This window comes from Actinia tenebrosa, unplaced genomic scaffold (genome assembly GCF_029948245.1).
Source record: "Actinia tenebrosa isolate PJP-AT-01 unplaced genomic scaffold, QUT_ActTen_1.0 PGA_scaffold11__36_contigs__length_13525064, whole genome shotgun sequence".
In the NCBI taxonomy this organism is placed as follows: Eukaryota; Metazoa; Cnidaria; class Anthozoa; order Actiniaria; family Actiniidae; genus Actinia; species Actinia tenebrosa.
Window position 1 is genome coordinate 9096385 of NW_028292571.1, and position 72089 is coordinate 9168473.

General features: G+C 40.9%; 3 protein-coding genes across 3 annotated transcripts; 2 read left to right on the plus strand and 1 right to left on the minus strand.

Annotated features, from left to right (window-relative positions):
* Positions 1-15915: 15915 nt before the first annotated feature.
* Positions 15916-30362, plus strand: LOC116288134 (uncharacterized). Its single transcript, XM_089027183.1, has 7 exons — positions 15916-16633; positions 24136-24310; positions 25589-25596; positions 26361-26549; positions 26910-27098; positions 27206-27469; positions 29086-30362. Exons 1-7 carry the CDS (start codon positions 15916-15918, stop codon positions 30360-30362), a joined length of 2820 nt encoding a protein of 939 aa, XP_088883309.1.
* A 4704-nt stretch (positions 30363-35066) lies between these two features.
* Positions 35067-43136, plus strand: LOC116288133 (EGF-like repeat and discoidin I-like domain-containing protein 3). Its single transcript, XM_031694872.2, has 4 exons — positions 35067-35502; positions 37039-37150; positions 41122-41586; positions 42250-43136. The coding sequence occupies exons 1-3, from the start codon at positions 35164-35166 to the stop codon at positions 41583-41585; spliced, it is 915 nt and encodes a 304-aa protein (XP_031550732.2). The 5' UTR covers positions 35067-35163; the 3' UTR covers position 41586; positions 42250-43136.
* Positions 43137-68340: 25204 nt separating this feature from the next.
* LOC116299170 (uncharacterized) lies at positions 68341-71225 on the minus strand. Its single transcript, XM_089027741.1, has 4 exons — positions 71009-71225; positions 70113-70180; positions 69739-69959; positions 68341-68486 (listed from the first exon to the last, which is right to left on the minus strand). Exons 1-3 carry the CDS (start codon positions 71035-71037, stop codon positions 69772-69774), a joined length of 285 nt encoding a protein of 94 aa, XP_088883867.1. The 5' UTR covers positions 71038-71225; the 3' UTR covers positions 68341-68486; positions 69739-69771.
* Between the last annotated feature and the right edge of the window lie 864 nt (positions 71226-72089).

Genomic DNA, 72089 nt, shown 5'->3' on the forward strand with positions numbered 1-72089 from the left:
CTTTTGATTTTCATTTTCAATTTGACAACTCGGAAAATGCTGAGATTTGGCCACAATATGCCTAAAACATGCTGGCCGAAAAATGTTTTTACATTTTATGAAAGATCAATGTTTACTTGTATCACGATAAAAATATTAGAGTTATAGAGCGATCCACTTTTGAGATTGGAATTTTTATCTTTTGTCATAATTTTGCAAGTCACGAAATGTCAATTATAGTGCAAAAGTAGCGTACATTTTCTCCAAATAAAATACCTCTTCTTGAAGCTTTTAATATGTCAGGTTATTCCTCAGATGTGTATCTAGCAGCATGTAAAAGGATTTAATTTTTTGTGCATTTTTAAAAGAGATACAAAGCCTCAAATTTCATTCAAATTACGTTACCAGGAGGTGTCCAAAAACTTATTTTTTGCCCTAAACTTGACCCCCCCTTGAACTTAGCGAATTTGTGACGACAATCAAAATAAAATGCATTTTAATACTACCAGTAGGAAAGGCTTTCTGTACATAAAGTTTGAAAGAGATCTGAGAACCCATGCAATTTGGTCTGGTGATTCTTAGGGACACAGCCTCTTAAGGAGATTTTACAAAACATGTGACCTGTCAAAATATACTTTATGCCCATTTTTCTCATTCCGTAAACATTTTGGTCGACCATTCCAAACGTGAATATCTGTATCTTTGTCGCTACTTTCCAACAAGCTAAAGAAATCTCACAAATAATCTAAAACCGTCACCTAGTTTTTAATTTAGCATTTTCCCTCTTTTAAGGTCACGTGACCACCTTTTATGCAAATTTATCCATCCAAAAAGTTAAGCACCCGAAATAAGGATAGCTTTTGCAATCTCATTCAATTACATCTAAACATGAGGAATCTACAGTGAAAAGTGATTTTTGCCCTTTTGAACAAAATCCCAGGCCTTAACATGCTTGAGGAATGCAGTAAATATTTCTCTTCTCCGCTTTGAGAACTTATATTGTATTTCTCTTTCGACACTCTTATTCATCATGGTTAATTTAAATTGATACTAACATGCAACGTTTTTAGAAGAAGCTATGAGAGATTGCCCAGGGGGATAGTTATTTTTTGGGGGAACTTCAAGGGGGGGTCTTAAGAATTCTTTTGTCATTTAAATATTTCACCCCCCCCCTATACATTATCAATGCAGCCTAAGAGTACGCGTTGTTGGGGAAAAGTGACGATATCTGACTGGTTAGCTGTTGCCCTATCAGTGTTATGCCTATTGTCCAGTTGCATTAGTGAAAAGAAAAGAACGACGGCACGGTTTACTGATCCGCCGATTTCGGAAGAGGTTCGGGTTCAGATGTCGTTAAAGATTCGCATTTCATTCGGCGAATACCAAAGCTCACTAACCCACCCGCACTAAGTCGATTTTAGCTACCCTCAACACGACTACACCTGGAATCTCAGCGTCAGTTACTTAAAATGTTTATAGTTTCTCGCCAACGAAATAAGATATATCAGACGCAGTGTTTGAGTATGAGTTTACTCTTATACTAGATCTATGAATCAGAGAAAACATGACTGTGATTCGGATTGTTTATAGTTTATTGGCAGCGAATAAACTTTCAGACGCATTAGAGTATGAAGAAGGGATAACTAGCTAAAAACTAGTGTGAGCTGCGTCGGTGTTTCTAACGAAACAGTAATGATAAAAGGGTAAATTATACACCGTGTAAAGTTGAAAAATCTTTCTGACGTTTCGGACGCTAGTCTTTCGTCGGAGTAAAAGAGAAAGAGGTGGTAGAAATAAGTGTTTATATATTAGAGTATGAGTTTTGCTCTTGCTAAATATCTATGAATCATTCGAACCATGCTCTAAAGTTGAAAGTTGAGTTCGGCTTGTTGTCGTATGACTAAGATTGGCCTTGTGGGGATGGGAGAGGATTATTGTCAGGTGACTCGTGGGGGGGGGGGGGGGGGGGGGATGAGGGACTTTATCTCATGTTTTGAGTGATTCACCATTTTCCATACATCGGTTCACTGGTCAAACACAAAGCATTCCGTCGAGGTTGCAAGGTTCAAATTTGAATAATCCTTTGAAAGTACCTTGGCGCCTCGCTTGATCGCTTTGTGTTTCACCAGTGAACCGATGTATGGAATATGGTGAATTCATAGGTCTAGTAACAGTAAACTCATACTCGAATACGGCATCTTATAGTTTATTCGTTGCCAAGAAACTATAAACAATCCGAATGACACTCATGATTCCAGTGATTCTATTGCTTACTATCAATCACGTGACTTTTTGGAGTTGAATGGGGGCAAACAAGCGGTTGACTGAGGGGAAACTAGCGGATGTTAAGTCAAAACATGTCAAAATAAGTCTTCAAACTATTGTATTTGACTATTTTCACGATATCAAACCAGAAAACAAGAGATCAAAACAACCTCCAAGATTCTACAAGCCATCAAAAACGCAGCTATTACCGGAAGTGACGCCTATTGATAGCAACCTATTCTCATTCGGCACCAGCGCGACGAAGCGTCCTAATTCCGCAGCCCGTGGTTATTTCAAATATTCCGATACTCCCGGGGATCACTATCGACATCCTAATTGGCTTTAGTATTCAAACTTCTTACCTCATTAATTACGAAAGCTCTGATTGGTTCATAACCAGTTGGTTCAGCGATTCACTCTTTAGTTTTAGAAGACAATCGATGACCATCAAAGGCAATATTATAATTATAACGCTCTGGTGACTTAACGAGGTCTAGAGGTTGTAAACTCCTAGCTTCTCAGGGCGCCAAGGATGTTGTATCTAACAAGTTTGGTTAACATTACTTTCTTGATTCGTCGTCGTCGTCGATTTCGCCAGTTTTTCAAGGCAATACTATGTACGGGACTAATATTGACCCTAACTACACTATTAATTCAACACAAGGAAAGAGCGCCATCAAAAGACCTTGGAGCCAATTTTCTCTTAGATTATCATCTCGAACGAGGTGAAAAAATGAAAAATGAGGTGAAAAACGAACCCATTTGCAAGTTACCAGTCCTTGACCCATTCCACAAAAGCGTCAAAAATCTAATAGTTCTTTCCCCTCCTCTTGACTGTGGTAAACTACATTCTTCTTTCGAGAATAACACTCTTCGAGTTAAAGCAGAAGGCGTAGTTGCTGTAGCTTACAGAATTATCAGCCGCCCAAAAGGCGATGACTTCAGTTCAATCGTTTCGGAACCATTCGCCATCATGAACTCAAAACAGGACGCAAGAAAGAACGTTACCTATGAAGTTGAACCAGGTATGCTAATATAAACTCAAAATTCAATTTTTTCCAAGAGCGCTAGGACAAACGGATTGGGTTATATGTGTATTTTCTTTCAGTTAATCATTTATTTTGCATTAATTAATTGATTTATAGTACAGCAGTTATTCTTCATAGCTATTCAAAACAGAATACCAGTAGTTCTGGGCCAAGAGATTGAGTTTCTATTGAGGTTCCATTGAGGTACTTAATCCCCCCCTCTCCATCAGAGTCCTTACAAAGGTGATGTCAATAGCTATCCTAAGTGAGGTGCTGTAGTGGGAGGGGTGATCAGCTATATTTATTTTTTAGTTTGCTGAATTGCACCACATCCTATATTTTACGTCCAAGTTTAATCCTAATGAAATGTTCTAATTATTCATAAAATATAGTTTTTCTGTCACAAAGCCTATTGTTAAAGGATTAGACTCTTCTTCCTTTATGCTTTTGTTTCACCGTAATTGAGTTCTACGAAGTTGACTCATCGAAAAAAACAAACAAACAAGATGACTTGCCCAAGGAACAACGGCAAACACGTTTTTCAAAAATCTTTTTATCTATTTATTTATTTATTTATTTGTTTATTCATTTATTTATTTATTTATTCATAAGACACTCAATGCATGTGAATACAAAAAAAGATTAGTTACAACTCTTTTCAATATTTAACCAATTATGATTGTACGATTTTCTATTTTGTTCTCACAGTAGAGTGCTCACACTAAATCCGTGACACAAGTACTAATTTTTAGCTCTAAATAGTGATTATTAAACAACAGAAAACAAAGGATTCTGTATGAAATAGTACTAATTAGTACTATTTAATGTTCACGGTTTTAGTGCGTGCACTCTATCTGACTTGTATTTATGTACATAATTTATTTTAATCTCTTAAGACAAAGAGACTTTCAACTTGTAATAGTCAAATAGACACACAAAAAAAACATTGGAATTAAGGTCTACGAAAGTGTATTAGTATAATATCCATTTCACGGGTTCACTCTATTATTCAGAGACTAGTCTTCAAGCATGCTTTATTGTTCAACCAAGGGCACTAGGACACCGAATGTGGTTGGATTTCTATAGGAGTAGTATAGGGGATGGGGGTTCCAGCGCAACGACCACCGGAGGATTACCCGTCTAAAGTGAATTCCTCGATTCGTACCGCGATTACCCGCATCCCGTCTTTATGTAAAATATGTTAGTCTATATATGGAGTGCGAAGATTGTAAGAGAACTTTTAAGAAAGAAGTGGACTTGAAGAAGCATTTGAAGATGAAGACGAAATGTATGAGCAGCTATAATTGTGGATGTGGTAAGAAGTTTGAGACTAAGGTTAAATTGTTTTGGCATTGTCAGGATTGTGAGTATGACTACGACGATCTGAAAAGGGTCTGGAATTAGGTATAAGATATTTCCTATTATATAGATGGAATCCCAAAGCAATTTCGAAACGGTGTTAATACCCGGTAACGGTGAGATTGACGTTAGACAGTTTTGGCGTCAGTCAGAAAGGAAGGTCAAGAGAACGCTTCGAAAAGGCATAGAAGAATTAGGAGCCCTGAAAGCTAGTATAATGGTAGAAGTAAGTTTGTCAAAAGATGAGGTAACGACGACAGCAATGCTGCGATCAAAGTCGTTAGTGATATTAGAGTCCACGAATCTGGATAGGTCACTCAGCGAAGCCTTAGAAGCAATAATGGAGTCGCTGTCTAACTACACGAAAGAAGGATCAGGTTGGACAGTGGAGGAGGTAGAAGGTATGGAGGTTAGCATGGCAAGGTACGTGCCAATACGAGGAGGAAGTTACGTGCCCCTACCAACGTGGGTAGAAAGGAAGAAAGCCATAGTCAACGTAAAAAATGATGACAACAGATGCTTTATGTGGGCAATACGATCCGCACTGTATCCAGTAGATAAGGATCCATGTAGACCAAGCAAGTACCCAACAGATGATTTAGATTGGGACGGTGTGGAGTTCCCAATGCAGCTGACAGACATACCGATATTCGAGCAGGAAAATGACCTAGCCATTAACGTTTACGGAGTCAGAGACCAAACGATAGTACCACTAGTGCTGTCAAAGAGTAAAGGAGAACGAATACACCTCTTCTACCACGGCGGACATTATTCGTGGGTTAAACATATTAGCAGACTATGTTACAGACACACCAAACACAAAGGTAAGAAATACTTCTGCGATTGCTGCTTATTATCCTTTACCAGCGTTAAAGCTCTAAAGGATCACGACGAAATATGTCGCGGAGTCGAAGAAGTGGCGCAACGGATCCAGATGCCTACAGATAAGAACCTATCCTACTCAGACCATCAAAAGCAGATGCAGGTGCCTTACGTGATATATGCAGACTTTGAAGCGTTGATAACTAAGGAAGAGCAGAAAAGTGGTGCCACGGATAAGGTGGGATTACACGAGATCTGCTCCTTTGGTTACATAGTAGTCAGATCAGATGGTAAGGCCGACCCTCCTGTAATTTACCGAGGTAAGAACGCAGCTAATGAGTTTCTAGAAGCATTGCGAGAAGAGGAGGAAGAGATAAGAGAACAATTAAGACACCCAAAGAAGATAGTATTTACCAAAGAGAACCAGGAGGCTTTTACCAAGGCAAAGAAATGCCACATTTGTCAACATACGCTTCTCCAGTTTGGAAGACGAGCCAAGAAAGCGTGGGATGAAGATGGAAAGTATTTAGGAGAAGCTCATTTTAAATGCGGGAAGTATGCTAAGAAGGGGGAAAAGCCGGGAAAGCCCTCCACGCATTGCATTCACTGCCACAAAGCATTCGTTGAGGATTTCTATGTGGATAAGGTTAGAGATCACTGCCACATCACGGGTAAATACAGAGGTGCGGCTCATTGGAAATGTAATATAAACTTCAAAGTAGACCCAGAAATGGAAATACCCGTATTCTTTAACAATTTAAGGGGTTACGACAGTCACTTACTTTTACAAGGAACAGACGGCTCCGAAGTAAAGTGCATACCCAACAACAAAGAAAGGTACATGTCCGTAACTGTGGGCAAGCTGACGTTCTTAGACTCGCAGCAGTTCATGGCGGACTCCTTAGCAAACTTGGTTAAATACAACACGGAGTTCCCCATTTCCAGTCAATACGGCGCGGAAAGGAAAGGAGTCTACCCATACGAATACATGGATTCCTGGGAGCGATTCGAAGAACCCCTACCACCCAAAGAGAGATTCTACAGCACCCTAAACGAGTCCGGTATAAAGGACGAGGAGTACCAGCATGCGTTAGATGTGTGGGAAAAGTACTCCTGTGAGAATATGGGAGAATACCACGACATCTACCTACATTCAGACGTAGTGCTGCTCGCAGATGTTTTCCAAAGCTTTCGAAAGATGGCAATGGAATACTACGGGTTGGATCCAGCGAACTTCTACACGGCTCCTGGGCTTAGTTGGAGTGCGCTGCTAAAGAAGACAAACGCGCAACTGGATTTCCTAACGGAATACGACATGTACCGCTTTATGGAAGACGGTATCCGCGGCGGTGTTTGCGGACCCAGCAGACGATACGCAAAAGCGAACAATCCCACGGTGGAGTATGACCCGGAGAAGCCAACCACATACATCTTCTACTTAGACGCAAACAACCTCTACGGTTGGGCAATGTCACAGTACTTACCTGTACGCGACTTCGAATGGGACAACATAAAGCCCATAGAGTTTTACCTAAATGTAGGTAAAGAAGACGACAAAGGTTACGTGCTGGAGGTGGACCTGGAATACCCAGAGCACTTGCACGACGCACACAATGAGTTCCCATTAGCACCAGAAGCAATAGAAATACCATTTAAGCAGCTGAGTCCGCTGCAGAGGGAAATGTGTCCCGGATACAAGCCATACAGGAAGCTAACGATGAACCTGATGGACAAGAAGAAGTACGTGGTGCATTACCGCAACCTGCAGTTCTATGTGCGCCACGGCTTACGCGTGAAGAAGATCCACCGCGTTTTGAAGTTCACGCAGGAACCATGGATGCGCTCCTACATTGACTTTAACACGCAAAAGCGTACGCAGGCAAAGAATGACTTCGAAAAGAACCTGTTTAAACTGATGACCAACAGCGTGTTCGGAAAGACAATGGAGAACATCCGCAAGCGCGTAAGCATAAAGATAGCCAGCACCAGAGAGGAAGCAGAAGCATACGTGTCACAGCCTGGATTCGTTAGATACGTAGAAATGTTAAACTTCTACGTGATTCACATGAAGAAAGCGAATTTATTCCTGAATAAACCCGTATACACGGGGTTTACAGTGTTAGACCTATCAAAGCTGCTCATGTATGAGTTTTACTACGACAAGCTAAAACCGAAATACGGTGATAAGTGTCCGCCTCTTATACACCGACACCGATTCCTTGATACTAGAGGTGCAGACGGAAGACATTTACGAAGACTGTGTTCCCGACATTGATGAATACGACACCAGCGATTACCCACGCGACCACTTTCTTTACTCCCCTAAAAACAAGAAAGTAATCGGGAAAATGAAGGACGAGATGAAAGGAAAACCCATCGTGGAATACGTGGGTCTGAAACCCAAGATGTACAGCGTGCTAAAGCTGGACGGTGTAGAAAAGAAAGCTAAAGGCGTAAAAAAATACGTGGTTAAGAAGGACATAACCCACGAGTCCTACTTAAAGGTCCTGCGTACGCGTAAGGAACAGCGACATAAGATGAACAGCCTGCGCAGCTACGGACATCAAATACACAACGTTACACAGGAGAAGGTGTCACTGTCTGCATTTGACGGTAAGAGGTGGATGTGCGATGATGGTATCCATACGATAGCATTCGGACATCACACGATAAGCAGTTCTTCTTTGACGAACCCACGAGTGGGACCATCATGAAGATAATATAAGATGGGTTGACCCTTCTTAGCTATCGCACTTCGGATCTGGTAAGTTTCAAAAGACCAATTAGGATCCGTAGCTCTTTTGGATCCTCCTTCTAATTCACCCGGCTCATAGAGATATCGAACCGTGACATCGCCTAATTTTTTTTCATGGGGGAAGACCGCCCTCGAACTTCTGACGTAGGACTTGTGTTCCACGTGTTTCTTTTTTATGGCATCCTTGGGTTTTATTCCCGTAGCCCTGGCCGCCTCGTTGTTCAAAGCCGCGACGACCTGGGGGAGCCTCTGAGTCCATTCCCTGTTGCGTTTGGAGGGATCTTCCAGCTCTTTCCAATACTGGTACCCAAAGAGACGCTCAGCCAGGGTTTTATTGAATCTTTCAACGATGCTCTGACCCCTGTGGTACTCTGCCTCGGCTCTCCTAATTTTGGTGCTGTGGTCTTTCAGGGTTTTGGTAACCACGCCCATGAACTCTGTCCCCGCATCCACTTGCAGCAGCTTGGGCCATTTCAAAACGCGCTTATAAATCCTACCTAGGGCTTCTGCGACTTCCCCAGAATCCTTGCTGGTTATGGGTTCGGCGTCCTTGTATCTGCTTGCGATATCAACTACGGTCAAAGCGTACCTATAGGTCTTTTTTCTCACCTTGTCGTGCGGTAAGAAAAGCAAATCCGCCTGATGAACTTCATTGGGGGTATTTACGGTGAAGCTGGGCCTGGGAATGTACTTGGGCACGGGAAGATAGACCTGCCAGAGGGTTTGTTTTCTTAGCCAGTTCTTAGCCGTTTCTTCTGATACCCTGGCCGCGGTCGCGAGTTTCTTGATAGCTGATGCTCCTCTCCAATAGCCTTCAGGCCCATAGTAAATCCTTTTGAGTTTGTCCTCTGTTCGGCCCATTATATGAATTCCAAAACGAGATTGATCTTACGTCCGTTGAAATCCACCGTCTCTCCGTCCACTTTAATGGTGATGTTTATGCTTTCTACCAAATTAGACAAGTCATAGCTCAAAGAAATGGGAGTGTATTCCACTGGGTCAAATGGATTACCTTTGGGTAGAAACTTGGACATAAGAGAAGACTTTTCTCCATTGTTGTAACTATGGACTAAATCGCAATAGACTTCGTAAGAGGATGCGACTTTCCATTTCACAGGTATGGCTGTGTTGGTAATTGTCTTGCCCGAGGCACATAATAAAGATCCCAATGGGTCAGACTTTCCAAAAATCATTGAATAATTTGACATATTATGTTTGAGGGTCATTTCGTGCGGCAATCCTGTGGTGAGAGTATAACCGTGTTTTGCTAATTCCTTAGCCAGTGTGATTGGCGTATAATGTCCATCGGGCAGCAATACGGCTTGATAGTTAGATCCTCCTGTATGCTCAGTGACTATGCCCCTAATCAGGTTATACCAAGAATTGTACAAAGAACAACTAACCAGCCGAACCTTATGGGCTTTAATGGGGGGATTCAAATAAGTGGTAAAGTTATTTTTATCGCTTTCCAAAAAGACGATCATTATATTCTAGGCGCCAAAGCGCCAAGCTTAGACTAAATACGCCAAAGCCGCGCCTCCTGCCAGCCCTGCAACTCCTACAAATACCAATTCATTGTCTTTTTGTTTCTTAGAAGGCTGGTAGTAATTCTTAAACTGAGGCTTTCTTAACCCCGTCAATGCCGCGGGGTGCGCCTGCGCATAGAGCTTAAAGGCGTAGTCTGTGTTTTCGAAGTTCTTATCCGCCTGCATTTTGTCTTGGTAATTCTTGTCCAACCAATCCCTGTAAGCTTGTCTTTTTTCATTCCAAGCTGCCACGTCCCGCTGATATTTCTCCAGCGCTAAGTCGTGTCTCTTCCTTTCGGCGGCCCCGCTTTTGTCGCCTCTAACTAATCTATCTAAATACTGACCACCATAATTAGCTCCAGTGAATGCTAAAGCTGCAATAACTCCACCTGCGACCACGCTAGCCATTATATATTACACCGTAGGTAGGTACTTTTCCTTCCGTAGGTAATCCTTTACCATGATAGCCCCGCCAACGGCAGCGGTCATTTTAGCAAAATTAGCGAAGCTCTTGCTTGGGTCTTCAGTAAAGTCTTCTTTGAGCACTTTCTTACCTACCCAACCGATACCCGCAACGATGGAAGTAATGATAGCTGCTTCTTCAACAGTTTTCAATAACGCGGTTGACATTATATTACAAAGCGAGAAGGTTATTACTCCATTTCAGGGATCTTACTTTTTCTAACAGCCGGCTCCACAGGTGCGTAATGTGCTGGTTCCAATTTTACTTTTGGCTTTGCTGCCCGCCATTGTAAGTAAAGGCTACCTGCTGCTATGATGACTCCTAACGCGCCAATGACGTACCCAGGATTGATAAAGGATTCCTCTTCTCTTTCCTCCACCTTTTCTTCTTTCTTTGCTTTGTTCTTTTTATTCATCTCCGCGAGCTTCTTTCCGGCAGCAACTCTGCCTGGAGATTTAGCCTTGGTAATCTTCTGCTCCTCTTGGGGCTGCTTTACCTTCGACTCTGGTTCACTCATTTATATCTAAGGACTTGAAGGACTTGACAGGTAACTTAAGATGACCTGGGTAAGTACTTGGGAATGACTTAAGGACGACTTGACAATGACTTGGCAATGACTTGACAACGACTTGACTAAGTACTTAAGGATGACTTAACTAGGTACTTGAGGATGACTTGGGTAAGTACTTAAGGAGGACTTGAGGCGACTTGATCAGGTACCTCGGCAAGTGCCGCCTGGAAGACCTTTTCAACGTCTCTGTCCTTCTTGAAGTCCTTCCAAGACACCAGTACCTCCTTCAAGTCGACGTGCTGAGCTACGTGAAGTGCCGCAGAGGCGACTGCCATTAACTTACCGCACTTCAAAGACAACCACCCACAGGTTATCTTAAGTTCTTGGGATATGACATAGTCCTCACTAATGTCCTTCCGCAGTTGCTCCACGTCGTCTATGGGCAGCGCAAGTCCAAGCAATTTAGTGGCAAGTCGGATAGCGGAGTCTGCTACGGCGTCCGTGGTCTTACTTGCAAGGGCGGCCTCGTACCTCTTATGGAATTTCTTGACTTCCTCTTCCGACAACTTATTAACCTGCTCATGGGTAAGTTCCTTACCAATCATTTCTTTGCACTTCCCAGAAGACACAAGGATGTTAAGTTGTTCCTTGAGGTTACTTTCATCTAGCTGCGTGGGGACTTCATCTAAGAGCTGCTCAATGTCCATATACATTAGGAATCAAAGACTTCAAAGATCGCAGATCTTTATGGAATACGGAAACCTCAAAGAGAAGATCATCTTGGAATGTTGGTGCGTCTTTAAATGCCGCATGTATTCATGCAACTGTTCCTTGCTTATCTCACCGCCGTAGTCGCTTAAGATGGTTTCCAGGTCTGACTTGCTCGGAGTATAAAATACGACAAGTGATCCTATGTTTTCCCTGAAGGGCTTAGAGACGCTGGTAAGCTGCTGGGAAAGCAACCAAACGCTGATATTGTCATGCCTACCGCTGAAAGCAAGCTTCACCAATTCGGAGGTGCGTCTTTTTACGTCATCCCCACAGGCAATGTCATCCAATATGAGGAGCGTCTGTGTATCTTTAGGGAATTGCTTATGCCAGAACTTCAAATGGCCGGATAACTCATTAGGGTCTAAGATGTCCACAAAGAAGTCGTCATCGTTCACTCCTATACCCGTCCAGGTGCGGTTATTCACGTAGGTGGGGCAAAGCAGCACGATGTAGTCGAAGCGGTATCTAAAGGGTCCTAATAGCTGCTCTACCACGAACTGGGTCTTTCCGCAGCCGGTGGGTCCTACTATCAAAGCGTTACAAGGCATGTGATCTGGGTTCATATATAGATGGAGCCAGTGGAAGCAGTAAGAAGGATTGCCGCCGACGCAAAGGATAAAAAAGACACCATAGAAATGCAAAGGGAGGAGATAGACCGGTTAAAAGAGCGCGTGCAGGAGTTGTACGATGAAATGTGCGGTCTGAAGCGTGCAGAACGGTTTGGTGCGCTGATAACGATAGCGACGTGGGCTAAGGAGTCCGTTAAGGACTTCGTGCGATATCCTCCATAGGGTATTAATATATGGACTGCATTACGTGTGAACTACCTGCCGACTGCATTACCCCTCCTAAAACACCGATACCCAAACCGTGTAAAAAATACACCTGCCTTCATTGTAATAAGGTATTCCCCGAAGAATCCTTTGTTGGGCATTGGTGTCCCGCGGATCCTAAAGCACAGCGAACTTTAGCTGACACCTACAAAGAGGATCCGCAAGGTGGTTTCAAATAAGGTCTTCTTATTTATTGTTAATTTGTTAAAGTAAGATAAGAGGTTTCAAAAGAGTCTTAACAATAATTATTAAGACCTTCTCACAGGCATTTAACAAAACAACAAGAAATAATAGACCCTATCCTAAAAACCCTCTTGCAGGGTTTAACAAAATAACAATAAAAAATAAGGTATGTATAATGGAGTGCATGCAATGTAATAAATCTTTCAGCAGTAAGCAGCGACTGCAATACCATCTTTCTAAAAAGGTTTGTCAAAAGACCGTAAGCACCCTTTGCGGTGACTGCGGTCGAGAGCTGTCCACCCTCCAAGCCTTACAATATCACCGCGACAACAGGGTCTGTCTTAAGAACTGCTGCCGCCGCTGTGATGAGCCCTTCTTTGAAGAGAACTGGCATAAGTACCGCTGCCACCGTTACCACCTCGAAGGTATTGCCTGCGAAACCCACGGTGACATAGCCGAACGCTGTTGCCCCCTTGAAACCTCCCGGGTGCTGACAAAGCGTAAGAAGGAAATTGACCAAACCTTTGTAGGCTTTGACGATGTTGAGGGCGTTAAATGGGAGGACAGGGAACACTGGGAGGCTATTTGCGATCGCTGCGGCTGTCAACGGAGTGGACAACATATTTGGTGCTGTCTATACGACGGACCACGACCTTTAGACCATTACCTGGCGGTACGAAAGGCCTGGAGGGAAGAAAAATGAGTAAGATATAATGATAGCTCAAATCGCAGCATTCGTAGGTGGCGCATTAATTACCGTGTCAGTCTTTGATATTACCGAAAAAATGAGGTCCGCCGAAGCAGACCAATACTTATCTAATCACACAGAGGATTAGCATCTACCTTCCTTTCGACGTCGAACTTCCATCGACCGTTAACCTTACCAAAGCTGCGTATGTGTGTAAATTCCTCGCCTTGGATTACATACCGCACGCAGTCGGGCGCCCATAAGGAGCACTCCCTACCTTCGTATTCGAGGACCAACCTTAAACGGCTGATGTCTTCGAAGACGACATAATTTTTTATTTTGTATGTGATGCCTTGGACTAATTCACGCCAGTGTGTCTGTTCAATGATCATTATATCTATGAAATATTCTTTGGTGGGTCTGCAGCGTCGCCTGCGTCTTGAAAGCCTTAACACACCAAGGGCAAGGCACGCGAATACCTTCCGCGTAATAGTCAATCTCCCTGCAGATAAGGTCATAGTCGTTGCACACCATAGTTAGGTAGCCATGTACCTCGTATTGCGCTAGTAACGCCTCTTGTTTGGGGGATAATACGCCGTTACCCTTAGGTGTCTTCAACTCCAAGCATAGTCCATTGTATTTTTTATGTGCATTAAGAACTAAGATGTCAGGCTGACCTGCCTGGTAACCTTTCTGCCAACATACTATCCTTTTGGAGGCCGAGTCCTGTAATTCTCCAAGACCTGGTGCAAGCAATAGGATAGGGTGGAACCGACGTATGTAGTCCACGACTTTCTTATGCAGGTCAAACTCATTCTCGATCTTAAAGACTAACTTGTTAGGACCATCGAACCGCCTTTCTATTTCATACTTACCCGTTTTCCTTAGCGTAGGAAGAACGTCACCTAACACCCATTTCCTGAACTTTTTTGCTTCAGCCCTTTCAGATCCGAATATCAATTCGTAAAGACCTTCCTCCGTCAAATACACGGCATTGGGTTGTGCGTTAAGGGTGTCACGCTGAGTTACACCCTTTAAAGACCTAAGAAGCACCTTATTTTCCTCTGATACATGATCAGACGCCGCTTTTCTGGAATTTACGTAACCCAACGCCAACGCCACGGACTTCGCTTTGAAGTAAAGTTTATCGCCTTGCACTATGCATTGCAGTTTGGTTTCGTTGTTTTCGAATACGCGAAGCATTATATACCAACGATATTTTTTATCAAAAGGATGAGTGAGCACGAATCAATAGGCAACGCTCTTTAGCTGATTCATTTCTACGCTTAGTTGCGCGTCAGACACCACGAAGATATACGCGTTTATCTTAGTAGTGTCGCTAGCATGTTTGGTGCGCTTGATCTCCAACGTAATGCCGTCCTGGGTATTTACCAGGCGTAAACCCTGGCCATGTAGGTCTTCGTCGTTCGTTGTACGCATGTCGATCCACAGCGCATACTTATCCTTAAAGAATTCCTTTGGGCCAATTTGGTCACCAAACTTACGCGCGACTTCCCGGTACATGTCCTCAGGCTTTATCCCTTGTGAGTAAACCTTATTAGGCACTCCGTTAATGCTAACGCCTACGTTAGTGATGTTAGGATTAAAGAATGCCTCAGAGTCACGCAATCCTGCCGTGTATTTCTTTGCAAACAGCAACATTATCCCTGTAAGGCTGCGTCTGGGTAGGTTAATGCTTTGGTTGATGACCTCTTCGACGTTGTTCGTGAAGCTAAAAGTCTTGTACATCAAGACGTGATCGTAAAGGAAAGCCTTCCCGGCGCTGTATTCCATGCCAGCGCTACGTGCTAAGTCTTCGCTGTATACCGTTTCATACTGTAGCTCTAAGTTAGTAACGGAGTATGGGTGGACGGCTGAGGAACTTACGTCCTTTCCCTGCAGAATGTTCGTAGTATCTGCTAGGGTTACTTCAAACTGTAGCTCGCTTAGCTGCCTTGGGTAGTATGCACCGTGGTTCGTGATAACTTCGAAATCTAATGGAACTACATGCTTAGTACCATAAGCCGTCTTTATTTCGTCTTCTCCTGAGGCGCCAGAGGTTGCGCTTCTTACCTTGCGTATGGCATCACTGGCGATTCCCTGCTCTATCCTTTGCGCGCGGTCAAAGGCTGTCAACCATAAGTCTTTGTACGTGGTATACAAATCATACCTATTTAAGTCCAGCAAGGATTCCCCGGCGAACTTTACGCGTATTTTGGAAACGAGGTTTCTACCCACGTTATTGACGACGTAACGCACGTCCGCAGTGTTTGGTTGTACTGCTAGGTCAAACCTTAGCGCCAGGGTACCAGGAACCAACACTAGGTTATCCGTTAGGCGGGGCACGCCTACGTAAAGGGTTTCCCCTGGCTTAGCGCTGCTGGGGGTAAAGGTTACCCGGTGAAAGGTGCGTTCTGCTTTCAGTCCACCAACCTGCTTAGGTAATACGTTAGGATTTAACTTTGAGCTTATCATATATAATGGAAGTAGAAGGAACGGATTTTGACCCCACCACCGAAGAAGGTCAAGTAGACATTAACGACGAAGAATACGAGTCTTTGCTTCCCGATGACAACGTAGACTCCCGAGGTCTCTTTGATAAGCTAAGACGCAAATATGGTGACAGGGCCCGCGATGCTATGCGTTCCTTAAGAGATAAATTTATGTCTAAGAACCCCCACGAACCCATCCCAGTGTATCTGCAAATGGAAGACTTGGGTGTAAGAGCCGAAATGTCAAAAGAAGTCATCAACACCGTAAGGCAGCGATATCCTAGCGTAAATTTAGCTCTCTTAGAGTTCGGAGTGGGAGATAAAGGTCAAATCCAAGTTCGATACGCAAATAGACAAAAATGGTATGACTTTTATCAAAGAAAGGAGTCTACCTTACTTAACAACGCTCTTTCGAAAGAAATAACGGTAGCATTGGGAAATCCTAACCTAACAATGTTGTCTGTTCTAAGCAAAAAAGAAACTGCGAGGGTTCAAGAAGAATTTCTTAAAAGCGTCAAGATGCCAAGTGCTAAAGAAAGCCTTGAATCTATGAATGCATTACTTAGTAATCAGCGAGAAAAAATTCAACAATTAGAAACCACTGAAAAGGAAAAGAGCAAAGAACTCGAAGAACTTCCCAAAAATAGTGACGCGACTGGAGGCTTGGTGAGTTACTTGCAAAAGGTAAGAGCTGAAAAGGAAGCACGTCAAAAGGAAATGCAGGAAAACCAGGCAACCATCGACGACCTTAGGCGACAACTCGACGAAGCAGCCAAGAAGGGGGACGGCATCGATAGTCAATTCGAAGCCTTCCAGGAGGAAAACCAAGCATTACAGGGGCGCATAGAAGAATTGGAAGATGAATTCATGAAAGAAAGTAGATTAACCTCTGAGAGTCATGCCGCCGAAATTGCAGACTTTAGAGCTAGGGTGACTAAGTTGCTGGATGAAAAAAGCGGTGTGGTAAAAAGGTTACAGACTGCGGTAAATGAAGCGGCGGGGAAAGACACGGAACTACAGCGCTTAGGACAAGAATTAATGGAGTCTGTTGACAGAGAAAGGCAAGTAATGCTGGACAAGGCAGTGGCGGAGGAACGAATACGACAACTTCAACAGGCCGTCGAAGACTTGGAGGGGCAAATAGAGCGGCAGCAGGAAATAAGTGAGGACCAAACTCGTCCCGAAGAAGAAAGGGAGGCAGCCCAAAGGGAAGTAGAAACCCTTCAGGAGAGAGTTGCGGAATTACAGGCACAAAAGGAAAACCTGGAAAGGGAGTTGGGGCTTACTACCAAGGAAAAGGTAAAAAGAGCCCTTTTGAAGTATGGTGTTCCACTGGCATTCGCGGTCGCTATTTCGAGCGTAGTAGGGGTAATCCTTAACGCGCTTAAGGCTACAGGCGCGGGCGTAAAGAAATTAGGCAATGGGCTGACGGACTTGGGAAAAAAGATGGCAGCCGGTCTTCCTGGGCTGCTGGGTTCAGTTGTTTCCTTGGCACTTAGGGCCGGCGGCGAACTGTTGAAGTTTGTAGGGAATAACATCTGGATCTTGGTCGTCGCTATTGGGGTGGTCCTCCTGAAGAAGATGAAGGCTTGATCTTATCCTTCTCATCGGACGGTGTCCTGCTTTGAGGATAATGAAAGACGGTATTAGCGCCGCCCTGGTAATTTGGAACCAACGGCAACACACTCATGGTAGAAATGGGCTTATGACTCCAGGCTGCATTAGCGGGCCTGCGACCTATGCGATTTATCCCAAACTTGCCGTCATCAGAAGTGACTTGCAACTTAGTATATTTACAATTGGCTAGCATATGAAAAGTTACTGGCGTTAGGTCTTCAGAGGACCTAGTGTAGGGCTCCATCGAAAAATGGGTAACTTTCCTGGTGTTCGTTGAAGTTCGATAAGGAAGCAGTGGCTTATTATTCTCATCGATAAGCCTAAACCCCACATTCGCATGCGTATTTGCATTAATGCTAATAGTGCAAATGACCAATGCAGTGCCCCCAACCTCAACCCACAGTCCAACGTCATGCCAAGCGCCGTTGTCATATCCCTCTTCATCTAAGCGGTGGGTATAACGCGTTTCCCTCACGTATGGATTCATATATTACAGGGAACAAGTTCCCTTCTAGAGGCTCATTACCGTCAAAGTGCTGATGGTCATGTGGTTATAGACAGTATTCCTTTGATTTTCTATGCTATTTATGCAAACACTCCCGGTGTCATCTACTCTTATCTGCAGCTTTACCTTCCCGTGGCAATCAGCAACCATGTGGAAAGTCCAAACGGAAAGATTCTCAGAGCTATTCGTTGGCGGCTCTACTGAGAAATGCGTGGGCTCTCTGTTGTTCGTCTTCACGCGCATGGGCTGCAATACTCCATTGTCGTCACAGAAACGAAATCCTATGTTTGCATTACTAACGGCCCCCAAAGAAAGACTGCATAATATCAACTTCTTTCCGGAGTAGTTCAAATTAACTGACATGCCCGTGACATCAACCCAAGATGCCTGGTTGTATTTTTTCTCGCCTGTGTAAGTCGTATAAACACAATCTACTCCAGCTACGTAGGGGTTGTTCATCGCCATATATAATAACTCAGACCAATGCTTGCAGCTGCTAAGCCGGCTTTTAGTAAGTCATGGTCATATTCCTCGGTAACCTTCTTTACTGGTTTCTTTGGTTCGGGTTTTCCTACATGCGCCTTCTTCGATGGTTTTTCTACCTCTTTTTTTGGTTTCTCTACGAAGTGAGTAATACCCTTGGTCATGTCAGAGTTCACGTCATTCACCCCAAACTTCATATCCTTAGTAGCTCGCTGCAGCTTGTTGTTATAACCCACAACGGAATGGGTGTTGATGACCAAATTACTCGGCATTAACCAACAACCAGGCGACAAAGCGTAATCCAGTCGCACTTTAGACTGCTGCACCGCTAATTGATATCTCTGCACCGATTTAGATATGTCATTTTCTATTATTGCAGACTCAAATAAAGTTAGGAATTCTTGTTGCGTTTCCTGTGAAGCGCCTTGGGATCCAACAATGGGGTTGCGGGTATTTACCTGCGCTCCTAAGATGCAGTACACAAATGCTTCAATGCTGCGGTTAATCCTGGCTAGGTTCCTTAAACCTTTTCCTTTCATCAACACGAATGGATCCCAAGTGCCGAGGTAGTTCGATTGGATTCTGGTAATTAATGAATTATTGCTCTTATCACCACCCATATCACCGAACTCTAACTCATTACTTGGGTATTCCTGATGCCCATAATCGGCCGGCTTCTCACCGTTGGCACCCCAAACGTAAACGATGCCAAGGCCATGCGTCTTACCCTCTTTGTAACGAAAGTCTCTTTGCTGTGGTTTGAACTCATTAATTAACCTTTCTAGGGCTGCGGCGTTATATCGATTATTCATTGGATTAAATGCCTTATCTCCTGGTAGGGGTGCGTTAAGCTCCTTCAACAACCTCCTTACCGTAAAGGCAACGTGAAACCGCATGATCGGAACGTGAAACATATCCGCGGCAACGCCACAACCTTTAGTGGCGGCCCAGACAGCAAAGTTTAACTGCTGCGGCCAATATCGCATATTGGGTCCTGCTAACCATTCCCTGGCCTCTTTACCCGACGTATGCTTTAACATCGTATCCCCATAGATATTCCTTACTACTACATCAAATGATTGCCTACCCACTCAAATCTTCAGGAACGTTACCATCGTTTCAAAGTCGTTTACACCACCTTCAGCATCGTAAAATGGGTAATCTTCCGTGGTTAACAATAAGTTTCTAGGAAAACTGGGCGCTTTATGCACGGGTGCCTCCTTCGTTATTGACAAATGCTGTGCCTTTTTCCTCTCCTCATGCGGCTCCAAGTCTGCATTGCTGTACATCCTGGAGCCGTTAAAGTAAATCCCATCGGGTCTTCTTTCGAACTTACTAGGGTCTGCATGTGGAAACATCTTCCTAAATGCTCTCCAATTCCAGTAATCCCGGTTGTCATGATGTGGCTGCTCCTCGATATCATTCCCAAAAGCGTCGTACATTAGTATATATAATGGATGTTATACCATCAGCACCTCAGTTGTACCCAGATGTTCCCTATACTACACCTAATGAACTAAACGCCGAAAACTTTCGTCTGAATAAAGCGAACTTAATCCTGGCTTACTTGGAAGGGCAGGCAAAACACTATGAAAAAGTTAGAAAAAAGTACGTCAGAGCCAGGAGTACGCTACATAAGATTGCGATAACTTCAGGATCCATATCTGTTGTGTTAACGGGCTCTGGCGTTGCTACTTCGCTTACTGGGCCGGGAATAATCGTTGGAGTTCCTTTGGCCGGCGTTGGGGCAGCTTGTGGTATTATTTCGGCTGTTGCTACGGGCATTATGAAAAAGCTATCCACGAAAATATCCAAGCATGACACGACAATAGCTCTGTCTAGGGCTAAAGTAAATACTATTACCGACCTTGTCTCAAAGGCTTTGCGTGACAGAAAGATAGACGACGTAGAATTCTCGCTTATTCTGGCCGAAGAGGAAAAGTACGAGAAATTAAAGTCGGACATAAGGAATAAAAAAACAATCGTAAGAGATCTTTCCGAGGAATCTCGCAAAAAGATCTACCAGGAGGCAAAAGAAGAGCTTCAAAGAAAGCTTGCTCAGTAAATATTTACTTTGAAAAGAGCGTGACAGGATTTCGTTTACATATCGAACGACAGTCTGGAAATTACGCGTAATTCATACGATGAATTATTTAGCGAATTATTACGCGTAATATAATTTCAGTGAATTATTACGCGTAATACGAATTATTTGGCGAATTATTACGCGTAATATGAATCATTTAGCGAATTATTACGCGTAATATAAATTCAGTGAATTATTACGCGTAATACGAATTATTTGGCGAATTATTACGCGTAATACGAATTATTTGGCGAATTATTACGCGTAATATGAATTATTTGGCGAATTATTACGCGTAATATGAATTATTTACATAACCTTATTTGGCAAATTATTACGCGTAATATAAATACACGTAATATGTTATTGTCGCCTCGGAATCCATCCTAACAGGGGGTGGTTGGGGTCAATTTTGTAAAATATTTCGTAAATTACGTCAGGGTAATAAGGAATATCCTTATCCAGCCGACAAAACATCCACTCGGCTTTTGTCATATCAGAAACCTCAGGAATAGACCTACCGGTAATTTCAGACAAAAGATAGGGAATAGCTTTGTAATATTTCCCTAGTTTTAATTTTTTCAATGTCTTCCGTAGACTTTGTGGGGTTGGCTCTTCTAAATGGTCTATGATTTTCTTCTTTACTTCGTTGTCTAAATATACCGGTCGATAACCTTGGATATGACTCATCCAGTCCCTAAAGTATTTTATTCTCTTGTATGGGGTCTTCTTACGACCTCCATTGGCATAATATTGCTCTTTGGTAGCATTTGGTACGGCATTACGAATATTCTTACCACATTCATAACACTGTGCTGACGTGTCGTCTTCTATTTGCATTTTTTTACCACAACAAATATACTTATTTGGCTTAGTAGGTACAAACTTGGGTTTCAAGCACTTTACACAGAAATCATAAGCAAACTCTTTACAATCTTCGCACTCCATATATAGACTAACATATTTTACATAAAGACGGGATGCGGGTAATCGCGGTACGAATCGAGGAATTCACTTTAGACGGGTAATCCTCCGGTGGTCGTTGCGCTGGAACCCCCATCCCCTATACTACTCTATAGGTTTTTTTATTCCTTTCGATTATTTGAATTAAATTAACGTTATACTTGTTTGACTTATCTTGTGTCCGTGTTCCTTCGTTCGCTGTTGTAATCGCTGTTGTATCCCTTGGTTCATCATATACTGTACAAACAAAGTCTGTGAAATGTGATAAACACAAACCATGTTTTTTTCTTCTGTTATCAATAAATTTCGATCTCAGTTACAGCTAGCTTAGAATTTTTCCCACTTGGGTATTGACTTTGCAACTGCTGTCAATCGTTCTGAACGTCGTGGACGCTTTACTACATCTTTATATTGATGAGCATCTTGATGAACTTTTCCACTTGACTGGTTTTCTTTACTTGGTGGTGGAGTGGGTAATTATTTCTGTCTTATCAGTCTTCAATAAAATTCTTGAAAAACTTGTTTCAAAGCAATTAATGAAATTTATAAATGAACAGAACATTCTCAACGAAAAACAATTCGCTTTTCGACATAAATATTCTACGATACGAGCAATTCTTTCCATTGCTGACAAAATACAAAGTGCCATTGAGGAGGGTGCTTATTCCTGTGGAATTTTCCTCGATTTAAGTAAAGCGTTCACTCGATTAACCATGATATTTTACTTCAAAAACTTGACCACTACGGTATAAGAGGCTCAGTTAAGTCCTGGTTTACCTCATACCTACAAAAGCGGTGGGTATGACTTTCATAACTCATCATCTATCTTTGATTTCCACTTATTTGCAGACGATTCTAATCTCTTCTACAAAGATAAAAAATTAAAATCCTTAGAATTGATAGTAAATAACCATCTAACAGCCATATACACTCTTGGCTAACAAGCTCAAATAAACTTTTGTTAAACATTGAAAAATCTAACTTCGTTATATTTCATAGTGTACAGAAAAAAATGCAATCTTCAAATAAAAACAAACTCTAAATTCCTTAAACACGAAACCAAAATAAAGTATTTAGGAATAATGCTGGATAATCAACTAAACTTGAAGTCGCAAGTTTCATTAATTGCTAGTAAAATAAAACGCAATATTGGTATAATCTCGAAAGCACGTCACTTCCTTAATCTCTTAATTCTTGTAATCTTTATTACTGTTTTATTTATCCATGTCTCACTTATGGTATTATTGTTTAGGGTCATACATACCAAACAACATTAAACAGTCTCCTGATCTTACAGAAAAGGGCTTTGCGTCTAATGACTTATAGCAGTTTCCAAGCTGATACCAGCCCAATCTTTATTGATCTAAATATTCTTAAGTTTCCAGATCTTGTTTTTCTCCACGTAGCTTTATTCATGTATGACTTTAATTTTAATAATCTTACAGCCTGATTTCGTTCTGTTTTCACTTGCGTTTACAAAACACATAGTCACAAGACCCGACTGGCGTCAAGATCGAGTTTTTCTCTGCCAAAAATTCGCACAAACTACTGCAAATTTAATAAAATTCTCAGGTGTCCAAATATGGAACAATATAAGTGAGTCGATTAAAAAAATTGAAAAACAAAAATTTAAAGATCATTTATGTACCCAAATTTTGAACTCATATTGGGATCATCTATCTAATTACTATTACAATTTAAATCTATGTACAAAGTAGCTACCTATCTAGTCTAACTTTTAAGTTATCATAGGTAGCTTGTACTTTTATGTATGTCATATTTCTCACAAATGTAAATATTCAATTTGTTTTATATCAATAAGTCCTGAATAAAATATTGATTGATTTATTGATTGATTGATTGTGGGTAAGAAATCTGGTGGGGGTGGTAGAGTCTGTGCTTTGGGAGTGCTGAAGGATGCAGAAGGAGAGGGTTGATCAAAACTAGTAGTGGGTTTTAATGGAGTAGGAGGAACCTCGGTCAAAGTTGAGGATTTCGCTCGACTGGGTTCGAAAGAAGGGGTCCTAATTTTCGACGTTAACCGCTCTAGAAAGGAAGGGGTCTTAGGTTTGGGCGTTACATAGCCACTGTCGCTGGCGAGACTTGTTGAGGGAACGTTTTCTGGAGTCGTAAAACTAGGGGATGGCATTTAAAGACTCTGACTTGTCAAGGGCGGTAGCATGGTTTCCTGCTTGGGTCTGTATACAACAGTGCTTGGAAGCTGCTGTTGTAGATTGAGGTATCGATTGTAGAGTCTAGTGTATTCTTTGATCTTCATTTCCGCGGAAACATTGGGTTCCATAAGAATGTTTTCCATCTGTTCCTTTAAATTCTGTATTGTTTTGAGTATGGGTGGTTTTAATTAACTTTGACGTTTGGAATTGTTAGCCATGGATGTCATAGTGGCATCATACTCTCCACCATACTGTGATAATGTTGTTGTACGATTCGGCTGGAAAGCAGTCTGATCATTGGGGAGAACATTAGTTCTGAGTCTGCATTCTTCTGTGTGTTTAGCTTCAGATCCACGAAAAGATATCCATAAGGGCGTTGTACAGCGGCCTCGTACTTTTGAATGAGCTGTTCTGTCTTGCCTGGATACATCTGCTTTCCCAAAGTCATCATTTGTAGTTTATCTCTTGGGTTTTTAAAAAGAACAAGGTACGCGCAGAATCTAGTGTAGAATCTACTATCTACACTAGATTCTACAACATCCAACAATATCCTCAACTTTGACAGAGGATCCTCCTACTCCATTAAAACCCACTACTAATCTTGATCAACCCTCTCCTACTTCATCCTTCAGCACTACCCAAAGCACAGACTCTACCACCCCCACCAGATTCCTTACCCACTCCACCACCAAGTAAAGAAAAACCAGTCAAGTGGATAAGTTATCAAGATGCTCATCAATATAAAGATGTAGTAAAACCTCCACGACGTTCAGAACGATTGAGAGCAGTCGCAAAGTCAATACCCAAGTGGGAAAAATTCTAAGCTAGCTGTAACTGAGATCGAAATTTATTGATAACAGAAAAAAAAAAAAAACATATATGGCCTGTATTCCACAGACTTGGTAACTTAATGGAACCTCACTGGAACCTCACTGGAACCTCAATCTCTTGGCCCAGTATTTTTATTTGTATACTACTAATACCAAAGATCTTTTTTAGCCGGAAAATGCATGCATACGAATATCCCATACAACATATAAAAATGTAACCTCTCTTAAGTATCTACAAATTAGAAGGGAAATTTTAAGAAAGGACTTAAACTGCATGTTTGTAATAAGAAGTTTACAAATGCAAGAACATTTAGATGTTATTTATATTACTATAAATATATAATTAATATAAATATATAATATAATATAAATATATAATATAATATAAATATATAATATAATATAAATATATAATATAATATAAATATATAATATAATATAAATATATAATATAATATAAATATATAATATAATATAAATATATAATATAATATAAATATATAATATAATATATAACCCGCCGACCCGCCGACCCGCCGAACCGCCGACCCGCCGATGAGAAGGGATAAATAAATACTAAGGTGAAAAATAAAGTGACCAATGAGAAATAAGCATATGAAGAAATAAAAGGAAACAAAAGGATCGAGAAAAAGTGAGAAATGGAAAGCAAAGCATGACTTATTAAAGCGTTCATTCATCTCATGGGGACTGATGGTGCCAAGTGAATGAGTATATAAGTCGCATTTCTATAGTTTTGCGTGAATTATTACCGCTGTGAAATAAACTTAATACCAAAGACAATGATGTTAGAATGATTAGCGGAATTAAAGTGGCGAGAAACTGGTTTAGAAAGATCTTGCTTACAAATGTCGTAAAGGGGATCTCTGAAACGGTCCCCTAAACGTCGGCCAGTTTCGCCGACATATAATGAATTGCAAAGAGAACATTGAATACAGTAAATTACATTAGAAGAAGTACAATCAAAATGATCAGTAACATTAAAAAGTCGATTTGGGGACTTTAACAGAGGTACGTGAAGAAATGAAAGGACAAGTGTAGCAATATTTACGTTAACAGCGAAAAGTGCCAGGGTTATTATCAGAGCGAAGAGTACCTTTGACCAAAAAAGAACGTAAATTACGATCTCTTTTAAAAGAAAACATAGGGCGTTGGCTAAAAATATTAGCGGTATTAGAGTCCGAATTAAGTAAATTAAAATTTCGATTAATGATGGGTTTAATCGATTTGTTAACAGGATGAAAGGTAAGAGTGAATGGAATGCGATCTAGGTTGGTAGTACGAGGCTTAGGAGTGAGAGCAGCATTAATCAATCAATCAATCAATCAATGAATGAATCGATCAATCGAACAATGAATAAATGAATGAATGAATGAATGAATATATATTATTAATTTCAATTTATTAAAATAAAATAAATATTATTTTTCAATTAATCAAATATACAATTAATTAATTAGTTAATTAATTACTTGATTAATTAATGAAAAAGGGTGGCCTGTACAGTATATATAACGAAATAACAATAGCTAACAAGTACCATACACGCACACAAAAATATATCTATAATGATATAAATAACATCTAAACTATTTATGCTTTTGCATTTGTAAACTTGTCAGATTACAAACTACAAAAATGCAGTTTAAGTCCTTTCTTAAAATTCAAACTGAGGACGTTTCCCTTCTAAGGTTAGTTTAATGCAGTTGTTCGTAGATACTAAAGAGAGGTTACATTTTTATGTTGTATGGAGCTAATTGTATGTATTTCCCGGCTATAAATATTCTTTCCTACCAAAGATCTTTGGTATTCTGTTTCACGGAATACATATGAAGAATAACTGCTTTATTATCCGTGCCAATTAAAGTTAATACGTTAATTAAATTTACCTTCAGTACCGTAGCTACATATATATTTCAAAACTCTGCGATTGCTTGGATTTTAAGGATTAGAAAGACGAAAAACGGATAAAATTAGTTTGCTAAAGTTGTAACTGGCTTATCTTGCAGGCATTAGTGGCTGCATAATGCACAAGAGCAGCAAGAAATGTCTTCGTCCTTTCGGAGGCCAAGTAAATCCAAGTGATGATGAAAAAGTAGTTTTCCACTCGGACTGCTGCCTCGGTCGAATACAGTTTACTATGACTCCAGACAAGGCCATAAAACACAACTCTAGTGGTCTTTGTTTGCACGTTAACCGTAAGTAATTATATCAATCTAGTATCTCTTGCATAACTTGAAAGCAACACGTAACTACTGGCAGAGCTCTAACTTTGGATCCCTAAGAATAAAAGTTGATGAGAGAGGCCAGGGATAAGAAATTGGAGAAACAGTCCTTCTCCTACATAAATTTACACAGGACCCTTAAAGGGAATTTTGAGAGTTGCCTGAGAAGGCCGATGTCATTCAGACTGGGGCAAATTTTCAATCTGATTTACTAGCAGTTTTTGTTTTGTTGTCGTTGACTGGTGCTGAACTTGAAAAAACATCAATCGCCAACCCCTACCTCCCCAAAACAAACATAAAATTTGGCTTAAATCACCCTTAATTTGTCAACAGATGAAACCAACCGAGTTTCCTTGCAGCAAAACTGCACAACAAAGTTCAACGTCTTGGACGGTACACTGCAAGTTGAAAACAGCCAACTCTGCCTACAGTCAAAAAGTCACCCTGATATTCCTCAAAACATTGATCTCCTTGAAGTTGGAAAAAACTGCACAGAGAAATATGCCTTTCGTTCACTGAAAGGTAAATTAATTCTAATTAGATATATATTAATTCTAATTAGATATATATTAGATATATGAGAAATGTTCACTGTGTATTGAACAATGCTAAATGTTGTGACTTTACAGAAGAATCCTTCGAAGGAAGTGCAACAGTGAATGCAGATTTTGTTCGTGTAGATATCACAAGACCCGAAGGCAAAGATTCGATAACAGAAGTCCTTATGCAAACTGCACCAAAACAAGAGGTTCTACAACGAAAAGTCCAACCTGCAGGGATCCCAGTAAATGTTGCTATGATATTGTTTGACTCGACGTCAGCAGCGAATTTCGTCAGACAAATGCCTATCACGAGAAGTTACTTGAAGACAAGGCCAACCGTCTTCCTTGAAGGTAATAATTGACTATTTGATCGATAACAATCTTTAATCAATCTTGTAGAAGACAGTGTAGCCCTATTACTAGGTTCAGCTAGCCCCGAAGTGGTAGGGTTACCTTCGGAGTAGGATCTTCAAATCGTATCTACGTAAAGAAGCTGAATTTTACCGATGACTAAAGCAACAGTAATGATGAAAAGGCAAATTATACACCGTGAAAAGATGAAAAAACTTACTGACGTTTCGGACGCTAGTCGCTAGACTAAAGCTAGAGATTGGGTCAACCCGGGGCTTAGTATACACCGAATTCAAAAAACGTTGTCATCGCCAAAGGCGATAGGCAATAGGTCATTCCGACGTGGAAACGGTTTTGTTGAATACAAAAGAACATGGAATCAGTCTCAACACTAAGGTCCATACTCTTGACGAGAATAATAATAAGAAACACAAGTCATTCCAGCTATTCTTGGATCATGGAATGACATACAGTCCTTTGACTAAACGTTGTCGTTGATCGGATCATCCCTACGCGCCTAGACCGAAAAGGATAACGGGAAAATTACCCAGAACTTAATTGCGTCATCCAAACTGCTCGTCGGCGTTAAATCTTCGCCTTGTGCTCGAGGCATGGTTTTAACAAATTAAATGGGATCGGAAACAGCGAGCTCAAGACGTGATAGATAACATATGCGGCAGCTTAGTAACTGTGAATTAATTATCCCCATGATCCTTTTCGGTCTAGGCGCGTAGGGATGAAGCCGATCAAACGACAACGTTTAGTCAAAGGACTGTATATCCTATCGCTTTTCGCCTATCGCCTATTGCCTATCGCCTTTGGCGATGACAACGTTTTTTGAATTAGGTGTATGTTGATAGTTTTTGTAATGGATGTTTCTACGGATGATCTTCAGGCTACAAAGTTTAATGGCATTAACATGAAGATCAATATCTATTACCAGATACTCAAGTAAGCTTGTTTCGCAATTCCCTTTTGCTCAACAAATTAGTTCAAAGTTGAATCGATATTTATTCTAGTAGTGTATCAACATTGTTTTTTTTCCTAAGAAAAATGAGGAACGTATTGATTGATACTATCCCTCCTTGTATACAGACCCTAGATAATTCTATTGATGTTTATAGTACACTCAACAAAATTACTCGACTCTGATTGGTCGAGAGGAGTACAATTATAGCGTTAATTGTACTCCGTAGGAGTACCGAATTAAGTCGCTATGGCAACAAGGCCAAAACAATGTCAAAACAATTATTTTCTATCATTTTGTACTTAAAAAACATAAATAAAGTCTTAAAGCCGTAAGAACTAATCTTTTTTATGCATTTCAGTTGCACGATGGACTGAAAATCGGCCGCCAAATAGACAAAGATGAACGGCGTCGCTTCGCATTTTTTACTGAAATTTTGTTGAGTGAACTATAAACAAAAAATCACACGATCTTCTCGTACAATTTGGAATTAATAGACACTCGTAATGTTTTGAAAGTTCCTTAATTGCACTCGCCTAAAGGCTCGTGCAATTATAAGAACTTTCAAAACATTAATCGTGTCTATTAATTTCCAAATTGTACTCGAGATCGTGCGATTTCCTATACTAATGTTGCGGTGTCTTTCTAGGAGAGACCATTGTTGGTGATGGAACAACTGCCCAGTTATGTGCAATGCTCACTGGAATCCCCGAGGAAGAACAGCCCGAGGCACGCCGCTCGAAGCCGAACGCAAAATTCGTGGATGACTGGCGATGGCTCTTTAGAGATTATAAAAAACGTGGGTATGTTACAATGTACTCGGAAGACTCACCGGGTCTGGGAGCATTCAATTTTCGATTGAAGGGTTTCAAAAATCCACCGACTGATCATTACGGAAGGCCTTTCTGGTTAGAAGCCGGTAAACATGCCCACAAGCGTTACTGCTCCACCAACCAGCCTATCCATAAAGTAACAATGAAGTATTTTTTGAGCCTGTTTCGCAGTTATCCTAACAACCCTAAATTTGCCTATCTGCCGTTTACTGACCTGACCCATGGAAACGTGAATGCCTTGAAATACGCAGATCAAGATCTTACTGATCTGCTGAAAACGATGGATAGAGAATCATATTTGGATGAAAGTATTCTTTTTATATTTGGAGATCATGGTGTTCGTTATGGAAGCATGAGAAAAACTCTACAAGGAAAACTAGAGGAACGACTGCCGCACATGTCAATCACTTTTCCCACGTGGTTTCCTAAAAAGTATCCACAACTGTACAAGAACGTGCAGCGAAATGCCAAGCTATTGACCACACCCTTTGACATATATGCCACCCTTCAGCATATTTTATCCTATCCTAAACTACCAAAAGAAATTAAATTTGGAAAAAGCCTTTTTATTCCAATTGACCCACAAAATCGTACATGCGCTAGTGCTGGAGTTGAAGAGCACTGGTGCCCGTGTATGAACCTAGAAAGAGTCCCTGTGGATAGCTCAATAGTAAAACAAGTTGTGAACTATGTAGTGAATTTTATAAACAACTTAATAGAACGAGAAGAGAAATCAAAGAGACTTTGCCAGAAACTGTCTTTAAAGGAAATCAAAACTGCCTTTTTGGAATTGCCCAATGAAAAAGTACAATCATTTCAACAGTCGAGCCAAGACCACAGATGCGATTCATGTGGAGTAGTTCTTGGTCAAAAGGATGAAAATAATTTAATCAAAGATACTCTTTATCAAATTCAATTCCTCACATCAACGAATGATGGCTTTTATGAGGCAAGTGTTCAACTTAAAGGTGGAGTCCCCAGCATCAAAGGAGTAATAAGTCGTGTAGATACGTATGGAGATCAACCATGGTGTATTCAAGATACTCATGTACATCTTATGAAATTTTGCTATTGTAATAACCGTGTTAGTTAATTAATGAGCATGCATAAGAAGACAAGACTCTGGGGTCGATTTACTCCCGAAGTATGGTTCTTTATTTAAACTCAAAAGTCTTGCTCGCTTCTTTCTTGAAGTTTTAATTTGAGGCATGTTCGCCGATTCTATTCACTCACACTGACAAAGTACATCATGACAAACGTCCCACGTTTGAATAAAAAAAACCTGTTTATTACCAAACTTTGGGAGTAAATCGGAAAGCAGCCGAGCGAGATGAGACCGTACATGGTGCGAAAGAATTTGATGTTATGATCATTAGCAAACAATAGAATTCCCAGAGCATTAAATCGTTGGGAAACGATCAATGTTTTCTGTATTTCTCGTTCGCTTTAGATCACTTTAAATGAGTTCAATAGTCTTGCAATTTTGTGTAATATTAGTTTAAGTTCTAATTTGTATCCTGATGTAGTTTTTAGAGAAATGATCAGCAAATTTTAGAATGAATGGAAGATCTAGCAAGATTGACAAGACGCAAGGCATTATAGGGATGTGAAAGTATAGAGAATAGTTAGATATAGAACAATCCCCTAAACATCTGCTATTGTACCCTTTGTTATCTAGGCCTACCCCGGTCCTTAAGTCGCCTTAAGTCGCCTTAAATCGCTTAAAGTCGACTTAAAATGCCTTAAGTTTGATCTTTTCGGACTTATTTTTTGCATTTTTGTATTCATTACTTCTATCATTCATGCATTCATGCATTATTTGACCACCATTACCAGAATGCTTTGCAAATTCCCTCATGAGAAAAGTAAGAAAATTGATGAAATGAACAAAACAAAGGAATTCTGGTAGCAGAGGTTCATGACGCCACAATGCAAATGTCCTAGCTATTATAGTGGAGCACTCATAGTCATATGAATAACAAAAAACTGACATAAACTCAACATATAATATTATGTAAATAATTAAGACATGTCACTTAGAGTACAAACACTATAAGTGTGTAACATAAATACCACTATATACTGCTAAATTATGCTAATCCTATTGTTTTCTATTGTTTAATTAGCACTATTTACTACTAAATAGTGCAAAGTGTTGCACACTTTTAGTGTTTGTACTCTATAATCATATATATAATAACAAACTGATATATACTCATAGAGTGATTGCCATATGACCGTGAAAGAAAATAGACCATTTAGTTTGTAATAGTTGATAAAGAACAAAAGAAAATCATTGGTTTAGAGTCTACTACTAACTATTAGTTTGCCTATTCTTTCACGATCATATGAAAATCACTCTAATATGAAAATAAACAGATATAATATGTAAATAATATTAAGACATATGCTATATATGAGCAGCCAGAATACCTCGCTGATATAAACTACCATACTAAGTTTTATTTATCTCTGTTGGGTCATTTGACGTTAGATAATTTTAAAATGGATAATGTTTTAAAATGCAATAAGTCTGTATTTTGAAGTCAATCTTGCTAAAATACGTGGTTTTTGGTAAATAAGAATATTTGATTTATTTTTCAACCAATACTTTTTTGACTGAGATTACTGAAGTTCTTAGAAAGCTTTTATCGCAGACCACGTCATTACTACTCCAAAATTATACGAACTATACAAAGCATTGATTTCTTTTTACGTGCATTTGATTTAAGCTTATATTTTTTGCAAATAATCTTTAAACTTAGCTCAGAAAATTTAGCTAACTAAGAAAATGCATGATGAATAATGCTGGAACTTTAAGGCCTAGAAATACACATACACTTGTATACCTAGACACATTTGACTTTATTAATGAAAGCTTTTACTATGTTTGATAAATAAGACGTACTTTACAGGCAGACCGAGAACATTCTAGAACATGATCTACTCACTTGTGAGCTAACGCCATGCCATAGGAATTAAAGTCCCTTCATTCCGATCACTTTCACATTCGAATGCAGCTCACCCTAGTTATCTCCTCCATTTTAGTGGTGTTATTACACTGACTATTGTAATGCGCTGTGAAATTCAAAGAAAACAAACCATCCGAAAAGCCATTCACAAAACAGTATAACATTCGCCATTCGGAAATAGTTTGGCGCGCAAGGAATTGTGGTTGTAATTGCAACTTCTCGCCACAGATTCTCTCTGTTGTTGGTCTTCCAAATATTTGCAGAGAGGGAGGGATGGGTTTGGATAATATAAAAGATAGGATGTTCTTCGTCGGTAAGGACAGTAAGTTACAACACGCTATTGTTCGAGAAAAATTTCTTAAGTTTGGAGGAATAGTCGTAGCCGACAAATGGGGTGACGTGACCTTTAAAGAGGGCTTGCAGAGCATGAAATTGCCCGGACTTCCAGATCAAACTGTATCAGTATCGATGGAGTGGATTGCTAGCTGCATTGCCGATAGGAAGATTCTCCCTAAGGTTGCGTACGAAGCAAGAAATCAAAAGGTCCTTTGAAACCTCTTTTACTAGTAACACGCTTTTCGCCATAGTTATACTCGCGGGATTCGAGACCTCTTGAGACTTTTACGGGAAGTGTACTTGAAAGCTTGAAAGGACTGGTAACGAACAAATTGGCGGATTTCTTGTGGATGTTGAAAAAGTCAACAAGAGGACGAGAAAGACGTACGCTGTGTCAAAGACACCTTCCAAGTTTTTTTATCAACCAAAGAAGTAGTGACAAATGCTTTTGAGTCTCGACGATGGTCAGAAGAAGTGTTTGAATTCAGAAAAAAGCTTGCTTATGGAGGTCGATATGCCGATTGGGAGTATTTTGCTGGTTAAGGTCTGACGTAAAGCACCAAATAGGATAGGCTCCTGAGAAAGAAAGCTAAGCTGATATAAAAAGATTGAGCTTATGTGTAACTTAGCAATATTTTGTACTAATTTATGTTCATGGGTTTAGTGCGAGCATGCTAGGGTGTTTTAACACGGTCCTTATTCATACCATTTATGGTATCTAACAGGTGCCAGTATAAAATCAGAAATGCCAATGCAAACTGTGATTGATTAATAGAAAGACCTGTCTCAGTAGCCTTGGTCCCCTAGTTTGCATTGGCATTTCTGATTTTATACTGGCACCTGTTAGATACCATAAATGGTATGAATAAGACAGTCCTTTGTTTACCTTTGGTTAGATGGATCATTTCATTTATTTATTTACAAGAAACTAACTTTGCTCTCATAAATCACCTTAGTTGCTTTAAATCGCCCTAAAAATACCCAAAATGTCATCATATTTTCTTAAATCGCCTTAAGTCGCCTTAAGTTGCTTTAAATTCCGGCGACTTAAGGACCCGGGGTAGGCCTTTATCTGGAACCAGCCTTTGAGTTATTGAGTTTTGAATTTCAAGATATAATTATTTTTTTTAATACTCAGTATATTAAAGCTCTGCCTTTTTAATTTGTTATTTTCAACTGCAATTGAATGGTTTGAATTAAAAAACCCAAATAATTTAAACAATATAAATATTTTTAATTTTATAGTTTTAAAAGTTTTTAATAACAATTTTATTGTGTTACAGTTGACTTTTCGGTTTAGTTGAAGGCTCAGTAGGGAGTACTATTCATGTTAGTTAAAAAGAAATGATCAAAAAATTTTTAAAAAGTCATTATAGCTCTTCTAAGAACAATGTTCTAGTAAATTATAGGTCGACAGGTTTTCTTATAAATTAATGATATTTTATTTCATTTTGTAGCAAGACGCACCTTTCTAGAGTTGAAGCGTGGCACAACCAGATTATTGGATGAGCGTAATAAATAATTTGATTTGATTCTTCTCAACAATGATATCTGAGTTGATCGATGGTAATTTATCGTTATACCCCTTGTCAATGACCTTCAACAAATTAATGAAACCGGTCTTCCACTTTCGATGATAAAAATAATTCTCAGAGTGACCGTTATATCCTTTATATTGTCTTCTTCTTAAAGATAGACATTCTATACCACCAGCAAAAAGGATGTTGTATGTGTCAGGGTTAAAATACTTGCTTTGAACAATCTATACGGCATGCAATTAAGATACACAACTGCTTGCATTTCTATGCATGCATCGATTTTATAGTTTTAACGTTTTAAATAACAGTTTCATTTGAAGGTTACACTTTCATTTTGGGCACGTCTATTACCAGAATCCTTACAATTTTTATCATCGCAGCTCCTTTACCAGAAATGTCGGAGTAAGTTCTGCAAAGAAATAGTTCTATCTATAGTAAATATAAAACGATCCCCTAATGATCTGCCATCCCTTTGTTTTCTGGAACCAGCCTTTGAGTTACTGAGTTTTAAAATTCAAGATATCAGTAATTATTTTTTCTTTTTACTTAGGATATTAGAAATCTCTGCCTTTTTAATTTGTTATTTTCAACTGCAATTGAATGGTTTGAATTAAAAAACCCAACTAATTGAAAATGAAATTATTACAGTTTCACTTTTACAGTTTTAAAAGTTTTTAATAACAGTTTCATTTTGCTACAGTTTACGTTTCGGTTTAGTTGAATGCTCAGCAGTGAGTACTATTCATTAAGTCATGATCATTAAAAATAATAATATTAAGAAATAAATAAAAATATTACAATTTCAAGATTACAGTTTTAATAGTCTTTAATAACAGTTTTATCGGTTTGGTTGAAGACTCAATAGTCAGTACTATTCATTAATTCGCAATCAGTCTTCTAAAAATATTGTTCTAATAAATTATGTTCATCGACCGATTTTCTTATAAATGAATGAAATTTCATTTCATTTCTAGTTGAAGCAAGAGGCACCCTTCTAGTTCTGTTTTTCAGCTTGGAAGGAATTATTCGCTAAAGAATCACTAAACCAATGGCTTTTGAAAGTCAAATCACATTTTTGAGTCTCACTTTGGTCTCATTCTTTATTCGCTTCTGCGAAAGTGGATGTTCTGAAGGACTATATTTTGATAAACTTCCATTCAGAAAGTTTGAGTTGGGAAATGTAATCCAAACGATTTTCGTTGAAGATGAAATGGACTGCTTTATTACTTGCTCACGTTTGCCAGAATGTTTGTCTATGAACATCGCTGACCAAAAGAAGCAAGATGGTTTGTTGGAATGCATTCTTCTAAGAGAGTTAGCAATGCCTTCTACCGGGCTCTTCATCCTATCTCAGATCTATCATTACTACTTTCGACGCTTCGGAGAGGTGAGCTTGCTTTGATACAAATACCATTAATCGTTGAAGTGCAGCCTGCGAAGTTTGATGTCTCGTTCAAAGACTAGCATTAGAAAGAATAAAAAAATACAAAAACACAATAATATTTTGAGAGAGATTTTGGACTAAATTAAAGATTTTAGAGTTAGGGTTAAAATCTTTAATTCAGTCTATAAATCTCCATAAAGAGATTTTTCTTTTGAATTAAAAAAAAAACCCGTTGTGCTGTTAACAAGAGAAAGAGACTGTTGCCTGTGAAAGCATCAGAAAAAACCTGTTAACATTTGGTCAGCTACGATTTCAAGCTCACGCCCACTCATGTGAGCCCATATAAATTATGTCTCAAAAACACGGTTTTTGTATCTTTTCTCAAAATAATAACTATCTAGGCAAAAAACAGAAGTGGATTCAGTTAATTTAACTAACTGTTATATATGGTTTAGATTGAATTCTATTGAAAAAAAACCACCGTACTTTTTGAGTTGAATATACGCTATTGGATGTATTTTACAAGAGAAAATGCATGACATAACCGAGGCCAAGCTAGAAAATCGTCTCTCCTTGAAATAAAACAGAACTTGTCAAAAAAAAAATTTGAATTTGAAAACCCCGGGCTTTCCTTAACATTTTGGTATATAATTCATAGGAATTTGTTAAAATTTAGAACCGTATTTTTGATGATTTCAGTTATAAGCTCATCCTATCTTTTGACCTATACATTCGCCTCTTATGGTTTCTTAGGTTTCGTAGCCTCGAAAACACGCTAACTACAGTAGTTCGCAAAGAACAGAAGATTTACAGGGTTATTTAGGGTGTTGTGTCACGCAGTTTACTTGTGCTATATAACTTTATTTTAAGAACAACATTTTGTTTTGGAAAGAAAGGAAAAAGACCGAAAAGAGCAAATATTCCAAATGTATGGGCAATTTTTTCCAATGTTTTTCAGTTTGCGATAAATAAACTGCAGGCTTTTTTCTATTTTTAATCTTGCATTCTTTAGTTGCTTTTTTTCGTAATCTTTTTTTAATTCAACTACATTTGAAGCTGATAGTTTTTTAAATGATATTAATGAGCTTTTTTCATCTTTCCGGCCTGATGCATGATGGGTGGTAGAAGCAATAAATTTTACAGAACATCTGTTCACCACAGATTAATCTCATCTCATCTCATCTCTTCTCCTCTCCTCTCTTTTTTACATAAGGGAGAATAAGAGAAAAATATCAAATGCCCTTGGCAGAATTCGAACCCACGTCTTCGGTATTCTAGTCCGATGTGTTAACCACTACACTACAAGGACCAACCACGCTGGTAACGCAGCCAGAATATGAAATGTAGGGTATTTAAGACGTGGGTCCGAATCCTGCCAAGGGCATTTGATATTTTTCTCTTATTCTCTCTACTTCATTATATACACACCGAACGCATAATTTATTACTACTATACTATGTCTTTTTTACATAATATTTTAATGACAATTGTTTAGGGTTAGGAATACCAAACCACTAGACTAAATATTATTTTCTACAGGGTATGTGTGCCACCCCGAGATGCAAGAATGGCGGGGTTTGCATAACGCTGGTTAACGACTATCGCTGCCACTGCAGACAAACGTTCGCTGGTAAAGAATGCGAATTCTACCGTAAGTAATTTAAGTGTTCCTTGTGCATGGCTTTATTCATAGGGTCTATATAATGTTGGTTATTATGACTGGAATGACTGAGTATAAATAGGTATTATTTGAGCATGGCTTTATTCATAGGGTCTATATAATGCTGGTTATTATGACTGCAATAACTGAGTGTAAAGAAGTATTCCTTGAGCATGGCTTTATTCATAGGGTCTATATAATGCTGGTTATTATGACTGCAGTATCTGAGCGTAAAGAAGTATTCCTTGAGCATGGCTTTATTCATAGGGTCTATATAATGCTGGTTGATATGACTGCAATAACTGAGTGTAAAGAAGTATTCCCTGCGCATGGCTTTATTCATAGGGTCTATATAATGCTGGTTATTCTGACTGCAATGACTGAGTGTAAAGAAGTAATCCTTGAGCATGGCTTTATTGATAGGGTCTATATAATGCTGGTTATTCTGACTGCAATAACGCAGTGTAAAGAAGTATTCCTTGAGCATGGCTTTATTCATAGGGTCTATATAATGTTGGTTATTATGACTGCGATAACTGAGTGTAAAGAAGTATTCCTTGAGCATGGCTTTATTCATAGGGTCTATATAATGCTGGTTATTATGACTGCAGTGACTGAGTGTAAAGAAGTATTCCTTGAGCATGGCTTTATTCATAGGGTCTATATAATGCTGGTTATTATGACTGCAGTGACTGAGTGTAAAGAAGTATTCCTTGAGCATGGCTTTATTCATAGGGTCTATATAATGTTGGTTATTATGACTGCAATAACTGAGTGTAAAGAAGTATTCCTTGAGCATGGCTTTATTCATAGGGTCTATATAATGCTGGTTATTATGACTGCAATGACTGAGTGTAAAGAAGTATTCCTTGATGCATGGCTTTATTCATAGGGTCTATATAATGCTGGTTATTATGACTGCAATAACTGAGTGTAAAGAAGTATTCCTTGAGCATGGCTTTATTCATAGGGTCTATATAATGCTGGTTATTATGACTGCAATAACTGAGTGTAAAGAAGTATTCCTTGAGCATGGCTTTATTCATAGGGTCTATATAATGTTGGTTATTATGACTGCAATAACTGAGTGTGAAGAAGTATTCCTTGAGCATGGCTTTATTCATAGGGTCTATATAATGCTGGTTATTATGACTTCAATGACTGAGTGTAAAGAAGTATTCCTTGAGCATGGCTTTATTCATAGGGTCTATATAATGCTGGTTATTATGACTGCAATGGCTGAGTGTAAAGAAGTATTCCTTGAGCATGGCTTTATTCATAGGGTCTATATAATGCTGGTTATTATGACTGCAATAACTGAGTGTAAAGAAGTATTCCTTGAGCATGGCTTTATTCATAGGGTCTATATAACGCTGGTTATTATGACTGCAATGACTGAGTGTAAAGAAGTATTCCTTGAGCATGGCTTTATTCATAGGGTCTATATAATGCTGGTTATTATGACTGCAATGGCTGAGTGTAAAGAAGTATTCCTTGTGCATGGCTATATTCATAAGGCCTATATATAATGCTGGTTATTATGACTGCAATAACTGAGTGTAAAGAAGTATTCCTTGTGCATGGCTTTATTCATAGGGTCTATATAATGCTGGTTATTATGACTGCAATGGCTGAGTGTAAAGAAGTATTCCTTGAGCATGGCTTTATTCATAGGGTCTATATAATGCTGGTTATTATGACTGCAATAACTGAGTGTAAAGAAGTATTCCTTGAGCATGGCTTTATTCATAGGGTCTATATAACGCTGGTTATTATGACTGCAATGACTGAGTGTAAAGAAGTATTCCTTGAGCATGGCTTTATTCATAGGGTCTATATAATGCTGGTTATTATGACTGCAATGACTGAGTGTAAAGAAGTATTCCTTGTGCATGGCTATATTCATAAGGCCTATATATAATGCTGGTTATTATGACTGCAATAACTGAGTGTAAAGAAGTATTCCTTGTGCATGGCTTTATTCATAGGGTCTATATAATGCTGGTTATTATGACTGCAATAACTGAGTGTAAAGAAGTATTCCTTGAGCATGGCTTTATTCATAGGGTCTATATAATGCTGGTTATTATGACTGCAATAACTGCAGTGTAAAGAAGTATTCCTTGAGCATGGCTTTATTCATAGGGTCTATATAATGCTCGCTTGTTATTATATGACTTCATTATTCGGTTCAATAATGATATCCAAAAATCAGATCGCTTATTCATTGTATTCTACGCGTTATTTTTGTATGTGTGTTATTGTTGATTAGTTGTCGCAAAATTAATTAAACTTTCATTTCATTTAATACCACTTTGATAAATATTGCTCAATATCAATGGTCTTCGATAATTCATCTTTTGTTGTTCACCACGAGAAAAAAGAAAATGATCATTAATGGCAAAAATTTCATGTTAACGTGAAGGTGCTTCCATCTTAGTTAGTATAAGTAATCGTATATGGGACAGAGTAAAATTAAGGATTCATTTCACGAGTGTTTTCAAAGTTTTGAAATTGCCCGAGTCACGAAGCTAAAGGTGTCAACTTACACACAACGAGCAGTCTTCATCGACAGGTGTTTTCTTTTGACACCTACTCGTTCAAAGTGTATAAAAAATCTCAAAACTAAGGTGATATTAGTTATTTATTGCATGAGTTTTTAGCAGGTTGAACTATGAAAAACGTCTAGATTATCTTCATAAGCTTTTCCTCTAAACTATGAACGACTTTAAATCATAATATGGTCTTTGTTTTCAAGGTCAAGTTATAATAATGAAGTTTTTCAAGTGTTTTGTCCAAGTTTGCGTATTTTGTTGACTATTAAGACGGCTTTGTTGTTGATTTGTTTTTGGTTTATTAGCAAAATCTGTTCCTTCACCCAGAAACTAAATTCATTTTAATTTGAAAGATTACTTGTATTGAAGAGATCTACTATAGAGACCGGTAGAAATCTGTACACTACGACAGTCAGGAGAAAATGATCCAATTCACCTTTTTTACCTATCGTGCTTTGCGAGACCGTGTCGCACACCACCTGGGTGAGAGGCGAGCGCTCTCACCGTTACGCCACCCGTGCTTCCCGAATTGAGCCATAGCATTAGGCCCCGTCCACACGTATACGGAAATTTCTTGATCCGCCCTTATGCATGCTAGTGCCTAATCCCTATGACGGATAGTTTTTCTTATTGAGCATGCGCAAAATCGTGTTTACGTCAGTTTATTCGAAAATTTGCGGATACGACCGTCCACACGTATCCGTATTCGGAGCGTATTCGAAAGTTTCCACTCTGGAGACCGTTTTCGAAAATTTCCGGATACGGATACAAAAATTTCCTGACACTTGTGGACGCAACCCTTATCCGCAAAAAAAAGAAGAAAAAAAATTGATTTGCGGATACAAAAATTTCCAGATATGTGGGGATGGGGCCTTAGAGGGAAATGGTATAGCGAGCCCGTGATTGTAAGTTATAAGTATGGGTACGGAAATTTCACATGTGATCTTTCTTGCTCTGGATTCGGAATGCCTTTCAAGGTTCTAAAATTGTTTCACAGGCAATCAAGACTTATCTACCTGAGCAAATAAGAATTTCTAATTCGTCGTTGAATTTATGAATTATTAATAAATTTGAGAAGACCTCAATGGCTAGTACAGCGTCCACGCTAATGCGCTTTCGAAACGAAAATGCATCGAAAACTTCGCATCTCCGTTTCCTCATGTCTCCATTTTCAAATATCTCTACTCTGGAGAGTGTTAGTCAAATGTATGCGTTTTCATTGAAGGATGTTTCGATCGGTTTAGTGCATGTAGATGCTAGGTCGATACGCAAGTTTGCATTTTCAAAAAAAAAAACCGGATTAGTGAGGACTCGTGGTCTTGAGCTAAAGAAGTATACTAATGTAAATAGAGTCAAGGAATAAAGAAAACTTCATTAATTTTGCACCTATCTTATTTATTTATTCAGTAAGTTGCAATACTGGTTCTGCACTTGGAATGCAAGACGGTACAATTACTGACCAACAGCTTTCAGCCTCATCCACTTACTCAGCCTGGTTACTTCCAGCCTATGGAAGACTTAACTTTAAGAGAAACCATAGGTATAACCATGGATCATGGGCAGCCAAGATTAATGATGTCAATCAGTGGTTTCAAGTCGATCTTGGCACCCTTGCTAAGGTGACAGGGGTGGCAACCCAAGGTAACCCAGTGTATGCAACATGGGTGAAAAGCTACGGCCTGCAGTATAGTGTAGATGACAGTACCTATGAAGACTACGAGAAAGGGAAGACATTCTCAGGAAACAGCGACCAGATCACTGTTGTTAAGAACGATGTGAATCCTGCTATCATTGCGAGGTACATCAGGATACGACCAAAGACATGGTTCAAACGTATCATGTTGAGGGTAGAGTTATATGGGTGTAAATAAGGTAAGGCAATACCAAGGGGGGAGGGGAATTAAGACTTATGATGAAAAAGAATCTATCTGTCGATCTATCAGCTGAATGAATCTCATTATCAGCCTACAATCTATCTATAGATAGTACAATGTCTACGGGCAAATACTGCTCGTCATGTGCTATCAACCAAAGACTATTCGATTACTTGATATCAATCATTCAATAAATTAACGTCACGGATCTCATTACCAGCCTACAATGATTTCAATCGTCAAAAGATCAAAGGGATTGTTTTGTTTCGTTATACGAAAAAACAATAATACACTAAATACAATGGGATTCCTTTATCGCACACTTGTTTCATAGCAAGTTAGTTGTTTGAACTTTCATTTGAAAGAACAAGACTTGGAAACGACTCGTTAATTCCCCCTTTCCTCTAATAAGCGAGAATAAAGGAAATACTCCTTCCTTAGCTAGAAAGAATATATGATACCGACACATTAGCCCTTTATGGATATTCGAAAACATTTTTCATTGGTGAACATAACATGCATTAGAATAATCTAATAAAGGAAAATAATAATCTAACAAAGAAAAGAAGAAGTAAAGTAAAAACAAAGCAATAATGATACTAAACTATTGTTAATGATAAATAATAATACTAATGAAAGGAATTAAAAATGTTATTTCCAGGGTGATGTAAACCGCCTTCAACCAAAACGTAAAGAATCAAAAGAATATATAGGACAATAATCCCGAGAAGACATACCGGAGTAAGCTGAGACGCCAGTAATCTCTCTTGTCTAACCATAGTTAATAGAGGGGAATGGTTAGGAAACCCTTTTGTTATGAGTCTTTGTTCACTTTTTTCAAGCGCGACCCTGCACAATCCTTTGTTTTACCATTGTTGGCAGTGGATGAGTGAACAGACCAAAATCTTTCTTTTGGCTGCTAGTTCAAAATACTTTTAAAAGATTCATAAGAGATATTTGAATATTCCTTACAACAATCCCATACACAAAGGTTATATTTACTTATTTTGCAATTTCGAATCAAAAGCGTACAAAGACCTGATAACAATAGGTTTCCTAAGCATTCTCCTCTATTAACTATGGTCTAACCAAAGACAAGTTAAAGAAAGGGATAAGACAGATACAAGAAATACACGCGTTACAGGGAATGTTGGATGAGATATTAAATCAAGTTTGACATCTCATCCAACATGATGATGAATGATGTATGATTATAGACTCATTGCATGTGACGTTAAAGCAGCTCAATTTGAAGGACAATACAAAAGAATTTCAATCTCCTGAGAATCGGGAACCTATTGTTGTGTCCTCCAAATTGAGCTGCATTCTAACGTTCTGCAAGGGGTCTATTTTTCATGTCTCGGGTCATGGCTGCCTGATAACATGGTGGTACAAAGCCTTTATAGTTAGCAATACATCTCTAAGTACTGTTTAAAAAACGAGCAGGAGTGTTTTATCGGGTATAAAACACGAGGCGTAGCCAGGCGTAGCTGTTTCAGTTGAGTGATAGTGACTATTAGTCGCTAAATAAAAACTGTTAGGTAGTAACTATTTAGATTTTATTTCATGGACATAGTGAGCAGCAGTAAGGGGGACTCGCGGTCACCTCCCGGAATTATGCGGGTATTGCCCGCCCTCACGTACGTGCGTCGGCCGCGGGTATTACCCGTAAGGTCGGTCTGGGTATTGCCTGCGTAATTTGATTCGAAAAGCTCTCTACGGGTTTTATCGGTTCCCCGCATTACTAAGTTAAGATATTTGTTCTATATACAATGCACGAATGTAAAGAATTCTGTAGTGTTGCAAACGAAGGTTAAAATATTTCCTAGATATAGATGGATGCCATCAAAAGCATTTATAAGAGCATATTTTTTCCCCCTTTTTTCGGCAACCATTTTCGGCTACCTTTCCTACTCCCACACGGGCTTTCCTAGTAGACACACTTCTATGCAAAGTAGTATTTTCGGAACCACTGCTGCGCTGGGAACAAGCACCAGAATATACCGTGGTGCGATTTGCCTCTCCTTTTTTGTATGGGCCGAGTCCCTTGTACTACGCAGGCCCCAAAGGGCGCGGCAAGACACCGCTACCTTGCAAGGGCTGCGAAACACCGCTCTTAGTAGCCAAAAACCTTCTACTCCTATATATAGAAGATGGAAGAGCAAAAGAGTATTTCGGCAACATTGCAGGAGATGGGTATACGTGCAAAAAATAGGGTGTTGGCACACCTACTGTTGGACAACGCATACGATGGAAATCTACTGTCCGACATATCCAAGTGCGACTATTTGCGCGGAAACGAAGGTACTACCAACCTGCAGCCGCTGTCCGGGCTACCATCGTTCGTAGACGATGTGTTTGTCTATGGATTTGTCGCAGAGAACGACATGTATGGACGTATATGCAGAAACGCAAAAACGCTGGTCTCCAAAATATCCACTGCGACCCAGGAAGCCTTTGGTACGTTCCTACCATGTCCAAATAGTACACAGTTGCAGGCAAGGAAAAATAGTAGATCGCGTCTTTTACATGGCAGCCAAGTGGTCCAGTTTGCATGGAGAACCCGCAGCGGTATTCGTAGCCAAAGTAGACACCTCGGAATTGTCCATAGAAACCGTAGAGGAAAAGATACCCCAGTTTGCTACTTTGCTAGATTCCCACGGATATGGTATCTATTCCGTAGACTACACGCAGGATTTCTCCGGAACCTTGGATAGAAAAGCTTTGGTACGCAGATTGCTACACCAGGGAGAACTGGATGGACGCAGAGGTACTATTTTGGACAACACGCACCAAGTAGGCAGCCACGTTTGCACTTGGATGGAAAACGGAAAAAGGACGAAAATATACAACAAAATAGCATCCAACTTCGAAGCCGGGGAAGTGCAGAATCCAGTAGGCGCAGCTTGCAGAGTACGTGGATTGTCCGAACGACCACCTGCGTAGAGCATTCCTACACCCAGATGTGCAGGGAAGAGGATGCAGCAGAGTGGAAATATTCATCTACGGCAGGGATTTCTCCAAAGAACACACAAATGCCATCGCGGAGACCATAGAGCCTCTAGAAAACATATTCGTAGTACAACCGCCAAAGAACATGTGGTTGGCACTCGCGGAACACTTGGATAGATGTTTGTGTATTTGCTGCGAGGAGACAAAAGAAATCATCCTAGCTTGGTACTGCCACGCAGAAACAGGTAGGATAGCCGTCATACGCGTACGAGGCAACGAAAAATGGGAACAATGCGTACTTTGGACCATAGCAGAGTTCGGACTGCGCAAATGCCCCATATTCCGCATAGATGTGCGAGGATTGGACCCTGTGGACATAGCTCCACTTCGATGCTACACGAAAGACTCGCCTACGGTGCTGGCGGAGTCTAACAAACCCACCAGAGTGCACAAAGATCCTCCTACTATCGCAGAGTTTCTCCCAACTACGGAACACGTGGAGTGGGTATGGCGCACGAAAAAGGCAAAAAAGATAGGAGTGGAAAAGAGTCTCTTCGGAGTACTAGAAGTACCTACGGACCGCAGAATATTCTTCCTGTGCAAAAGAAAGCGACAGCAAAGATTGGAAGACATACGGGACGACTTGGAAGGAGACGAGTGGGTAGAAGCCACAAGAAGATACCACGCAGAACTCCTGGAGCAAAGGAACTCCGTGCTGCGGCAAAATGAAGAGGACAGAAAGAAAATAGAGAAAGAATTGGAGAAATACAGGAAAACATTGGATAGGATTTCCAGAAGGACAGACAATCTGCGCAAGTTGTTCTTTGGCCAGGACGCTTCCGATTTCCTAGAGGATTCCGCGCCCCGCAGAACCAAAGTACACCGAATGCAAGAAATACCTGCAGGGGAGTACAAAATACTAGGATACGCAGTGCCCAAAAACGTAAATACCGTTTGGCCTGCGAGAGGACACCGCGTAGCATTGCGAAAAGGCAAAGAAACCTGCATTGCGTGGGCAACGGAAGCGCTGCTGGACGCATTTGCGGCTGGGAATTTCGAAGCAAACGAAAACATGAGTAGTATAGGGGATGGGGGTTCCAGCGCAACGACAACCGGAGGATTACCCGCCTAAAGTACCCCCCTCGATTCGTACCGCGATTACCCGCATCCCGCGTCTATGTAAAATATGTTAGTCTATATATGGAGTGCGAAGATTGTAAAGAGTTTGTTTATGACTTCTGTATAAAGTGCTTAAAACCCAAGTTTGTACCTACTAAGCCAAATAAGTATGTTTGTTGTGGTAAAAAAATGCAAATAGAAGACGACACGTCAGCACAGTGTTACGAGTGTGGTAAGAATATTCGTAATGCCGTACCAAATGCTACCAAAGAGCAATATTACGCCAATGGAGGTCGTAAGAAGACCCCATACAAAAGAATAAAATACTTTAGGGACTGGATGAGTCATATCCAAGGTTATCGGCCGGTATATTTAGACAACGAAGTAAAGAAGAAAATCATAGACCACTTAGAAGAGTCAACTCCACAAAGTCTACGGAAGACATTGAAAAAATTAAAACTAGGGAAATATTACAAAGCTATTCCCTATCTTTTGTCTGAAATTACCGGTAAGTCTATTCCTGAGGTTTCTGATATGAGCAGAGCCGAGTGGATGTTTTGTCGGCTGGATAAGGATATTCCTTATTACCCTGACGTAATCTACGAAATATTTTACAAAATTGACCCCAACCACCCCCTGTTAGGATGGATTCCAAGGCGACTGACGTAATAATATGACAGCTGCGAGGCGGGTTTTTACTTTCACGTGGCGGAAGTGGCGTACCGAGAAAGAATAATGAGTTGTTCACGTGTAAGACAATAGACAACATTCCAATCATACCCCTTCGCCTTAACAACCAGCGAGTTTGAAAGTAGATTTGAAATTTACTTTTTGGAGGCTTCGTTGTTACGGCGCTCAGGAATGTGCTGACGTCAATGATAGCTTCAGATATAAATATGAGAAGTTCGAACCGATTGACATACTAATGAATCAGCCCGATGAAGAACTACTCGATTTTGACGAATATGATTTAACCGTTATTTCACAAGGCTCCGGAGTTCAAGTACCACCAGCAAGAGAAAGGGAAAGCCTAGATGATTTCTTGATGAATCTTAAGATGAAAAACACCATTCCAAAGCAAGATGTTAGGAGGATGTGGGTAAAGAAGTCGGATGAAAGAGACAAGGCCTGTAAGCAACTTAGGGACGCAAAGTCCAAGATAGAACGTTGGATGGCGAAGGCAAGGATGCTGGAGGCAGTAGTCAAGAAATGCGAGCAAGACTTACAAGGTCTAGAAGGTCTCATGATGGCTGATATTATGACTCGATAAAGGCTTGAACCCTTAGCAATAAGGAGTATTTGTGAGAACATAACATGTAATAATAGGACTTGACGAAATAAAAAGATGTGAAACTACTTGATTACGCATATTTTCTAGACTGTCGTTCAATATGCAAATGAAATCCTGTTTCGCTTTTTTCAAAGCAGATGTTTATTGAGCAAGCTTTCTTTGAAGCTCTTCTTTTGCTTCTTGGTAGATCTTTTTGCGAGATTCCTCGGAAAGATCTCTTACGATTGTTTTTTTATTCCTTATATCCGACTTTAATTTCTCGTACTTTTCCTCTTCGGCCAGAATAAGCGAGAATTCTACGTCGTCTATCTTTCTGTCACGCAAAGCCTTTGAGACAAGGTCAGTGATAGTATTTACTTTAGCCCTTGACAGAGCTATTGTCGTGTCATGCTTGGATATCTTGCTTGACAACTGTTTCATAATGCCTGTTGTAACAGCGGAAACGATGCCGCAGACGGCGCCGACGCTAGCCAAAGGAACTCCAACAATTATTCCCGGTCCAGTAAGCGAAGTAGCAACGCCAGAGCCTGTTAACGCCACGGACATGGAGCCGGAAGTTATCGCGATTTTATGTAATATGCTTCGGGCTCTAGCATACTTTTTCCTGACCTCCTCATAGTGCTTCGTTTGACCCTCTAAGTAAGCGAGGATTAGATTTGCCTTATTCAAGCGGAAGTTCTCGGCATTCAATTCATTGGGTTTTGTAGGTAAATCAGGATAGAGTGGAGGTGCTGATGGTATAACATCCATTATATATACTAATGTACGACGCTTTTGGGAATGATATACAGGAGCAGCCACATCACGACAACAGGGATTACTGGAATTGGAGGGCCTTCAGGAAGATGTTTCCGCACGCGGATGCTAGTAAGTTCGAAAGAAGGCCCGATGGTATTTACTATAACGGCTCCAGAATGTACAGTAATGAGGATTTGAAACCTACGCTGGTTAATCAGATAGACGATCAACTGAAGAATTCTGGTTATGTTGAACATAAGCCTAAGCCAACATATGTTGAACATAAGCCCGTGCAAGGTTGGTCAAAGGAATTATTGCTGGGTACCAGTACTTATCCGATACCCGCAGTTTCATTTGATAAACACCCAAGCTTGGACCTAACGTTGAACATGCGGGTCTCTAACAACCATTCCTTTCCGTTAAAGGTGCGAGATATCTTCAAAGAAGTTCCCATTGTTCATACCACGGCGAAAGAAGCCCACGAATGGTTAAGTGGTCCTAACATGCGTTATTGGCCGCAGCAACTAAACTTTGCGGTTTGGTGTGCCACTGGCGGCTGTGGGGTAAGCGCAAGCTTGATGAAGAATTCGATATTTATGTTTCATTTTCACTTTACGGTGAGGCGAATACTACATGAAATGGGCGTTATTGCGCTGCCGGGAGATGCCACGTTTTATCCAAGAGATAATAAATACAACGTTCCGGCCTATAACAGGCTTTGTAAGGAGTTCGGTGTTGTAGAGAAGGATTTTAGATGTACTGCCGGTGCTAACAATGGTTTGGGACATATTTGGGCTTATTGGGGGATTGGTGGACACGAGCTAAGTGATAAGGAAGTTCATGCATTAAATCTACGATGGAACACTGGGTATCATAAAGAAACTCACGACAGTAGCACCTTCTTCGAACCAAATGCTAAGACCACTAAGGAAGTCAGAAACGGACCTCTGTTCAAAGACGAGGGTGGTAAGTATGGTGGAGCTAATCCACTGATTATCAAAATTACCAACGACGAGCAAACGAAGCAATACTTTAATTTCATACCCCCAGAAGGTAAAGGACTAACCAAAGCCGGCCTTGCCCGTTTGAACCGCAGCATAGAAGCTTACGTGTATTCCATCCTTGGAGCTCAGGTAAACACCCGATCCAGCATAGTGGGAGATACGGGCGCCGCAGAAGAAACGCGAGCCGAAGCTTTGATTCTATTCGAAAGTTCGATTTTGGAGGGCGACATTAGCAAGGGCGTACAGCGTTACCAACTAGCTATACAAAATTCTAAGGCCCGACTGGACTATGCCGTAGCCCCGGGTTGTTGGTTAATGCCCAGTAATTTATCTATAAATACTGGCTCTGTAGTAGGATACAACAACAAACTTCAACGAGCTACTAAGGATATGAAGTTTTGGGTGAATGATGTGAACTCTGACACTCTTAGGAACATTCCTCACTTCGTGGAGAAGCCAAAAAAGGAACACGCAGAAAAACCCGAACCAAAGAAGAAGCCCCAAAAGAAGGTCCTGCCTACGATACCCGAGGAATATGACCATAACTTATTAAAAGCCAGCTTAGCCGCCGCGGGCGTTGGTCTGAGTTATTATATATGGCGATGAACAACCCCTACGTAACTGGAGTAGATTGTGTTCATACGACTTACACAGGCGAGAAAAAATACACCCAAGCATCTTGGGTTGATGTCACGGGCATGTCCGTAAGCCTTAACTACTCAGGAAAGAAATTGATCCTTTGTAGTATTTGCATTGGCACGAGCAGCCATGCCAACGTGGGCTTTAGGTTCCTGGATGAGAATGGCGTACTGCAGCCTATGAGAAATAAGACAAACAACAGGGAGCCTGCGCATTTCTCCGTAGAGCCCAACCCAGCCAGCGCCGAAAATCTATCGGTTTGGACTTTCCACATGGTCGCCGATTGCCATGGGAAGGTAAAGCTGCAAATGCGCGTAGATGACACCGGGAGCGTTTGCATAAATAGCATAGAAAATCAGAGAGATACAGCCTATAATCACAAGACCATTAGCACTCTTACGGTGATTAGTCTTTAAATATATGAACCCACACGCAAAGGAAGATTGGTTTCTACATTTTTTGGAGGATAAGAGCTACACAGACGATAATAAATGGGTTGACACCGGGCTGTGGGTAAAGGTTGGAGGTTTAGGGTTAATCATATGCACTATTAGCATATCGACGAGACATACCCCTAATGTTGGGTTTAGAATCCTCGACGAGAACGATCGGCCACTGCAGTCCTACGGGGTAAGTAGCGGCAGCAGGCGTTTAACGCACTTTTCGGCGGAATTAGTAAAATCCGCCGAAACGACGGCGCCGATAAGCTTCCACGTGATAGCGAGTTGCGAGTATGCGAAGCTTCAGATTAGTTACGACATTTCTACGTCGGTTACCGATCAATATGTTTTGATAAACAGGGTCTTTTGGGGCCCGAATGTCGTTTATAATCATAAGACCATTAGCACTATGACCGCCATACCGCTAGTTCCGCATTATCAAGGCGGTGCGAATACTATCTTTACTTATCCCCAGTCGAGGACGCCTCGGATGCCCGACGACGATAAGCCACCAGTAATACACAAGGATAAGATTAACCCTTCATCTTCTTCAGGAGGACCACCCCAATAGCGACAACCAAGATCCAAATGTTATTCCCCACGAACTTCAACAGTTCGCCGCCGGCCCTAAGTGCCAAGGAAACAACCGAACCCAGCAGCCCAGGAAGACCGGCTGCCATCTTTTTTCCCAAGTCCGTCAGCCCATTGCCTAATTTCTTTACACCTGCGCCTGTAGCCTTAAGCGTGCTAAGGATTACTCCTACTACGGTGCTAATAGCAACCGCGAATGCAAGGGGAACGCCATACTTCAAAAGGGCTCTTTTTACCTTTTCCTTGGTGGTAAGACCCAACTCCCTTTCCAGGTTTTCCTTTTGCGCCTGTAATTCCGCAACTCTTTCCTGAAGGGTTTCTACTTCCTTTTGAGCTGCTTCCCTTTCCTCTTCGGGACGAGCCTGGTCCTCGATTATTTCCTGCTGCCGCTCTATTTGCCCCTCCAGGTCTTCAATAGCCTGATCTCTTTGCCGGATTTGTTCCTCCTTAGTGTTGATTTCGGCAACCAACTGCCGCCGCTCCTCCAAAGAGCCGGATATGGTGATATGCAAGTTTTTAGCTTCCTCTTTTGTCAGGTCTAGCTCCTGTAAGGCGAGGTCGAAAGCCCTTTGGGCTTGGTCTCTATCGCGTAGGGCATTGTCTCTTTGTCCTCTAATTTCTATTATTCTTTGGGTTTTGTCATCAACTTCTCTCTTTTGAGCATCGAGAAGTAGTCGGTTTTGCCTCATGTATTCTGCCTCCCTTTCTTCCAACGTTTCTTGTAGCCCCTCGACGCGTTTTTCTAGCGCAACCCGTTCATTTAGGGTTTCCAACCTTTCTAACGCACTCCGGGTAGCCACTTGGAAGCCCCTTAATCTTGCCACGTTAACCTTGACCGAGCCATTTTCGTCAAAGAGGACTTGTGGTTTGGTCCAACGGTTTTTGTCGGGATATCTCATGTCTTGAACGCTTATGAGGACTTTGTTTCCGTGTTCTGTGAGCCTTACGTCGTCGGCCTCGAAGTGGGAATAGCGCTGCGTTAGCTCTTGCGTTACCCACTCTACAGTTTCCCGCGCGGCTGCCTCAGGCTGCTCTATGTTTTGAAGCTCCAAGTACTCAGGGACGGGGCTGCCGTGGTTTTTTGATTGCCACATGCGATTCAAGGCGGCCTTGAAGCTTTTCCATCTATTACCATACTTGTTTTCTAAAGCCATGTCGTAGACTAGGGGGTCGGTATCCGCGCCTTTAGTCCATGCGTCGTATTCTTCGTCATTGATATCAACTTGACCTTCTTCGGTAAGGGGATCAAAATCACCTTCTACTTCCATTATATATGATAAGCTCAAAGTTAAACCCCAACGTATTACCTAAGCAGGTTGGCGGACTGAAAGCAGAACGCACCTTTCACCGAGTTACATTCACACCTTCTAGCGCAAAGCCAGGAGAAACCCTGTACGTAGGCGTACCCCGCCTAACAGATAACCTAGTATTGGTTCCTGGTACCCTGGCGCTAAGGTTTGACCTAGCAATACAACCAAGCACCAAGGACAAGCGCTATACCGTCAATAACGTGGGTAGGAACCTCGTTTCTAAGATGAGAATCAAGTTCGCAGGGGAATCCCTCTTGGATTTGAATAGGTACGATTTGTATACCACGTATAAGGATCTGTGGCTAACAGCCTTTAACCGTGCACAAAAGATAGAGCAGGGAATTGGAAGCGTCATTCTTCGTAAGCTTCGCAGCGATACTAGCCCCGCGCCTACGGACTCCAGTGGAGCAACCGCAGTAGCAGATGCCACGAGGGTGAAGACCGCCTATGGTAGCAAGTACGTTATCCCTTTGGATTTCGAAGTGATTACGAGTCATGGCGTGTACTACCCCAGACAGGTATCCGAGTTACAGTTTGAAGTAACCTTGGCAGACACTACAAATGTCATAGGAGGCATGGACAGCGCAATCAGTGGAGCCGTGGATCCCTATTCTATCACCAACTTAGAGCTGCAGTACGAGACCGTGTACAGCGAAGATCTGGCACGTAGCGCTGGCATGGAATACAGTGCCGGATAGGCATTCCTTTACGACCACGTAGTGATGTATAAGACATTTAGCTTCTTGGATAAGACGGATGAGGTTATCAACCAAAGCATTAACCTCCCCCGAAGAAGTCTCACGGGGTTGATGCTGGTGTTTGCCAAACCCTATGAGGCCGGCAAGCGCGACTCCGAGGCCTTTCACAACCCCAAGCATTACTAACGTCGGCGTGAATATTAACGGGGTTCCAAACAAGGTCTACTCTCAGGGAATAAAGCCCGCAGACGTGTACAGGGAGGCAAAGCGTAAGTTTGGCGACCAAATTAGCCCTGAGGAATTCTTTAATGATAAGTATGCGCTGTGGATTGACATGCGCACCATTAACGACGAAGACCTACATGGTCAGGGTTTACGTCTAGTAAATACGCAGGATGGCATAACATTGGAGATCAAGCGCACCAAAAACACCGATGCGCAGGATGCTGACAAGATAAACTGCTACATCTTCGTCGTGTCTGACGCGCAACTGAGCGTGGAAATGAACCAACTTAAAAGTGTTGCATATTGATATAAATGAACGTTTCCAATCCCCACGTAGATAAGCGATAAACGACAGTCGTCATGGTGTCCATACCACACGTTTCCCTGCTAACGATGCCGATAAGAACCATACGTACTCAAAGTAAAACCATAGCGGTAAGTCGACCCACAACAAATTTCGACTTTTGTCACCTTAAGGTAAGTTTGTTCAAGACAAACCGGCATATGCAGCGCTTCTACCCATTCGAACAAGGTCGGTGGGAGGCCGAGTACTTTCCCGATAGTAATTACGTCGAGCTGCTTTTTACCAAAGACGCAGTCGAAATAAAAAAGTCGTATTGGCTGCAAATTGACCAAATCACCTTAATTAGATTCACGTAGGAAATATCGCTGGTATATAATGCTTCGCGTATTCGAAAACAACAACACCAAACTGCAATGCATAGTGCAAGGCGATAAACTTTATTTCAAAGCAAAGGAGGTGGCTTTGGCGTTGGGCTATGAGCGTCCTAGAGATGCAATTAGAGCACACGTATCTGAGAAATACCAGAAAAAATGGGTTGATCTACAAGGGGCTGCGAATCACCGCTCCTTTACTACACAACCAAATGCCGTGTTCATATCCGAACCTGGTTTGTACGAACTGATATTTAGCTCTAAACTACCCAAAGCTGTGGAGTTTCGTGATTGGGTCTTTGAGGAAGTCCTACCCACGCTGCGTAAGACGGGTAAATATGCAATAGACAAACGCTTCGACGGTCCAAACAAATTAGTCTTTAAGATCGAGAATGAATTTGACCTGCATAAGAAGGTTGTAGACTACATACGTCGATTCCACCCTATCCTACTGCTCGCACCAGGTCTTGGAGAACTACAGGACTCAGCTAGCAAAAGGATAGCATGTTGGCAGAAAGGGTATCAGGCGGGGCAACCCGACATCTTAGTCCTTAATGCACATAAAAAACATAATGGGTTATGCCTGGAGTTGAAGACGCCTAAGGGTAACGGCGTATTATCCTCAAAACAAGAGGCGTTACTCACACAATACGAGGCAAATGGTTACCTAACCATGGTGTGCAACGATTACGACCTTATATGCAGGGAGATCGACCATTACGCAGAAGGCATTCGTGTACCTTGTCCTTGGTGTGTTAAGGCTTTTAAGACGCAGGAGGCGTTAAGGACTCACCAAAGAATATTTCATAGATATAATAATAGTTGAACAGACACACTGGCGTGAATTAGTTCAAGGTCGTACATACAAAATAAAAAATTACGTCGTTTTCGAAGACATCAGCCGTTTAAGACTGGTCTTGGAATGCGACGGTAAAGAGTGCACGCTATGGGCACCGGACTGCGTGAGGTACGTCCTTCAAGGTGAGGAATTCACGCACATACGCAGCTATGGTAAGGTCAGCGGTCGATGGAAGTTCGACGTCGAAAGGAAGGTAGATGCTAATCCTTTGTGTGATTAATCATCTTCGTGAGGTATTGGTCTGCTGCGGCGGACCTCATTTTTTCTCTTATCGAATAAGCGGATACGGTAATTAAGGCTCCACCTATGAATGCTGCAATTTGAGGTATCATATATCTATTCTATCCTGTCGTCTTTACGAACTATTACCCTTGGTGTCGTTTTCTTTGCCTCATTCCAAGCTCCTACTATTTCATCGTTGGTATGAAGAGCAGCAGGCCGCTTTGCTGAATAAATTGCATTGCAGAGGGGGCATAGGGTCATGCCAACGGTATCTCTTACGCGAGCGAATTCTGGATCTTGGGAAAAAGATTCTACGGCTCCCACTATTGGTACGCTAAACGCAAAGTATGAAGTTTCCGACATGTTGTATATATTAGATATTTTCTTTTTTCCAAGCCTTTCGTACCGCCAGGTAATGGTCTAAAGGACGTGGTCCGTCGTATAGACAGCACCAAATATGTTGTCCACTCCGTTGACAGCCGCAGCGATCGCAAATAGCCTCCCAGTGTTCCCTGTCCTCCCATCTAACGCCCTCAACATCGTCAAAGCCTACAAAGGTTTGGTCAATTTCCTTCTTACGCTTCGTCAGCGCCCGGGAGGTTTCAAGGGGGCAACAGCGTTCGGCTATGTCACCGTGGGTTTCACAGGTAATACCGTCGAGGTGGTAACGGCGACAGCGGTACTTATGCCAGTTCCTCTTCAAAGAAGGGCTCATCACAGCGGCGGCAGCAGTTCTTAAGACAGACCCTGTTATCACGGTGATATTGTAAGGCTTGGAGGGTGGACAGCTCTCGGCCGCAGTCACCGCAAAGGGTGCTTACGGTCTTTTGACAAACCTTTTTAGAAAGATGGTATTGCAGTCGCTGCTTACTGCTGAAAGATTTATTACATTGCATGCACTCCATTATACATACCTTATTTTTTATTGTTGTTTTGTTAAATGTCTGCAAGGAGTCTTAAGATAGGGTCTATTATTTCTTGTTGTTTTGTTAAATGTCTGCAAGGAGTCTTAAGATAGGGTCTATTATTTCTTGTTGTTTTGTTAAATGCCTGTGAGAAGGTCTTAACAAATTAACAATAATTATTAAGACTCTTTTGAAACCTCTTATCTTACTTTAACAAATTAACAATAAATAACAAGACCTTATTTGAAACCACCTTGCAGATCCTATTTGTAGGCGTCAGCTAAAGTTCTTTGTGCTTTAGGATTTGCGGGGCACCAATGCCCAACAAAGGATTCTTCGGGGAATACCTTGTTACAATGAAGGCAGGTGTATTTTTTCTCCTCACGAATTGTGGGAGGGATTATGCAGTCGGCAGGTAGTTCGCACGTAATACAGTCCATATATCTATGGAGGGTATCGTATGAAATCCTTGATGGACTCCTTAGCCCAGCCTACCATCGTCAAAAGCGCACCAAACCGTTCTGCACGCTTCAGACCACACATTTCATCGTACAACTCCTGCACGCGCTCTTTTAACCGGTCTATCTCCTCCCTTTGCATTTCTATGGTGTCTTTTTTATCCTTTGCGTCGGCTACGATTCTTTGCATTGCTTCCACTGGCTCCATCTATATATGAACCCAGATCACATGCCTTGTAACGCTCTGATAGTAGGACCCACCGGCTGCGGAAAGACCCAATTCGTCGTGGAGCAGCTATTAGGATCCTTTAGATACCGCTTTGACTACATAGTGCTGCTTTGTCCCACCTACGTGAATACCCGCACCTGGGAAGGCATAGGAGTGAAAGATGACGACTTCTTCGTAGATATCTTAGACCCTAACGAGTTATCCAGCCATTTGAAGTTCTGGCACAAGCAATTCCCTAAAGATACGCAGACTTTACTCATACTGGATGACATTGCCTGCGGGGACGACGTAAAAAAGCGCACCTCCGAATTAGTGAAGCTCGCCTTCAGCGGTAGACACGACAATATCAGCGTTTGGTTGCTCTCGCAGCAGCTTACCAGTGTCTCTAAACCCTTCAGGGAAAACATAGGCTCTCTCGTAGTATTTTATACTCCAAGTAAGTCTGACCTGGAAACCATCTTAAGCGACTACGGCGGTGAGATATCCAAGGAACAGTTACACGAATACATGCGGCATTTAAAAACGCATCAACATTCCAAGATGATCTTCTCTTTGAGGTTTCCGTACGCGGTTGGAATCTTTGATTCCTAATGTATATGGACATTGAGCAGCTCTTAGATGAAGTCCCCACACAGTTAGATGAAAGTAACCTCAAGGAACAACTCAACATCCTTGTGTCTTCGGGGAAGTGTAAAGAAATGATAGGCAAGGAACTTACCCATGAGCAAGTTAATAAGCTGTCGGAAGAGGAGGTTAAGAAGTTCCATAAAAGGTACGAGGCTGCCCTTGCAAGTAAGACCACGGACGCCGTCGCAGACTCCGCTATCCGACTTTCAACTAAATTACTTGGACTTGCACTGCCCATAGACGACGTGGAGCAACTACAGAAGGACATAAGAGATGACTATGTCATATCCCAAGAACTTAAGATAACCTGCGGCTGGTTGTCTTTGAAGTGCGGTAAGTTAATGGCAGTCGCCTCTGCGGCTTTGCACGTAGCTCAGCATGTCGACTTGAAGGAGGTACTGGTGTCTTGGAAGGACTTCAAGAAGGACAGAGAAGTCGAAAAGGTCTTCCAGGCAGCACTTGCTGAGGTACCTAGTCAAGTCGCCTCAAGTACTTAGTCAAGTCATTGTCAAGTCGTCCTTAAGTACTTAGTCAAGTCATTCGCGGGAATTACCCAGGTCGCCCCAAGTACCTAGTTAAGTCATCCTTAAGTACTTATCAATTCCTTCAAGTCCTTAGATATAAATGAGTGAAGCTGAATCGAAGGCGGAGGAAACCCCCCAAGTAGAGGAGCGACGAATCACCAAGGCTAAATCTCCAGGCAGAGTCGCTGCCGGAAAGAAGCTCGCGGAGATGAACAGGAAGAACAAAGCCAAAAAGGAAGAAAAGGTGGAGGACGAAAGCGAATCCTTTATTAATCCTGGGTACGTCATTGGCGCGCTAGGACTTGCTATAGCAGCAGGCAGCCTTTACTTACAATGGCGGGCTACGAAGCCAGAAGTAAAGTGGGAGGCCCCAACATATCGCGCACCTGTGGAGGTTAGAAAAAGCAAAATCCCTGAAATGGAGTAATAACCTTCTCGCTTTGTAATATAATGTCAACCGCGTTGTTGAAAACTGTTGAAGAAGCAGCTATCATTACTTCCATCGTTGCGGGTATTGGTTGGGTAGGTAAGAAAGTGCTCAAAGAAGACTTTTCTGAAGACCCAAGCAAGAGCTTCGCTAATTTCGCTAAAATGACCGCTGCCGTTGGCGGGGCTATCATGGTAAAGGATTACCTACGAAAGGAAAAGTACCTACCTAATGTATAATGGTTAGCTTAGTCGCAGGTGGAGTCATTGCAGCTTTAGCATTTACAGGGGCTAATTATGGTGGTAGATATCTGGATAAATTAGTTAGCGGTGATAGAAACGCAGAATCTAACGCCGAAAGGAAAAGGCACGACTTAGCGCTGGAGAAATATCAAAGGGACGTGGCAGCTTGGAATGAAAAAAGACAAGCTTACAGGGATTGGTTGGATGAGAACTACCAAGACAAAATGCAGGCGGATAAGAACTTTGAAAATACAGACTATGCCTTTAAACTTTATGCGCCAGCGCATCCCGACTTTAGGCTGAAAAGGCCTCAGTTCAAGAATTACTACCAGCCTTCTAAGAAACAAAAAGATAGTGAGTTGGTCTTTGTAGGAGTCGCAGGGCTGGCGGGAGGCGTAGCTTTGGCGTATCTGCTCTAACGAAGGAAACTGTGTTTCCTGAAATATATGATCGTCTTTTTGGAAAGCGACAAGAATAACTTTACTACTTATCTGAATCCCCCCATCAAAGCCCATAAAGTTCGGTTGGTTAGTTGCTCTTTGTACAATTCTTGGTATAATTTGATTGGCGGCTTTGTCATCGGAACTTCCGGCACCAAACCAAAGTTGCCAGATTCCCATTACACCCCCATAACACTGGCTAAGGAGCTAGCAAAGCATGGATATACTCTTACCACAGGATTACCCCATGAAATGAAATTCAAGAAAAATAGTGGGAGCGCTAATTTAAAGGACAGTTCATTGGTAGAACTCCTGGGCCTTACTAGTACCACGATAAATAGCGGCAGTACATATGATGTGAAATGGAAAGTCGCATCCTCTTATGAAGTCTATTGCGACTTGGTCCATAGTTACAACAATGGAGAAAAGTCTTCTCTTATGTCCAAGTTTCTGCCCAAAGGTAATCCATTTGACCCAGTAGAATACACTCCCATTTCTTTGAGCTATGACTTGTCTAATTTGGTAGAAAGCATAAACATCACCATTAAGGTGGACGGAAAGACGGTGGATTTTAATGGACGTAAGATCAATCTCGTCCTATCCTTCGCTTGAATCAAGCGAAGCGCGATTCTATTCATATAATGGGCCGCGTAGAGGACAAACTCAAAAGGATTTACTATGGGTCTGAAGGCTATTGGAAAGGAGCGTCGGCTATTAAGAAACTCGCGACCGCGGCCAGGGTATCAGAAGAAACGGCTAAGAACTGGTTAAAAAAACAAACCCTCTGGCAGGTTTATCTTCCCGTGCCCAAGTACATTCCCAGGCCCAGCTTTACCGTAAATGCCCCCAATGAAGTTCATCAGGCGGACTTGCTTTTCTTACCGCACGATAAGGTGAGAAAAAAGACCTATAGGTACGCTTTGACCGTAGTTGATATCGCAAGCAGATACAAAGACGCCGAACCCATAACCAGCAAGGATTCTGGGGAAGTCGCAGAAGCCCTAGGTAGGATTTATAAGCGCGTCTTGACATGGCCTAAGCTGCTGCAAGTGGATGCGGGGACAGAGTTCATGGGCGTGGTTACTAAGACCCTGAAAGACCAAGACACTAAGATTAGAAGAGCCGAAGCAGAGTACCACAGGGGTCAGAGCATCGTCGAAAGATTTAATAAGACCTTGGCTGAGCGTCTCTTTGGGTACCAGTATTGGAAAGAGCTGGAAGATCCCTCCAAATGCAACAGGGAATGGACTCAGAGGCTCCCCCAGGTCGTCGCGGCTTTGAACAACGAGGCGGCCAGGGCTACGGGAATAAAACCCAAGGATGTCATAAAAAAGAAGCACGTGGAACACAAGTCCTACGTCAGAAGTTCGAGGGCGGTCTTCCCCCAGGAGAAGAGATTAGGAAACGTCACGGTACGATATCTCTACGGACCGGGTGAATTAGAAGGAGGATCCAAAAGAGCTACGGATCCTAATTGGTCTTTGGAAACTTACCAGATCCGAAGCGTAATAGCTAAGAAGGGTCAGCCCATCTTGTATTATCTTCACGATGGCCCCACACGTGGGTTCGTCAAAGAAGAACTGCTTATCGTGTGATGTCCGAATGCTATCGTATGCACTCCGTCATCACACATCCATCGCTTACCGTCAAATGCAGACAGTGACACCTTCTCCTGCGTGACGTTATGTATCTGATGACCATAGCTGCGCAGGCTGTTCATCTTATGCCGCTGTTCCTTACGCGTACGCAGGACCTTTAAGTAGGACTCGTGCGTAATGTCCTTCTTAACCACATATTTTTTTACGCCTTTAGCTTTCTTTTCTACACCGTCCAGCTTTAGCACGCTGTACATCTTGGGTTTCAGGCCCACGTATTCCACGATGGGTTTTCCTTTCATCTCGTCCTTCATTTTCCCGATTACTTTCTTGTTTTTAGGGAAGTAAAGGAAGTGGTCGCGTGGGTAATCGCTGGTGTCGTATTCATCGATGTCGGGAACACAGTCTTCGTAAATGTCTTCCGTCTGCACCTCTAGTATCAAGGAATCGGTGTCGGTGTATAAGAGGCGGCACTTATCACCGTATTTCGGTTTTAGCTTGTCGTAGTAAAACTCATACATGAGCAGCTTTGATAGGTCTAACACTGTAAACCCCGTGTATACGGGTTTATTCAGGAATAGATTCGCTTTCTTCATGTGAATCATGTAGAAGTTTAACATTTCTACGTATCTAACGAATCCAGGCTGTGATACGTATGCTTCTGCTTCCTCTCTGGTGCTGGCTATCTTTATGCTTACGCGCTTGCGGATGTTCTCCATTGTCTTACCAAATACGCTATTGTTCATTAGTTTAAACAGGTTCTTTTCGAAGTCATTATTTGCCTGCGTGCGCTTTTGTGTGTTAAAGTCAATGTAGGAGCGCATCCATGGTTCCTGCGTGAACTTCAAAACGCGATGGATCTTCTTCACGCGTAAGCCGTGGCGCACATAGAACTGCAGGTTGCGGTAATGCACCACGTACTTTCGCTTGTCCATCAGGTTCATCGTTAGCTTCCTGTACGGTTTGTAGCCATTGCACATTTCCCTCTGCAGCGGACTCAGCTGCTTAAATGGTATTTCTATTGCTTCTGGTGCTAATGGGAACTCATTGTGTGCGTCGTGCAAGTGCTCTGGGTATTCCAGGTCCACCTCCAGCACGTAACCTTTGTCGTCTTCTTTACCTACATTTAGGTAAAACTCTATGGGCTTTATGTTATCCCATTCGAAGTCGCGTACAGGTAAGTACTGTGACATTGCCCAACCGTAGAGGTTGTTTGCGTCTAAGTAGAAGATGTATGTGGTTGGCTTCTCCGGGTCGTACTCCACCGTGGGATTGTTCGCTTTTGCGTATCGTCTGCTGGGTCCGCAAACACCACCGCGGATACCGTCTTCCATAAAGCGGTACATGTCGTATTCCGTTAGGAGATCCAGTTGCGCGTTTGTCTTCTTTAGAAGCGCACTCCAACTAAGCCCAGGAGCCGTGTAGAAGTTCGCTGGATCCAACCCGTAGTATTCCATTGCCATCTTTCGAAAGCTTTGGAAAACATCTGCAGCACTACGTCTGAACGTAGGTAGATGTCGTGGTATTCTCCCATATTCTCACAGGAGTACTTTTCCCACACATCTAACGCATGCTGGTACTCCTCGTCCTTTATACCGGACTCGTTTAGGGTGCTGTAGAATCTCTCTTTGGGTGGTAGGGGCTCTTCGAATCGCTCCCAGGAGTCCATGTATTCGTATGGGTAGACTCCTTTCCTTTCCGCGCCGTATTGACTGGAAATGGGGAACTCCGTGTTGTATTTAACCAAGTTTGCTAAGGAGTCCGCCATGAACTGCTGCGAGTCTAAGAACTTCAGCTTGCCTACGGTTACGGACATGTACCTTTCTTTGTTGTTGGGTATGCACTTTACTTCGGAGCCGTCCGTTCCTTGTAAGAGTAAGTGACTGTCGTAACCCCTTAAATTGTGAAAGAATACGGGTATTTCCATTTCTGGATCTACTTTGAAGTTTATATTGCATTTCCAATGAGCCGCACCTCTGTATTTACCCGTGATGTGGCAGTGATCTCTAACCTTATCCACATAGAAATCCTCAACAAATGCTTTGTGGCAGTGAATGCAATGCGTGGAGGGCTTTCCCGGCTTCTCACCCTTCTTAGCATACTTCCCGCATTTGAAATGAGCTTCTCCTAAATACTTTCCATCTTCATCCCACGCTTTCTTGGCTCGTCTTCCAAACTGGAGAAGCGTATGTTGACAAATGTGACATTTCTTTGCCTTGGTAAAAGCCTCCTGGTTCTCTTTGGTAAATACCATCTTCTTTGGGCGTCTTAATTGTTCTCTTATCTCTTCCTCCTCTTCTCGCAATGCTTCTAGAAACTCATTAGCTGCGTTCTTACCTCGGTAAATTACAGGAGGGTCGGCCTTACCATCTGATCTGACTACTATATAACCAAAGGAGCAGATCTCGTGTAATCCCACCTTATCCGTGGCACCACTTTTCTGCTCTTCCTTAGTTATCAACGCTTCAAAGTCTGCATATATCACGTAAGGCACCTGCATCTGCTTTTGATGGTCTGAGTAGGATAGGTTCTTATCTGTAGGCATCTGGATCCGTTGCGCCACTTCTTCGACTCCGCGACATATTTCGTCGTGATCCTTTAGAGCTTTAACGCTGGTAAAGGATAATAAGCAGCAATCGCAGAAGTATTTCTTACCTTTGTGTTTGGTGTGTCTGTAAAATAGTCTGCTAATATGTTTAACCCACGAATAATGTCCGCCGTGGTAGAAAAGGTGTATTCGTTCTCCTTTACTCTTTGACAACACTAGTGGTACTATCGTTTGGTCTCTGACTCCGTAAACGTTAATTGCTAAATCGTTTATTTCCTCAAATATGGGGATGTCTATCAACTGTATGGGAAATTCCACACCATCCCACTCTAAATCGTCTGTGGGATACTTACTTGTCCTACACGGATCCTTATCTACTGGATACAGTGCGGATCGTATTGCCCACATAAAGCAGCGGTTGTCGTCATTCTTTACGTTAACGATTGCCTTCTTCCTTTCTACCCACACCGGCAGGGGCACGTAACTTCCTCCTCGTATTGGCACGTACCTTGCCATGCTAACCTCCATACCTTCTACCTCCTCCACTGTCCAACCTGATCCTTCTTTCGTGTAGTTAGACAGCGACTCCATTATTGCTTCTAAGGCTTCGCTGAGTGACTTATCCAGATTGGTGGACTCTAATATCACTAACGACTTTGATCGCAGCATTGCTGTCGTCGTTGCCTCATCTTTTGACAAACTTACGTCTACCATTATACTCGCTTTCAGGGCTCCTAATTCTTCTATGCCTTTTCGAAGCGTTCTCTTGACCTTCCTTTCTGACTGACGCCAAAACTGTCTAACATCAATCTCACCGTTACCGGGTATTGACACCGTTTCGAAATTGCTTTGGGATTCCATCTATATAATAGGAGATATCTTATACCTAATTCCAGACCCTTTTCAGATCGTCGTAGTCATACTCACAATCCTGACAATGCCAAAACAATTTAACCTTAGTCTCAAACTTCTTACCACATCCACAATTATAGCTGCTCATACATTTCGTCTTCATCTTCAAATGCTTCTTCAAGTCCACTTCTTTCTTAAAAATTCTCTTACAATCTTCGCACTCCATATATAGACTAACATATTTTACATAGACGCGGGATGCGGGTAATCGCGGTACGAATCGAGGGGGGTATTTTAGGCGGGTAATCCTCCGGTGGTCGTTGCGCTGGAACCCCCATCCCCTATACTACTACATGCGCATAGCCATACCCGGGGAAGAAATATTGCTAGAGTGGAAAAACAACGTAGCCACTGCCTTTGTGCCGGAAGGACCCGGTTTGGACACATACTACGAGTTGGCTAGGAAAATAGACCGTTCGATACCCAAACACCCGGAAAGACTATTGGAAGTACCGGCGCCACCCAACAAAGAATGCACGCAGGCACTACACATGCAGGAGGGTGAGTACCAATGCTGGAAGTACGCCAAAACCACGTACAGAAAAAAAGAAAGGACAATACTGTTCCTTTCGCAGAAATGTCCAGAGTGCGTATTGGAGGGTTGCACCGTAGAACATGCTACCACACCAGTTTGGGGGCATTTCCTGGACGAGCAAAAGATAGACTGGACGCAGCAGCCGCCGCTGTACTGCAAGATAGGCAGAGAAAAGACTACCAAAGCAAAGAAGAAAGACCGACTGGTGCACGTCTCTACTCCATCTCCGGAATCCTAGACTTCGGTTTGGGCGTTTCTGGGCGCGCATAGTAGACTACTTTGGGTGCTTTGTTGTGCACCCAAACGACGGCAGCTATGCCTACGACTGCAAATAGCACATTGCTAGCTATTTGCCAGTCTATTTTCGTGGATACTTCCTCTACTTCGTCGGACAAATCCTCCGCGTTCTCGAACGAATCCTCCGTGTCGTCTTCCTGGTCCATTTTGGCGAGTAGTTCCTCCTTTGCGTCCCGTAGTTCTTCTCTAGCTTTTTGGAGATCGTCCAGGACTATAGCAAAGGAATCCTGCACTTCTAGGAAATGTTTCTGCAAATCCGTAGTAGGCGGCTTTTCGGGAATTGCTACCTCCAAACCATTCTCTCGCTCTATCCTGCGTATTTTGGGTATGCCTATGCCGTACTTTTTGGCTACCTTCTGCAGCCCTACGCCGTTCCGCCTATCTTCCAACAATCCTGCAATTTCTTCCTCGGATAGTATTTTGGGTGTTGCCATATATATCTACGGGACATGGTTTTCCTATGCCTATATAGCTATGGATCTATAGGGTATTCCGTGGGTCCATAGGTATATAGACATGTATCTCTACATAGCTACGGGTATGGTCGCATACATACTGGGAAAACAAAGAACAACGCAAATACTTCTGGAGATCTCAGAAGGTCTCTACAGAGCACAAAAGACTTTGCAGGAAAGGTAGCCGAAAATGGTTGCCGAAAAAAGGGAAAAAAATATGCTCTTATAAACTTAGTAACGCGGGGCACCGATAAAACCCGTAGAGAGCTTAATTACGCAGGCAATACCCAGACCGACCTTACGGGTAATACCCGCGGCCGACGCACGTACGTGAGGGCGGGCAATACCCGCATAATTCCGGGGGGTGACCGCGAGTCCCTCTTAATGCTGCTATAGTGTAAGCACTCTATGGTATAACAATAGTAGTATAGCAGTAATTGTAGTTTTCCTACTGTTAGTCCCTGGGACAATTGTCTTCGATTACTAATTACATTCAATTGCTTTCTGGAGGCGCGCGAACAACGCAAACATAGAAAACTGTCAGATAGAAGCCATATTCTAAGGAAAAATTAATTGCTGGTTCAAAATTTTGGAACTCTAGCTAGAAAATGAGCCAATAATTGCTTGGCATTTCAACTTCATATACAAATTAAAAACATGAAACGTTATTAGGTTTGATAGATATTATTTTTAGTTTAGTTATATATATATATATACATATTTAGCAACAGCTTATAAGTTTATTAGTTATTTTTCTTATTAGTTCTGTTATTGTCTAATGGTATATTCTATTTGGTAGTTTATTTAAGTATATATACATATTTTGCAGTCTATCAGTCTTTCGATTTTATATTTATTTATTAGTTTATGCTCAATCAGCATTGCTTAGGCCTTTACTGCTTTAGGCTCGCAATTGTTGTAAGACATATTTGAGGACATTGTAATAAAGTTTTCAGTCAGATACCGCGCGCTGTGTCGTACCTTAGCTTGTACGGTTGCTTGACAACCAACGCGAGAGCAAAATCTGATATTATGTACAGCGGTATTTGACGGGCTCAAGCTTACTCATAATATGTACAGCTTTAAATAAAATAAAACAAGATGCGAACTTTACGTACCGTTGTCCTGTTGATTTCTCTTGCGAAAGCTTGGATTATAAAAATTGTAAATATACGTGGAAGAAACATAATTTTCTAATAATATTTTATATAATAGATTTTCACGAACGCGCGCTCTGATTGGCTGAAAAGCTATGTTTTATCAGAGTATAAAAACATAGATATGACTTCAAAACCATGTTTTCTATACAAAATTAAACAGAAAATACGTCACAGGAATTCGGCTTTTCAATTTCAAGCATTTTCACATTTTAAATTTAAAATATTCATTTATTTTTATCAAGAATTTAATATGTCTTTCCTCTAAAAAAGGAAAATATGTCGTTTTGAAGCACATTTGATTGGTACTACATTTCGACAATTAAAGCTTTCTTTCGTTTGTGCTGCGACTATTGCAATGACCTTATTTCGCTAAACTAGAAGCTTTTTGCTTGACCGTGATGGTGTTAGAGAAGTCAAAAAATAATTAATTTTTTTTTTCATAGTCTAAGAATGAACAAATCTATCGTAAGAAACTTAAGCTTACTTTACAAACTACCATCGTCAATTTTACGCTAATTTACGGCAATTTTTTTACCGTAATTTGTTTTCCAATAGCCCGAGACTACGATTACAAAATACTACCTACACTACTATAGTTCAGGGTCAACTAAAAAAACAAGTTTTCCAAGTACTGCACTGCTAGCTTTCTTCTAATTTTGAAGATCAAAATCGCCTCCTCGTCTCTCGGCTCCTTGGTATTCAAAGTGTTCATAAGCCGGTTTTCTTGAGTGTTTGTACAGGTTAAATGTCCATTTAACGATCTGAACTTTGAAAACGTTTTTCAAACTCTTCAGTATTTGAATTTTCATTTCTTCTAGCAGTTAAATGCTTGTTTTCTTTGGCTTTTTTGCTAAAATTTACAAGTAATTCTCCTTTCTTTTTGAACAAATTCGATAAACCAGTTGTATGCCAGCCCGTACAGACCTGTCATTACCTGTCAAAACTGGACCCATCAGATAGCCATAGGTCGCGTTTTTAGCCAATCATCGCATAGATCAAATTTGTTTGGGTGAGTTTGACGACAGACGCACGCTCTTTATGTAAACAAATATTTTTTTTAAAAGATTGTACGCTATTTTTTTCGTAAAAATCTATTATATAAAGCGAATAGATCAGGCCTAGCTATGTTCTGTTCTCTGATAAAACACTCCTGAAGCTGTAGAACACTCAAAACGTTATAGAAATCGCTCGCCTACGGCTCGTTATTTCTATAACTATTTTCGTGTCCTACAGCTCCAGTCGTGTTTTATCAGAGAACAGAACATAGATAAGCCTGATCTATTTGTTAAATAAAGTACTAAAACAACGAAAAAAATATAAAAAACAATAGAGCGATTACCGACTTTGTTTCAGAGCTACGACAGTTTGAAGCAGTAAAAAAATTTTTTTTCTCACAGGGAGCCCAATTTAGATAAAAGTGAATGGTGAAAAAAAAAAATCGGAAAAATTAACAGATTATTCTTTCGCAATTCGAGGTCAAAATAATGCCCTTCGTAGTAACAAAGAGTAAAACATTCGAAAAACAAAAAAAACCAAAACAAAAACAAAAACAAAAAAAAAACAAACAAACAAACAAACAAAAAAAAACAAAAAAAAAACAAAAAAAAAACAAAAAACAAAAAAACAAAAACAAAAACAAAAACAAAAAACAAAAACAACAACAAAAAAAAAAATGCAATAGGACATTTTTTCGCGCGTGCTTTTGTTTTCCTATGTAGTTCCTCTATGGTATCCCTGTGCCCCATGAAAGTTTCTTGAAAATCTATTTTTAGCTCCGCGCGCAAGCATGAGCTATTTTAGCATGCGATTCATGATTGGTCAGATTGTAGTGATGTCATATGGGTACTCAAGAGATCGGCAGTGGCAAGCAAGCTTCACGCAGTTGACAAACCAAAATTTCAATTTTACGAGAAAATGTGTTTAGAGGAATTCCTTCAGAAATTCTGAAAGGTTTTTGAAGGAATCCATAAACAGCATGTGTAAAAAAAATACTCAGCTGAGACAACATCATTCAAGCTTGTTTTTAAATCAAAACAATGGTCGCTTGATTGAGACTCATTCGTTTTGGAGTTGATTGCAGTTATAGATGAGACTGTAAGTTATTCCACAATTCTCCACCTAAACTGAAGTACAGTTAATATTGCTGTATCCCAAGAACACGTACTTCTGTTCTCAACTTCAGTGTTTTCAAAATGACAAGTTATCAAATGGACATCTAGTGAAGGTAGATTGGAAAATAAAGTGCAGTCGCCATCTTTGAAAACAAAACACATTTTCAACCAGGATTTCACCGTCTCTTAAACCTCGAATTGTACAAAAAACTTGACCAAAATGATCCCTACGATAGGGGATTCATTTTTATTTTAAAACTCTTTTGGCTCTTCCTCGAAGAAAATTTCTATGACCCCAAAATCCATCCACAAAGTTTTCCATGGTCGACATTTTTACGCTTTATTGTTTGGTTTAAATTGAAAAATGAAAGATAATACGATACAGATAATTCAACACAATATCAGGTTTAGTGAAATTTCACGGAAGTCTTTCATTTAACTCAAAAAGTTGGAGATTTCCGTGTACATTTTCAGGACAAAACTGCATCAATTATAAACAAATATATAAGACAAATCAATACACACACGTTTTCAAATGATTTTTTAATGTTCATTCAACAGGCATGGATATTTGTTTTGCCTCTGAGTTATCATCTTATCTTTATCGATTCTATAAACATTTAAAAGTGTTTAAGATGTCGTAGTACTGCATATTCTCGGCCAGGGATCGCTAGTAAAATGATCAAAATAAAATTGTGAAGGATGATGATTATGTTAATAATAATAATAATAATAATAATAATAATAATAATAATAATAATTTCATTTACTCTTTTTCAATATATATATATGAATTGCATCTAAGTCAACGACAATAAAATAATTATATATATATTAAATATATACGCAGTTACGCAGTTACGCAGTTACGCAGTTACGCAGTTACGCAGTTACGCAGTTACGCAGTTACGCAGTTACGCAGTTACGCAGTTACGCAGTTACGCAGTTACGCAGTTACGCAGTTACGCAGTTACGCAGTTACGCAGTTACGCAGTTACGCAGTTACGCAGTTACGCAGTTACGCAGTTACGCAGTTACGCAGTTACGCAGTTACGCAGTTACGCAGTTACGCAGTTACGCAGTTACGCAGTTACGCAGTTACGCAGTTACGCAGTTACGCAGTTACGCAGTTACGCAGTTACGCAGTTACGCAGTTACGCAGTTACGCAGTTACGCAGTTACGCAGTTACGCAGTTACGCAGTTACGCAGTTACGCAGTTACGCAGTTACGCAGTTACGCAGTTACGCAGTTACGCAGTTACGCAGTTACGCAGTTACGCAGTTACGCAGTTACGCAGTTACGCAGTTACGCAGTTACGCAGTTACGCAGTTACGCAGTTACGCAGTTACGCAGTTACGCAGTTACGCAGTTACGCAGTTACGCAGTTACGCAGTTACGCAGTTACGCAGTTACGCAGTTACGCAGTTACGCAGTTACGCAGTTACGCAGTTACGCAGTTACGCAGTTACGCAGTTTCGCAGTTACGTAGTTACGCAGTTCCACAGTTCCACAGTTCCACAGTTCCACAGTTCCACAGTTCCACAGTTCCACATTTACACATTTACGCATTTACGCATTTACACATTTACACATTTAGACTAAAAGAAATATCACGTGTTTCCTCGAAGGTTCTGGCATAAAACAAATGCTGAAATACCGTTCTCCATCTTAAATCCTCACTAAATAGTCAGGGCATTCTGGATTTTCGATTCACGAGTTGAATTTTACATTTAAAGTTCAGGCTGACGCACACAAGGCAAAGAATACATAATGAAACACGTGATATTTCTTTTTAGTCTAAATGTGTAAATGTGTAAATGTTTTTTTTCGGTGGACATCTTTAATGATATTGACCTGTATGTAGATATGTATACACAACTATTTTTAATCTCAAAAAAACTTTTTTTCGTCTCAAACTAACCTTTCTATCGACCCATCAAAATGAGCCGCCACATCACCTGCCTGGACGACCGCCGCTGCTACCACCTCCTCCACCTCCACCACCTCCACCAAATGAGCCACCACCTCCACTGCCTGGACGACCGCCTGCATCATTGCTAAAATCTTGGTAGAACGGAGCACGATCACGAAGAATGTGGTCTTCGTCTTTCGCCTGAGTAAAGCTAGGTGTTGCAATAATACCTGTATAAGATAAACACAAACTATTACTCTTTGATCTTAATAAACAATTAGTCTTTATTTTACGTAGTGACATACTGGGAGTCCTTCCCGAGTCTCCCTATTCACCTCATATGGATTTAACATGTTAGTCTATCATAAAATAAATAAACATACTTATGATCAAGATTACGAAGAAAGGAGTCTTCATCCACATCTTGAAAGCTTGAATTAGTCTTTTCTTCCTGTGCGTTATTTCGAGTAACAAATAATTAATATAACAATAGAGTTCATGTTCGAGGGTGTCATGTGTTTAATTTGGGCCCGAGCAAGGCTCATGCTAGCCCAAGGCTTTTACTATTATAAAAAGTTCATTGGGCATTTACAAAGGTGAAAGGCAATATCTTTTTTTTAGATATCGGATTTTGGCGAGTGTTTATTCAGAGATCAAATCAATCTACTCAAGTCTTCAACTCTAAATAAAGTTTTTTTCTATAAACATGACTTTACTCAGTACTCCAGTTTTCTGTAGTATGTCCTCTTATTCACCGCTGTTTTCGTCATCTAGCTGTCATAATGTGTTCAAGAAGACATAACACGTAAAACTGGAGGAAATTGGTTAATTTATATCAATTCTCAAAGTCTTTGAACCCCCCCCCCCCCCCCCCGGTGGGATTAAATAGAAAGCAAGTATTTTTTGCATAACTTCAATACATATCAGTGTTTTCTAGATCAATATGATTTTATATTTCTACTTTTAATGTTATTTTTTTAAGTTCTGGGGAAAATGGGGACGATCCATTCATTTTTCAATAAAATATGGCTTCTTTTTTTAAAGCTTTTCATGTTTGCGTTGTTCACGCAATCTCAAGGCTAAAGGAAGTCGGTAACCCCCCTTTTATATTTGCTTATTTTACTTCCACTAAGTGCACTTTCATCGTTTAAAGAATCTAGTTTTAAACCTAAATGGTGCAAAATAGACGACATATTACAAAGATAAGACAAGATATTACAAACTCTCAAATGCATAGTCACAAAAAAAAACATATTTACCTTAACCCAACCCTACTTACGTCTTAATCCACACTGACACCCCAACCATCCTCCCCAAAAACAGTAAATTTTTCGCAACCCGAAAAGGATCTTGGTGATTTTACATCAGAACTGAGACGTCTAGCTCATATATTTAAGATGCCAACGTTTTTTTCGGAGTAGGGAAAACTCAGGAACAGGAAAAACACTATTTGATGAAAAAGGTGCAACAAGGCCTTTTCACGTCAAGGTAATTCCAGTTTTTCACTGCGCACCATTACAGTGGAACGATGTAGGCGTTAATCGGCGCTAAAATTTGTCCAATGTAGTTCGTATATATCATGATTTAAAACTCGCCTTAGTCTTCCCTCACCCATTCTATGTTTTGAAGCCCCGTTTCGTATTTCAGAGAGTTGTATCGTGTAAACGAACACGGCGACCTATCTTTTTATTATAATTAACGTAACATGAACAAGGCTAGCTATCGCATATTTGAGTTTCAACAAAATTCTATGTTCAGATTTTAAGAATTGAGATTTTCAAAAACAATTAATATTTTAAAAAATCCTTAATTTCTCTTTCTCAAACTGCAGTTTTTGTGATTTTTTTTTTGGGAGTTAAACTTTATTAAAACATAAACAACAGCACAAAAGATGGTTGTTTACAATTTCGAAGAGAAAGGAAATAACAAGAGACGACAGTTATGTCTAATGATTTAGAACGGTAAAAATGGCAAGTGTTTTGTTATATTCAACCAAGTTAACGAGCAATAAGTACCAACCTGAGATTGTCGATTCTTCGTGACGCTTTGTGTCTCAATTGTCGAGTTGGACAAATTTATCACAGCAGGGAGGAGCTTTATTTATACTTGCGGTATTTGTCAAAACATTATCTAATTGTTATTTATGAGCAATTAGCAAATGATATCTTTCAATTAGGGGTGAGCTTGGTTAATGGGTGTTCTAGTGCGAAGCAATACAATATTTAGTGCCCTTGAGTTGTAAGAGCATATATCGAAAAAGAAAACAAACATATTATAAAATGTAGTATTAAAACTAAGAATAATTATTTCAGGGGCAACGAAGGGTTCCCTTAAAGATAATACACATTAAACTATTATTT

Excerpts from the sequence above, each read along its gene's own strand:
- LOC116288134 (XM_089027183.1), top strand. The coding sequence starts at position 15,916 with ATGTCAAAAGAAGTCATCAACACCGTAAGGCAGCGATATCCTAGCGTA. Across the intron at positions 26,550-26,909 it reads TCTTTGTTTGCACGTTAACC|ATGAAACCAACCGAGTTTCC; the intron begins GTAAGTAATTAT and ends ATTTGTCAACAG. Across the intron at positions 27,099-27,205 it reads TGCCTTTCGTTCACTGAAAG|AAGAATCCTTCGAAGGAAGT; the intron begins GTAAATTAATTC and ends GTGACTTTACAG.
- LOC116288133 (XM_031694872.2), top strand. The coding sequence starts at position 35,164 with ATGGCTTTTGAAAGTCAAATCACATTTTTGAGTCTCACTTTGGTCTCA. Across the intron at positions 35,503-37,038 it reads ACTTTCGACGCTTCGGAGAG|GGTATGTGTGCCACCCCGAG; the intron begins GTGAGCTTGCTT and ends TATTTTCTACAG. Across the intron at positions 37,151-41,121 it reads TAAAGAATGCGAATTCTACC|TAAGTTGCAATACTGGTTCT; the intron begins GTAAGTAATTTA and ends TTATTTATTCAG.
- LOC116299170 (XM_089027741.1), bottom strand. The coding sequence starts at position 71,037 with ATGGTTGGGGTGTCAGTGTGGATTAAGAC. Across the intron at positions 70,181-71,008 it reads GTGTCAGTGTGGATTAAGAC|GAAGAAAAGACTAATTCAAG; the intron begins GTAAGTAGGGTT and ends AATAACGCACAG. Across the intron at positions 69,960-70,112 it reads CTTCGTAATCTTGATCATAA|GTATTATTGCAACACCTAGC; the intron begins GTATGTTTATTT and ends TATCTTATACAG.